The 72,089-nt window shown below is 38.6% G+C and overlaps 4 protein-coding genes and 1 pseudogene across 8 annotated transcripts; all 5 read right to left on the reverse strand.

The window, feature by feature from the left end:
* Positions 1-1,011: 1,011 nt before the first annotated feature.
* LOC121740205 lies at positions 1,012-1,760 on the reverse strand (annotated as a pseudogene).
* A 1,501-nt stretch (positions 1,761-3,261) lies between these two features.
* On the reverse strand, positions 3,262-7,944 carry LOC121726458. 2 transcript variants are annotated; one of them, XM_042113846.1, is made up of 3 exons: positions 7,847-7,944; positions 7,573-7,783; positions 3,262-3,781 (listed from the first exon to the last, which is right to left on the reverse strand). In XM_042113846.1, exons 1-3 carry the CDS (start codon positions 7,903-7,905, stop codon positions 3,380-3,382), a joined length of 672 nt encoding a protein of 223 aa, XP_041969780.1. In that variant the 5' UTR covers positions 7,906-7,944; the 3' UTR covers positions 3,262-3,379. The 2 variants fall into 2 exon arrangements, with proteins under 2 accessions (XP_041969780.1, XP_041969788.1); XM_042113854.1 differs by having other exon boundaries at positions 7,573-7,782; positions 7,858-7,936.
* Positions 7,896-27,931, reverse strand: LOC121726433. 4 transcript variants are annotated; one of them, XM_042113818.1, is made up of 11 exons: positions 27,424-27,930; positions 24,285-24,457; positions 22,604-22,796; positions 21,405-21,562; positions 21,255-21,328; positions 20,635-20,797; positions 20,257-20,552; positions 19,919-20,080; positions 12,137-12,305; positions 9,039-9,080; positions 7,896-7,976 (listed from the first exon to the last, which is right to left on the reverse strand). In XM_042113818.1, the coding sequence occupies exons 1-10, from the start codon at positions 27,695-27,697 to the stop codon at positions 9,057-9,059; spliced, it is 1,686 nt and encodes a 561-aa protein (XP_041969752.1). In that variant the 5' UTR covers positions 27,698-27,930; the 3' UTR covers positions 7,896-7,976; positions 9,039-9,056. The 4 variants fall into 4 exon arrangements, with proteins under 4 accessions (XP_041969752.1, XP_041969760.1, XP_041969744.1 ...); XM_042113826.1 differs by having other exon boundaries at positions 7,968-8,045; positions 27,424-27,931; XM_042113810.1 differs by lacking the exon at positions 7,896-7,976 and adding an exon at positions 8,034-8,091 and having other exon boundaries at positions 27,424-27,931.
* An 18,228-nt stretch (positions 27,932-46,159) lies between these two features.
* Positions 46,160-46,852, reverse strand: LOC121726472. Its single transcript, XM_042113865.1, has 3 exons — positions 46,680-46,852; positions 46,495-46,571; positions 46,160-46,401 (listed from the first exon to the last, which is right to left on the reverse strand). The coding sequence occupies exons 1-3, from the start codon at positions 46,846-46,848 to the stop codon at positions 46,225-46,227; spliced, it is 423 nt and encodes a 140-aa protein (XP_041969799.1). The 5' UTR covers positions 46,849-46,852; the 3' UTR covers positions 46,160-46,224.
* A 14,575-nt stretch (positions 46,853-61,427) lies between these two features.
* Positions 61,428-62,528, reverse strand: LOC121729544 (carbonyl reductase [NADPH] 1-like). Its single transcript, XM_042118087.1, has one exon. The coding sequence runs from the start codon at positions 62,466-62,468 to the stop codon at positions 61,605-61,607; it is 864 nt and encodes a 287-aa protein (XP_041974021.1). The 5' UTR covers positions 62,469-62,528; the 3' UTR covers positions 61,428-61,604.
* Between the last annotated feature and the right edge of the window lie 9,561 nt (positions 62,529-72,089).

Genomic DNA, 72,089 nt, shown 5'->3' on the forward strand with positions numbered 1-72,089 from the left:
ATATCAAAACACCTATCAGTTGAGCTAGCTCATGAATAGTACACCGCGGCAAATTCGAGAATTTTCGAACCAACTGTGCTATATTCTTTCGTTTATCGATAGGTAACGATAAAGTCAAATCCTGTGTATGAAATATGAAACCTAAATATTTACAGTTCTGTTGTGGATTTAACACACTCTTATCCCCCTTAATAATAAAACCTAAACATTTTAGTAATGATAATGTCTCATTTATGGTGTTAACGCACTCAGCATAATTATCACCTATACATAAAATATCGTCCAAGAACCCCACTAGTCTATGACCACGGTGTCTTAAGTAAGATAGTACCTCCTTTATAATTTTTGTAAAGACTCTTGGCGCATCTGATAGTCCGTACGGCATGGCTCTAAATTCATTAGTAATTTTCTGCCCTAAAAGCGATTCAAACTCGAAACGTAGGTACTTACGGTCTACTGAATTAATGGGAACCAATAAGTAGGCCTCCTTCAAATCTATGGTAGCTAGAAATCCATTCTTAGGTATCAGCTTTAAAGCCGTACGATAATCTTCCATCTTAAAGTGTAATTTTGAAATAAACTTATTAAGTGGTTTTAAATTTAAAATAAAACGTTTTCCGCCGCTTTTTTTCGGGGCAAGGAAAATCTTTGAAATAAACTGACCTTCACTGGGGGTACATGGAGATATAGCCTTAAGATCTAACAACTTATTTACAGCTAAAAACATTTCTTGTTTATCTGTGAGTGATCAATTATTTTTAGGCACAATACTCTGCTGGACATTTTTACAGAACGGGATTGAATATCCCGTTTTTATCCATTCAAGTATGGTAGAATTATTTGTGATATTGAGCCAACAATTATAAAAATAGCATAAACGGCCTGCATGTACCTGTATTACTGCTGCTGTGTTGCACGGGGCTTGTTCGCCTGAATCCTCTTCGAGTTCGAAGAAGGATGAATGTACCGGCGTGGCGCTGGCGCTGACGGTGCCGGCCGACGGTTCCCTCCCCGCCCCCCCCCCTGTTCGACGGGTAACGAGGAGGGGCTCACCAGTTTCCCTGGTGAAAAGCCCGATGGGTACCCGCCTGTTGGGATGTACCCGCTGTCGGTTTTTGTGGGGCCACTCTCTTGATTTGAAGGCCCTGCTTCTCGATGGCCTTTGCGGCCTTTATCCTTTCCGAGAGTTTTTCTCCGAACAAAGTCTTATCTCTTTCGGCGTCACTTATTACATTGAGACACGTCTTATCGAGGCTGGGTGTTATGAGCTTAATGCGACTCTGGGTAAATTGGTAGTGGAGGTCGGTCAACAAACGGCATCCGTTGCTGAGTTGTCTCAGAGCCTCGATCTTGTTTTCCCCTAGGAGGAGGAGGTCCATGGCTCGGTTGGTAGCTGTGATGCCCGCGCCGAGCTGTTGTTGTTGCACGTACAAAGTACTCTTGTCTCTGTTCCGCACCATATCGGGAATGGCGGCCGATATTTCTGCATTTATCTTTGCCGCCTGCAATAATCGACAGTTATCGGGAATAATGTACTGCTTTAATAGAATTTCTTTGGGTTCCTTAGATAAACCCCTTTTTAAAATTGGCAGCCATAATTTTGGTTGACTATCTAAAATTTTTGGGCCATAATCCGGCGAATCTGACGAGGTTTCGCCTAACGCCAGTAGTAGCTTCGGATCTAGATCCGGGTCTGTCGGTACCGGATGGTCGACGTCGTCTACCTTGTGGGTCTGAGTCTGGGACAGCTTCGGGTCCATTCGTGACCAAATCGGCGTGAATATTGTTCACACCTGTGTGTATTTCTTCTGTTGTCTGGTCTTGATGACCTAAAACAGCAATTGAATAGTTTAATTGTTTGTAATAATCGATAATCTTGTCGATAAATGTTACTAAGAAATAAAAAAATTCGAGGGTAGTCACTTTCAAGTTACGTATTAAATTATTCTAAGTTTCGTTAATACACTCGCGGTGTATCCCGACACTAGTATAAAATTGATATAAACATTGTAGTTATAACTCGCAGTTAATCAAGACAAACTGGACAAAATATAGTTCCTATAATAGAGACTACTTCTTCTTCTTCTTTAATGGCAGTTTCGTGGATTGCCAATGTCAGAGTGTATTGACAGATAGACTTTGCTCTATTGTAGGTCTGGTGAAGCAACAAGGGTATGGTTAATTATATTAATACATATTTACAAGTTGATTCACCTAAAACAAAAACAAGTGTTAGTAAAGACATCACAATTTAATATTGTTAACATGTATATATGTACAATAGAGACTATTTATATAACAAAGAGCGCGCGAGATGCGCGGTAGTTGGTAAAAAGCTATCAAACATCGTCGTTGACTCGCAGCTTATAGAATGTATTTATTGGCTCGCGGTCAATCCGTACAAGCCAGTGTAATATAATAATTAATTATAATTAAATAAATAGTTCTATTTGTAGAACAAAAATCGCGCGAGATGCGCGGTAGTTGGTAAATTATTATCAAACATCGTCGAAGACTCGCAGTCTACTCCGATGTAAATAAAATGTATATTTTATTGACTCGCGGTCAATCCATACAATGCCGGTCAATTTAGTAATTAATTATAATTAAATAAATAATTGTAGTTATTAACTCGCAGTTAATCCCCACAAACCGGCCAACAATATAATTCTATTTATAGAACGAAAATCGCGCGAGATGCGCGGTAGTTAATAAATTATTATCAAACATCGTCGGAGACTCGCAGTCAACTCCGATGCGTATAAAATGTATTTATTGACTCACGGTCAATCCATACATGCCGGTTAATTAAAGATGCTTACAATCTTGGGTCTCCTGTTCCTTGTCAGATGAAAACACTCTCTTCCGTTGTTTGTTCTTTGACTGCAATCGTCTAATTTTCTCTTGGTAATGATCGATTTTTTCTTGAGCACTGTGTTTCGGCATGGTTAATAGGTAGACGTGTTCGCGTTGCCTCGCGCAAAAAAGGAATGAGCAGCGTTGGCGACCGAGTGGCCGTGCCGGCTGGTAAGTATTTGTTTTTTTTTATCAAGTACCCACATATTGTTTCATGCTCTAAAGACTGCGACGTTGCCTAGCGGCTGAAGGGACTACTACCTGGTTATATTATATTGAAGAATGCAGCGAAGAAATATAATATACTACTCCTAGCACAGAATATATATTAGTAATACCAACTCCTAGGGGGATTAGCGGTTACATTTTGTGTGAACAAAGTTTAGGGGACATCAAATAAAGTGATATTTTGGAGTATATTTTATTCAAGTAACACGTGGTTAACGTTTTATAATAGTCAGTAGAGGGCCTAGAGGCTTGTTTTCTGTGTTAGCGGTCAGCGGGGCCGGCCGGCCTCCGTCTGTCAAAGTGACGAGGGCCCGCCCCGCTCGGCTGCGGTGTTTGAGCGCTTAAACTTTTCCACTATCTTTGCGGCGAGACCCCTCGAACCCCCGGACACCTTGGAGCCGCGATCGAGGTGGACCTCCCTCCGCGGGTACCGGGCGCAAGGGTCCGCGTAGTCGTGACGGTGAATTTCGCAGGTGGTGTCGTCGACGGTCCAGGCGGGCGGCACGTCGGCGTCGGTGGCGGCGGCCAGGCAATAGCGGGCAAAGTCCGGCGGCGGCGGAGGCTCGTGCGCGGCTGCCTCGCGCTCGTAATGGTCGCGCCGCGCGCGCTCCGCCGCCGCCAGTCGCGCCGTCGCCGCGTCCAGCTGCATCCCGCAGCGGCCCGCGTCAATGGTTAGTCGGTGCGACCTTCTGCCGTCCTAATTTGAAAGTAATGTACGTGTTACCGTTAATTTGCGTAAACCAGTTGGAGATGGTTAGAGTGCAGATTAACAAGGTATACAGTATACAGTACTGCAGATTATCTGGGTGAGTTAAAGTTAGAATAGAAGATAATCAGCAGAATATCTAGGTAATCTGCAGACTAACGACCATGCATACGGTAAATTGCATAAAACAGGCTCTTGTTTAACCTTCAAGCGGTCGCGCGAAGTCGAATCGACTCCCCTCAATACAATATTTTCGTTGATATTATCGACATTTCTTTTTATTTCTAACAAGACGTTCCGCGCAGTTTCGCCCCCGTAAATTAGACATTTCACAAAAAATTAGTCCACAAAAAAAGCCTATGATCCTTCACGAGGTCTACTTCTTATCTGATCCAAATAACAGAAAAAAATATGCTCTAGTTCGTGAGATAAGCCCTTTCAAATAATTTCTCCCCATTTTTTCCACATTTTCCTTTATTTCTTCGCTCCTATTAGTCTTAGCGTGATAAAATATAGCCTATAACAAACAAACAAACAAGCAAACAAGCAAGCAAGCAAACAAACAAACACGCAGACAGACAGACGGACGAACGGACGGACGGACGGACGGACGGACGGACGGACGGACGGACGGACGGACGGACGGACGGACGGACGGACGGACGGACGGACGGACGGACGGACGGACGGACGGACGGACGGACGGACGGACAGACAGACAGACAGACAGACAGACAGACAGACAGACAGACAGACAGACAGACAGACAGACAGACAGACAGACAGGTGAGGGGTGTTGTTTTGATCGCGGTAGCGAACGGTCGCGCACCGCTCAGCAACACACGTAGCAAATATTTATAAAATTAATTAATATTTCGCGAGTCCCGCGGCTCACAGCCGCTCTACCGACACCATGGCGCTCGTATCCAACGAGCTACTGGCGTTCGTACAACACCACCATGGACGAAGATGGCATCGTGCAGCTGTGCAGGTCCACCTACACCAACGAGGAGATCTGCAAGGGCAGGCTCGTGCTGTACGAAGCGCTCGGCAAGACAGCGCAGATGACGTCCCGGAGGAGAGACGGAAGCAAACGAAGCTTGCAAGACATCATCTCCCTGCTCAAGCAGACTAATCCTGCGGAATTGCCGGTGTTTGTGGCCAAGCAGCTCCATAAACTGCTGGCGGTATCGACGGACCACGTCAACATCTCCAGCCTGCTCCAGAAGTTCAACATCATGAGGGCAGAGCTGGACGAGATGCGAGGTAGATTGGATGCCTCGGAATCCACCATCAGTGAGTTACGTAGTGAATTATTACAATTAAAAAGTAATAATTCATTATGTAGGTCACCCGAGCATCCGATCGACTCGATAAATATGCGTCGCGGAGCTCAGCGTGACTCGCCGTTTTGCACGTCAGCGAAATCGAGTGGGTCAGCAACAGCCGCCGCCGTCAGCTCGCCGTCCGCGTCACCGCGTGACGTCGACACGAAATTGAGGCCATCGACTCAATCGAAAAATTATGCAAGTGTCGCTGCTTGCCCCGCACCACCCCCGCGGGCAAAGGCGAGGGGTGCAAAGGAGGGCCGCAAGGCTGAAAATCTTCGACTCGACAGGGACGAGAACAGGAGGTGCGACGAGGAGGGCTTCGTTCTGGTGGAGAGGAGGAAGAAGAGGAAGCCCACCCTCTGCGACCACCGCGGCACCGCACCTTATGTGCCCGAGCTGCACCTGCGGAGCGAGGTGCCCGCGACGCCGCTCTACGTGTCGCGCCTGCACTGGTCCATGACGGTCGAAGACGTCGTAAACTACATCCGCGAGGAGACCACCTACACCTTGAGGGTGGAGCGTCTGCACTTTCGCCACAAAGTGAATTTCAGTTCCTTTGTGGTGAGAGTGCTGACTCAAGTTTTATCCATCTTCGAGGTGGAGGAGTTCTGCCTCGCCGGTGTAGTTTACCGGAGGTTCCGGGGGAGGCTCCCGAAGGAAGCGCGAATCACGCCGAAAGAGACTTTACGTGATAAATTTATTGTAGTGTGATTGTGTGTGTGAATGAGTAAATAATAATATATAATAGGATAAAATTGTTCGGCGTGCCTTTTTTTTTATGAAATAAAGGGGCAAACGAGGAAACGGGTCACCTGTTGGAAAGCAACTTCCGTCGCCCATGGACACTCGCAACATCAGAAGAGCTGCAGGTGCGTTGCCGGCCTTTTAAAAGGGAATAGGGTAATAGGGGAGGGTAGGGAAGGAAATAGGGGAAGGTAGGGAAGGGAAAAGGGTAGGGTAGGGGATTGGGCCTCCGGTAAACTCACTCACTCGGCGAAACACAGCGCAAGCGCTGTTTCACGCCGGTTTTCTGTGAGAACGTGGTATTTCTCCGGTCGAGCCGGCCCATTCGTGCCGAAGCATGGCTCTCCCACGTATATATCTGTTGTCTGATTACCATAACACAAGTTTTTACTTAGCATGGGATTAGACGACGTGATGTACGCTACCTAGCTTTTATACTATTGTATATTATTGTATGCTTAATAAAGAATTTGAATTTGAAATTTGCTTCTTTCTTTCAAAGGTTGCCTGGAAGAAATTGCTACTTGTAGTAATAAGGCCGCCTTTGTGTGCTCTCGCCATTTTGTCTTTTTATTTTATGTATGTTGTTATTGTAACTGTGATTGTACACATTAAAGTATTCATTCATTCATTCATTTCTCTTTGAATCTGTATCATTCTCTCAGTAGCTTTTCTTACTTTATCTATATCTACAAAATAAATAGCTACACTTACTCTCCGCACAACCTTTGCAGCAAGGACCTCAATTGTTTTGGTCTCGGCGCCGGCGTCGAAAAGACTCCGCGCGCCTCTCTTATAATTTTATATGAAGTTTTCATATAATTGAGGCAAATTCTATGTTTATGTATAAAACTAAGTCGTCATTGACCGATAACACCGAGTGTTATTCCTAGATGAAGAAAAATTGGAACTAGGATAAGAAAATTCCGATCACTTTTTCTGCCGTTGTTCACACAAGGTATTATTGTATAATTAAGTTTTTACTAAAAATGCATTTATTTTCTGGGTTAACTGTTTACTTTAAAAAAAAGTAATAATTAAATTTATGAAATAATAAATAATGTTTCGAATGAAAAGTGTTTTGTTTTCCAAATTCACCCACGACGCGACGTCTTTTAGGTTACGCGCGACCACTGCCGTTACAAAATAGCGCGCGCCCGCTTGAAGGTTAAATAAAACGTGTTATTTAGTGGTAGAGAATTATTTAATATTTAATATTATTAGAACATTTACAAAGGAATTATTAAAGACTTAAATGACAAATGTTGCTCCACTGATAAAATATAACAGATCAAATCAACTAGAAAAAAAGAACAATAATGATAGTCTAAGGTTGACAAGCTTAAGGGTCAATTCAGACAGCAAGGCGACGCGTAGATGTATTTCAAAATTTGTACTGAATTGACAGACTTCAATCGCGTGAGACGTCATGCAATTCTGTCTATTCAATACAAATTTAGAAATTCATCTACGCGTCGCGTTGCGGTCTGAATTGAACTTAAGTCAATGTTTTATAGTACCTACATAAGCGAAGGAAAAGTGTATATGTCCGTCTGTAACGTCTATATTCTATACGACTAAAGCGCTTAAATGATTTTGTTAGATTCGCGGGTGATGGGAATTTTCGGTGTCCTGGTAATGTTATAAGTAATAATACACTCCGGGATCTAGTCAGTTTCTTCTATTATTAGGTTCAGACATTCTTACCAGTTTTTTCGTTGCTTTTTCGCAGTCGAACGTGCGGGGCGGCGCGGGCGGCGGACAGGGCGGCGGGTGTCCGGTCGGCGGGGGTGGCGTGCAGGCGACGCGGTCGGGCGGCGGCTGGGCGCGGGCTGCCGGCGCGCCGCACGGGGACGGCCGGCACACTGGACCGTCGCGTCCGCCACCGGCGTGCGTGGAGCGCAGGCTCGCTGACACCTACCGACCGATAACTAGTCCATTGTCTGTGTGTCACCAGCGGCAGGAGTCGCTATGATAGATGGGCGGGCTTACCGACGGTCGAAATGCACGGGCGGTGCGGGCGACGAGCAGCAGCGCCATGTCCGCGGCCGGGGCTAGCGACCCTACTGCGATCGCGTTCTAGGTGGCCACCGAGACCTTATTCCAGTTGGCTGCGGGCAATCTCGAGTGTTTCGATAAATCCTTAAATAAGTCCCTCCGCTAGCTGTCGCGGATGCTCGCTGCGTGCGCAAGCCGGTGGCGCGGGCGTCAGCGGTACATATTATACAGGATGCAACAAAACAAAATGATCATACGCAAGGGTATGTATAATGTTTATTCTCTTAAGAGCTCACCTGACTCTAAAAATCAAACATCGTCCTTCTCTCTTCACACTAACGCCCGTCTTTCATATGCCACGTGAAAATGGACGGCGCGGAATCATCGCCGAGATAGTTTTACTTGAATAAAAGACGAACTATAATGATTATGAAAAAAGTGTTTTGAGCAAATTTAGGTTTTATCAATACCTTTTTAGATATTAAAAAATATTAAAGAAAAGATAGCAAACTTCGAAGATCCAAGCAAAAATGTGTCTAAAACAAGGTTTTTTGTAAAAAAGAAACTATCGAGCATTTTTTGAGTAATCGTGTTTTCGTCTTGAGCATTTAATCTTCATGAACTGAAGTTACGAGTACTTGTGTCAAAAAATCAGTTTTCTAGACCTTACAGATTTTGAGATCTAGGTTAAAGTATGTAGTCAAGTTAGGGTCATATGGGCTCTTAAAGAGAGTTCACTGTTTAAGTAGCAGCGCTGACAGCTACTGTCAACTTCTATGTTTCTATAGAGACGGCCCAACGTCTCTTGTGCGGTTGCACCGTACAAAGTCAAAATTACAAACGCATCGTGATCAATTTATGCATTTTAAATAATAGAATCCCACCAAAAACATGAATTGTAAAAAAATAGCCAAGCCTATCTTGCATAGATATATCTTTCTATGTTAAAAAGTTTACAGATCACATTCAAGCCAAGCCTTCGACTTATTTTGCAATTTTAAATCAGTGAATAAATAATTTTCTTTATTTTATAATAATTATAGCGACTTAGCAATGAGCACAACACAGTAAACTTATAGGGAACTTCGTTCCAATAAGGAATACCTACGCAACCTAAAGTATTATCACTTTGTTTCGTTACACCCTGTATATTTAGAGGATATTATATAATTTACCCGCATAGTAAAATGGCTTTACGGTAGTCGGATCTGCCACAACTGAAACAAATTAATTTAAAAAAATAAGTTTATTATAGACTAGCTGTTGCCCGCGACTTCGTCCGCGTGGACTTCAGTTTATAGCGCGCGGTGTCAATAAAATTAGTGTCAAAAGCTTTTTAAAACCCTGGTACCCCTTAAATCAAAATACCCAAAACAGCCGTGTAGTGTGCACATAATATGTTTTTTTCTTTTTAAATTAAACTTTTTTATACCTAAAGCTTATTTAGCGTTACACAACTTAGCTGCATAATGCATTACACAACTTTAGCTTTGCCCAATACCCATAAACTATTTCGTATTTATTATTGGTAGAAGGTTGTTTCTGATATCTATATTGGTACGTGAGTTAATTATTAACATGTATAACAATCGGAATATTGACCCAACATGGTACCACCTCTTATAGAAATACGCATGAGCAAGCAATAGCGCGATCTAGGGGACTCTTGGCGCCATCTGTTTTGAGTTTTTGGAACTAAGTTAATTTAACCAAATTGACGCATTTTCACCCCCTTACAACCCCTTTTTCCAGTTAAAAAGTAGCCTATGTCCTTTCTCAGGCCTTAGACTATCTGTGTACAAAATTTCATTACAATCGATTCAGTAGTTTTGGCGCTGTTGTTTTTGAATTTGATATCTAAGTTGGTAGGTGAGTTATTAGTTAATAACGTGTATAACAATCGAAAGAATCGAAAAACCTAGTTCAATATGGTACCACGTCTTATAGAAATACGCATGAGTAAGCAATAGCGCGATCTAGGGGACACTTGGCGCCATCTGTTTTGAGTTTTTGGAACTAAGGTAATTTAACCAAATTTACGCATTTTCACCACCTTACAACCCCTTTTTCCAGTTAAAAAGTAGCCTATGTCCTTTCTCAGGATTTAGACTATCTGTGTACAAAATTTCATTACAATCGGTTCAGTAGTTTTGGCGCTGTTGTTTTTGAATTTGATATCTAAGTTGGTAGGTAAGTTATTAGTTAATAACGTGTATAACAATCGAAAGAATCGAAAAACCTAGTTCAATATGGTACCACCTCTTATAGAAATATGCAAGAGTAAGCAATAGCGCGATCTAGGGGACTCTTGGTGCCATCTGTTTTGAGTTTTTGGAACTAAGTTAATTTGACCAAATTTACGCATTTTCACCCCCTTACAACCCCTTTTTCCAGTTAAAAAGTAGCCTATGTCCTTTCTCAGGCTTTAGACTATCTGTGTACAAAATTTCATTACAATCGGTTGAGTAGATTTGGCGCTGTTGTTTTTGAATTTGATATCTAAGTTGGTAGGTGAGTTATTAGTTAATAACGTGTATAACAATCGAAAGAATCGAAAAACCTAGTTCAATATGGTACCACGTCTTATAGAAATACGCATGAGTAAGCAATAGCGCGATCTAGGGGACTCTTGGCGCCATCTGTTTTGAGTTTTTGGAACTAAGTTAATTTGACCAAATTTACGCATTTTCACCCCCTTACAACCCCTTTTCCAGTTAAAAAGTAGCCTATGTCCTTTCTCAGGCTTTAGACTATCTGTGTACAAAATTTCATTACTATCGGTTCAGTAGTTTTTGCGTGAAAGCGAGACAGACAGACAGACAGAGATAATATTAGTATAGATTATAAATAAAACAAGTGCGTGTCGGTCCACGCGTATTATAGGGTTCCGTAGTAACTAGTACCGCTAGTTTTTATTTTTTATTTTTGTATGATCAATGAATGTACATTTATAACGTGTTTTACACTACTAACAACATCATCTCAGTTACTTTCAAAGGAATTTGAACAAAAAGTTCCTTTATACTTCGCCGAATACATTTTTTTAGTTGATCGACTGTTACTCAATAACTTATGAAGTCGTCTTAGCCGTGATAGTTTTCCTTTTAAATTAAGCATATTTCCTACTCCCGTGAATTTTTTCACATTTCCAGAAGCAATCGTTTAGCTGCTAGAAGGGGGAGACACTGGACTCTAACGATTTTTCCACTTTAAAACTTAATATTTCACAAACGGATCCAAATCGAAAAATGATTTATGAATACTCATAAATCATAATATTTTTACAAAACCTATCCAACGACACCCCACACGATGGGGTGGACGCGAAAAAAAAATTAATCCCCATATATACTCGTGCCAAATAACAGCTTTGTAGGTCCTATAGTCTCTGAGCAAAACTGCAGACAGACAGACAGACAGACAGACAGACAGACAGACAGACATACGGACATACGGACATACGGACATACGGACATACGGACATACGGACATACGGACATACGGACATACGGACATACGGACATACGGACGGACAGACGGACGGACAGACGGACGGACAGACGGACGGACAGACGGATGGACAGACAGACGGACGGACGGACGGACGGACAGACGGACGGACAGACGGACGGACGGACGGACGGACGGACGGACGGACAGACGGACGGACGGACGGACGGACGGACGGACGGACGGACGGACGGACGGACGGACGGACGGACGGACGGACGGACGGACGGACGGACGGACGGACGGACGGACGGACGAACGGACGGACAGACGGACGGACGGACGGACGGACGGACGGACGGACGGACGGACAGACGGACGGACAGACGGACGGACAGACGGACGGACGGACAGACGGACAGACAGACATACATACAGACATACAGACAGACAGACAGACGGACAGACGGACAGACGGACAGACGGACAGACGGACAGACGGACAGACGGACAGACGGACAGACGGACAGACGGACAGACGGACAGACGGACAGACATACAGACAGACATACATACAGACATACAGACAGACATAATTGCAGACAGACAGACAGACGGACGGACAGACCGAAACTATAAGGGTTCCTTGTTGACTACGGAACCCTAAAAACGTCTTTTTAAGAATGTCATGTCGCTTTGTCGAAGTGCTAATTTGGCTATCGCTTGACCAAGTCGTATACTAATTATTATAATTATTAGTTCTTACATTTTCATAATATTATTATTATGAAGTTTTAAATAGCTGTGATGATGATATTATAACCTCTAACGCGTCGGTCGTAAGCAGCGCAAGCGTCGGCGGCACTCGGTGTGAGTGCGGGCGCGGCAGCAGCAGCGTCGCCAGCACCGGCGCGGCCGCTGACAGCGCCGCGCCCGCCGCGCCGGCCCGCACCACCCACGTCCACGCACAACCACTGCCGCCACCCATCGGCCTGAATAATAAGTTTGAAGCTGTAGTACGTATGATTGGTGGTGTACAATATACATTGTACATGACGTATATTCCTTTATAAGTGTCAAATGAGACGTCAAACAGGAAACATCGTATCCTTACGGTCCGTGTTAAATAAATTCTAAAGTGATTCTACCAAGTGTTTTAAAATATAAACTTTTGGAGTATTTACCTCACATCACATTACATTATTTGTGTATATTGTTTGACAAACTAAGTGCAGTTTTCAAGGCAAAAATCGTGATTGTCTGAAGCAAAACACTTTTATTGTGGTATGCGGAGGGTACATAAATATTCAACTCAATATCAATTATTATCATTCAAGAGACTTGTAGCGCCATCTAGTAGCGCAATTTAGGTCGATGAACTAAAAATTGAAGATCTCTAGCAGCGCCATCTATCTTTGGTACAGCGAAGTATTCAAGAATTCTTTTATCCTTTTCTTTAACCTTTTCAGTAATCTCAGGCGTGAAGATGTTCTTTTGCAAGCGTTGTGAGGCTCAGTGCTTCGAAGGTCCCAAGTATGCATTATGTCTTGGTCAGTTTGACTTTGCTTGCTCCGGTATAACGGATGGCGCAAATTGGGTGAACGGAAGAACACCTGGAAATGCATGAGCTGCAAGTCACAAGCGCCCTCTAGCCCACGGCCTACAACACCATTTTTGGACAGGCCCTCAACACCCCACCCACACCCACGGACATTGACACTATCATGTCAGAACTTTGGTCGCTCTCCAACAAGATGATTAACCTGCCCACTTTAATCGAGGATGTCAAGGCTATAAAGTTGGAACTCGTGGAACTTAAATCTATCCGGAGTGAGTCTAAGTCTTAAATTAAGTGTAGAATTCCTGGACCACACCGTAGAGTGCTTCAAAAAAGTCCAAGAAGACGTGTCGGCCCTACAAGAACGATGCTCAAAACTTGAAGATTTGTATCGGGATGGCGAGCAGAGAGCAAGATTGAATAATTTGGAAATCAAAGGTGTTCCCCTTTCTAAAACGGAGAATCTTTTTAGCATTATAACCAAGATTGGTGATACTATAGGATGCACCATACCTAGGGAACAGATCAATTTTATCGCAAGAGTTCCTACACGTCACAATGATAAGCATAAAAATATAATTTGTTCTATCAACTTCAACTTCAAATTCAACAAGTACATTAAGGATAATTTTGTGGCGGCTGCTCGTAAACTCAAATCATCGCTGACGGCTAGACAGTTGGAATTCCAGACAGATAATGTTATATTTGTTAACGATCATCTCACCCTTGATAACAAACTACTTCTAAATAAGACCAAGAAACTGTCAAAAGAAAAGGGTTTTTTGTACACTTGGGTGACTGGTTGCAAGATACTCGTACGAAAAAAATCTACTTCGCTGATTCATCATATCAGAACAGAAAGAGACCTTGCAAAATTTATAAAGTGATATCCTTACTGCCCTGCTGCTCTGGTGTAACACTGCCATGCTGCTCTGTTTTACCCGATTTATCTACTCACGTCTGTTTCAATAGGTTTTTAAGTTTGAACTGTGTTTTTGTAGTTTATTTTTCAAAACTAGTGCTTTTTTCCGCTTGCTTTTTGCTTCTAAATTATGCTTACGTAGAATTTGTATTTTGCAGCTTAACTTTTGTTAATGGTTGCTTCTCGCTCTTTTCTGGTGCATCTACCTATATTTATTTTTGTGTTGTTGCTATTTTGTACTATTATGCAATCTCTTCTTGTTTCCTACTTGTACTGTGCAGCAATACTCGTTTAATTAAATTTTATTTCAGCCCGGGACCACTGATGTGTATGTGCTCTATAACGCGATTATCATATCAAAATAATTATATACTAAACAAAATTTTATCATTTACCCAAATTTATCTGGATGGCTATAATTTGGATCTTATTTATAAAACAGATTATTTCTTAATTCACAATGCTTCCCATTAGCGTTTACTATCAAAACGTAAGAGGTTTACGCACGAAGACTACTGAGCTCTAACGCAACATATTGTTACGTGCTAGGGTTCGAAGGAATTGGAGAGAAGGACCTGCTGACTCTCTTGAAGACTTTATTCACTAAGTCTAGGTCACACAAGCACACACTAGGTCACAACACTTAGCACTAAGTCCAAACACTAATCACTAGGTCCAATCACTGAGCACTATCACTGTCCTAGGTCGTAGCCAAGTCGCAGGTTTCACTGGTTCACTCACTTGTTGTCACTCCGAAATCGCCTTGATGATAGCTCGAAACGAACTGAATGCCGGGCCGTCTATCTGCGGCTTTTATATGGCGAGACGAATTCCAGAAAGTTCCCGATTCACGTAAACAAGTAAACAAGTAGAACTTTCTAGGAGGCTCGAGCATGTACCACAATAAACATAAACAACTAAACACGTAAACAAAAATAAACCGGTAAACACGTAATAAATGTTGGACTTTTCTAGAAGGTTCGAGTATGTACTTGCGCACCTCATGCCATCTAGTATTGAGTAGGGGATTTATGTTGTCGGTGTTCCCTCGATAAGTTTCGCTGGTTTGACGCTAGATGGCACTACATGTCCGTATACCGTGTATCGTAACAATATTATGTGCTAGTACCTATGACGTGATCTGTCTTACAGAAACATGGCTTGTCGCAGACATTGGTGATTGCGAGTTATTTGATGATAGATATACGGTCTGGAGATGTGATAGGGATTACGCTGCTACAAACCAGACTTTAGGAGGAGGTGTGCTCATCGCCGTGTGGCGAGACCTAGTAAGCAACAAGCGTAACGAATGGTGTTCGATCGCTGAGGATCTGTGGATTACTTTGTCCATACGCTACAAGCGATCATCCACAGCTTCAAAGATACATATTTGCGTAGTCTCAATTTGTAAGCAGAACCTAGGTTACTCTCAATCAGCCCAGCTTACGAACTTTTCCAATAGGGTTTACGATATTGTTGTTAGCAATATGTCTGATACTTTTTTGGTTGTTGGTGATTTTAACTTGCCGAATATCTTTTGGCAACCTAACGAAAGCGATCACTTTTTTTTTTTAATGAAATAAAGGGGCAAACGAGCAAACGGGTCACCTGATGGAAAGCAACTTCCGTCGCCCATGGACACTCACAGCATCAGAAGAGCTGCAGGTACGTTGCCGGCCTTTTAAGAGAGAATAGGGTAATAGGGGAGTTTAGGGAAGGGAAGGGAATAGGGGAGGGTAGGGAAGGGAATAGTGTAGGGGATTGGGCCTCCGTTAAACTCACTCATTCGGCGAAACACAGCGCAAGCGCTGTTTCACGCCGGTTTTCTGTGAGAACGTGGTATTTCTTCGGTCGAGCCGACCCATTCGTGCCGAAGCATGGCTCTCCCACGTATAAAAGTTTATTGACTTCCGACTCTTTGATATCGATCGATGATATGTCTGCAATACAATAAGGGTTCAATGTTGACCTTAATGACTCTTCAGAGAGGGTATCACCGTCGTGAGCAGTACTGTTGGAGTGGAAGTTCGAATCGAAATAGTCACAGAACATGTTACAAATGTCGATACCAATAAATCTGCTGGTCCGGACAAAATCTTTTAAAAAATCTTTTAAACCATTGTTTATTCGCAAATGTGCTGACAGTCTCACTGTACCGATCTCCATTCTCTATAAAAGATCTCTAGCCGAGGGCGTGATGCTCACTATATGGAAGTCAGCATTTATAACTCCGATACATAAGAAAGGGCCAAAAGATAATGTCCAAAACTATAGACCGATTTCCAAACTCTGCGTATTCGCTAAATTATTAGAGAAAATAGTACATGGTCAATTACACACATTATTAAGGCAAAGTATGAGTGCTGACCAACATGGCTTCCTCGCAGGGCGATCTACTAGGACCAACTTGATTATCTGTAGTAATTTCCTAAATAAGTGTATGTCAGAACGAACGCAGGTGGATGTTATATATACTGATTACGCTAAATGTTTTGATCGTCTCGATCACGTTATCTTGTTGCGTAAATTACTAGACATTTGCATAAGAGGCGATCTATTTAGGTGGTTTCAATCGTATATTCGCAACAGATGTCAAACAGTGGTTCTGAACGGCTTTTCATCAAGAACTTCATTCGTCTCGTCAGGTATTCCACAGGAATCTTTGTTGGGCCCTCTCTTATTCAACATATTCATTAATGATATATCCACACAATTTTCTAATTCTAAGATCTTACTATTTGCCGATGTGAAGATCTTGAAATAAATCAAAGGCATTGAGGATGCTGTGTTGCTTCAGAGTGAAATTAACAACTTTTTTAATTACTGCAAATCCAATCGCTTAGATCTCAATGTTTCTAAATGCTTTATTTGCTCCTTTAGTCGTAAACCCAATCCTTTAACGTAGGATAACAAATTAGCTAACTCAACTTTAACACGAGTTCACGCTATAAAGGACTTGGGTGTAACATTCGACTCCAAGCTTTTGTTTAACACGCACATAAACAACATCATCGAAATCACTCGGCTTCATTTCTAGAATAGCATCTGATTTTAATAATATAAAAACTTTAAAAATACTATATTGTAGCTTCGTCCGCGCTCACCTAGAATAATGTTCTCAAATTTGGAACCCCAATTATCATACGTACATCGAAAGAATAGAAAAAATCCAGAAAAAATTCTTAAGACTTGTCCAATTTAAATCCAGAACTTATGTATCGAACTACTTATCGCGTTGTAAAAAATTTCATATTCTTCCACTATTTGAGCGCAGAAAAATTGTCGACATAGTTTTCCTATTTAAACTTCTCAACGGCATCATAGATTGTCCCGAACTCGTTGAAAAATTTAGTATCAGTGTCCCATCAGCATCACTTAGACGTCATCAACTTCTGTACGTTCCCCCAGTATCAACAAACTATCGTTGAAACTCCTATGTTATTAGATCTAGTAGAGCGTACAATGAGGTGACTCGGAGCACAGAACTAGACTTATTCTGTACCAGTATTGGTAGAGTAAAGAAGAACCTTAGCGACCCTTTTTTTAAATAAATTAATATCATATACAATATTGTTATGTAAGTATTCTATTCTTTGTTTGCTGTTTGTGTCTTTCTTTGTTTAACTTCTCTAGCGTATTTTATGTGTGTGAAAACTTGTAATTGGCCTTCCTGTGTTATTTTAAAACTACTTGTTATTCTAGATGTAAGTTTTCCTAAATAAATTAAAAAAAATACTCAATCACAGAAAGCGTCTGCGTCAATACTGAAAAAAACAAACGTACGATTTTAATATTCGGGACCAGTTTTGGGCCTGGAGAATGTTAATATTATGTAAACTGGAATTATAATATTATGAATCCGCCCGAACGCCCGGTTTGGCGGCTATACCACGAGATTATAAGGAAATGTAAGGTTTTTTTTTTATGAAATAAGGGGGCAAACGAGCAAACGGGTCACCTGATGGAAAGCGACTTCCGTCGCTTATGGACACTCACAGCATCAAAAGAGCTGCAGCAGGTGTGTTGCCGGCCTTTTAAGAGGGAATAGAGTAATAACTAATAGGGAAGGGCAGAGATGGGAAGGGAAGGGAATAGGGGAGGATAGGAAAGGGAATAGGGTAGGGGATTGGGCCTCCGGTAAACTCTGTACTATCGGAGAAGTTAATTCCAAGGCAGATGTACGTAGTTTGGTCACGCGTCAATCTCAGTCGACACTCACATTGCATTGAACTTCTTGTGATCTCGCGGTACAACCGAACATTCGGGCGGAATCCTAAATATATTTATTTTATTTTATTTTTATTTATTTTATTGATAAGGAAGACTTACAGTTCATTAAAGTTAAAATAATAGTAAGATAAGTTTACAATTTAGAACCAATTACAAGTCTTCGCAAATGATTTATAATTTTGAGAAGAAAATATGCTCACTTAAAACTACTTATTAATCTAGAGATTATGCGAACAATAATACATAAATTTACAACGGTGGTACTTAGGTGACATTATTCGGGAAGGATTTAAAGAAAATATTTGCTAGATGTTGTCTTATATTTTTAGCACTGGTGCAAAAGATGTCTATGTCGTTATTGTTTTTAATTGAATAATTTAGGGACGCACACGATCTGGGAAAAAAAGAGTTAGCTCAGAATCTGGTGTGAGATAGTGGGATATGATGGGAACCTTAAGATTTAATTTAGCAGGCAGTGAGGGACAGTCAATGGAACCATTGGCGATATTGGTAAGGTAGGTAATATCACGGATATTTCTTCTAAGAGCAAGTGGAAGCAGATGGAGCTGGCTGCAAAAGTTGTCATAGCTATAACTTTGGTAAGTATTTAGTTTAAATCTATATTTTAATAATCTAATTAGTTTTTTCTGCACTTTTTCAATCTGATTAATATAATTGAATTATGGAAGCAGCTAGTAATATCCTGTATGAAGATAATAAACAGTAACGGCCCAAGCAAGGATCCTTGAGAGACTCCAGAGTAAATGTGGTGCCATGTTGAGCAATAATCCATTAACAACAACTGACTGTAACCTGTTACTTATATATGAGGTAAACCATCTAAGTAAATTACCCTTTATACCGGCTCTAACTAACTTTGATAATAGTTTAAGGTGGTCTATTCTATCAAAAGCTTTGCTGTAGTCGGTGTATACAGCATCTACTTGCTCTTGATTATCCATTCGATCAGATATAAAGTCGGTAAATAGGATAAGGTTTGATATTGTTGATCTACCTTTAATGAATCCGTGCTGATACGGGCTAAGTTGTGAACTTAATGCTGAATAAAATTGATTGTAAATAATTCTTTCTAGAACCTTAGCGTCTTTTTCTGGAAGCTTGGAAATAGGCCGATAATTTTCAATCAAGTGCTTAGCACCTTTTTTATGGATTGGTGTTATAAGGGCCGATTTCCAAATCTTGGGCATGGTACCGGTTTCTAATGATGCGCGAAATAGTAAAAATACAGGATAAGATAGTGATTTTGCACAGCGAACAAAAAATATTGGTGGTAGATTATCAGGTAGATTATCAAAAATTTGTGTTTTATCGAAGAAAATATTTCCGATGTCAGCGTCAGTAGGTGTAGTGACCTGTGTGGCTGATATATTGGCATCATAATGATCAGAACCATTGGAAGTAGTGTTCAGGAAGTTAGATGAGAAATAGGAAGCAAAAAGTTCGCAAATACCGGATCCACAGTCACTAGTTTGTTGTTGGTATGACATCGAAGCTGGCATACCACTGCCACGAGACTTGTTTTTGATGAAATGCCAAAAGCTTTTTGGATTTGTTGTAAGAGAGTTCTCAATAGATTGCAGGTAGGTATTATATTCAAGTTTAGATAGGTCATTCGTCTTCTCTCGCAAACGTTCAAACTCTAATTTATCAGAAAGGTTACCGTATCTAGTGAATTTCCTATGGTATTTATATTTAAGTTTGAGTAATTTAATAAGCTCTTTGGAGAGCTTATTGGGTGGTCCCTGTTGGTCTTACTAAGTATGTAGGTATGTATTTTTTGCAGAGATCTATCGATATCAGCAACACAGAGCTCGGTCGATATCAACGTTTAATAGATGATTTTTTTAACGTTTAATATATAAAAAATACTATACGTGATGAATAGGTCGTCGTCGACAGCGGGTAGAACGCGGTACGGCAGCAAACCGGGAGCAGGGCGGGGCGCGGGGGCAGCCGGTAGCCACAGCAGCGGCCGCAGCGTCGGCAGCGATGCGCACGCCGCGCCTGCCGTGCACCACGCCCACACACACCGCTCGCTGGGGACATCATTGAGTAGGTGACTCGTTACTTGTTCACATTATGACTGTTATAATTTATAATAATTATTATAATAATGTTATTTAGGTAGGGGCTGAAACTTAAGTGGCTTATATACATAATATAATAACGTTAAAATAATTATAAATAAATAAATTATAGTAATAGTAATTACTTGGGATGCACGATGAAACCTAAAATTTGTGAGGGCAGTAGACAGAACGCCTGCGGCGGCGTGCAGAGCGCGCGTACGGCAGCCTCGTCGGGCTCCACCTCCGGCGGCGGCGTATGAGGGCGCTCGCGCCGCCGTCGCACGCGCTCCGCCAGCCCGTCCCGTACCAGCAGCTGCGCCGGCGCCAGCGACCGCGGCAGTCGCCACAGCAGCAGCGCCCGTCCGCAGCCCCGCTCCCCGCCCGTAGCTCCGCCAACCGCGATCAACCCGTGCATGCCGGTAGGAGTCGATCGATGTTTCTACGTGACGAAGATAATGTTTATTATTAGACACTAGAAAACGAGCTAGGAAATAAAAAATATAGGTACGAAATACACGTACGGAAGCGAGTGCGTGGTAGTATGTGGTATCGGGCTCGCGGCAGCCGAGCTCGACATCCGCCCCCGCCTTCGCCCCTGCCTCCGCTTCTGCCTCTGCTCCTGCCTTCGCTCCCGGTTCCGCTCCCACCTTCGATTCCGGTGGAAGCTCTACTACCGCCACGTCACTGTTGACAATAGACAAACGATGAGTTTTAGAATAACCATTATATTTATTTATTTATTTTATCTTATTCAGGTAACGAACAACAATTATAGGAGGTAGTATAAAATATATATTTTTTAGGGATGGTCGGATGCGATCAATTCATAATCCATCAATACGACCCCAAATGTGGTTAAATACCTATAGGTCGCTATAATGAAGATCGTCGTTCGTCCATTAAAAAAGTATAAACGTCAATGTTGACATTCCAACTTTTTAAATTCCGTTTTAAACATTTTACTATTAGAGAAAATTATTACTAGGCAGATGGCGGACCCAAGTAATTTGGTCACGTTTAGTCAAACCCATGAGACCGATCGCAGCTAACATTGAATCGACATAAGCCGACCAAATGACGTAGGTCTGTCAATTGCCTAGGAATTAATTTCCTCGATGGTACATATCTCATTCAATCTTACGATATAGTCGCTGCAGACTCGTTGTAGATTCTCAACAGCGGCGACATCACTCCGGCGTGCTCTGATTGAGTTTTCTGCACAAAAAAGACCTGATTGTCCTAGCCGACGGCCACACGAGAAAACGACTAGGAAACACTAAAAGCGCCGTACTTGCGTGGCGGCATTGAGCCAGACCGTGGTGCAGGCATGTCCGGGCGCCAGCAGCCGCAGCTCCAGCGTGAGGAAGACGGCGTCGTCGACCCAGCAGCCCGCCGCGCCACCCGCACCCACCGCCGTCGCGCGGCAAAGCACCGCGCCGCGCCCCGGGACTGCGGGACCGACGTTCACAAATATTTTTTAAAATATTCAAAAAGATTCCATTTAAAAAAAAAAAAAGTATCTCGAGAATTGAGATGCATTTTTAGGGTTCCGTAGTAGACAAGGAACCCTTATAATTTCGGTCTGTCCGTCCGTCTGTCTGTCTGTCTGCTCGTCTGTTTGTCTGTCCGTCTGTCTGTCCGTCTGTCTGTTCGCGGTTTTGCTCAGAGACTATAGGACCTACAAAGCTGTAAATCGGCATGAATGTACATATTTATAATGCCAACAAAACGGTATACAAAAACTTAAAAAAATATATTTATTTATGGTACATCCCCTACACATGAAGCGGGGATGATTTTTTTTTTCGCGCCCACCCCACCGTGTGGATTGTTGTGGATAGGTTTTTAAAAAATATAACGAGTTTTCTTAGATTATTTTTCGATTTAGAGATCCATTTGAGTAATATGAAGTTTTAAAGTGGAAAAATCGTTAGTGTCCAGTGTCCCCCCCTTCTTCCAGTTAAACGATTGCTTCTGGAAATGTTAAAAAATTCACGGGGGTAAGAAATATACTGAATTTAAAAGGAAAACTATCACGGCTAAGAAGACTTCATAAGTTATTGAGTAATAGTCGATCAACTAAAAAAATGTATTCGGCGAAGTATAAAGGAACTTTTCGTGCAAATTCCTTTGAAAGTAACTGAGATGTTGTTGTTAGTAGTGTAAAACACGTTACATTAATAATTGATCATACAAAAAATTTCAAAAACTAGCGGTACTACGGAACCCTACATTGCGCGTGGCCCGACACGCACTTGGCCGGTTTTTAAATTGTAGGTATACATACATATTTTTGACTGACTTGAACGTAACGCGTCATCCGTCGGATCATGTCGAATGGATCTCACGGCATCTACGCGTCACGACTCACGACTCACGTTGCACGGGGAGCTGACCCTTAATAAAATAATTCTAGTGCCCAAAAGAAACAAAGTCAATCGCTCTTTATACTGAATAGGATAATATATTTTAATATACAGGGTCCTATACCTTCGAAGTCGTACACGATAACTTCTAGTCTGTCGGCCAGGGCGAGTGTGCCGGCGACGAGCAGGCGCGGCGCGCGCGGCGCCCAGCGCGCGTCCGCCCCGCAGCTCCACTCGGCCCCCGCGCCACCCTCCCACCGCTTTTGCCACGAAGCGGGATCCGCTGGCTCGTATTCGGTCGAGGTGGAGCTCCAAACCTACATTACGAAGGTACTGTTCTAATTTCCCATTCGAACATGGAGTCACAATAATATTGCTAATTGCTATACAAGTTACACGAAAAACCCACGGTGGAAGAAAAGACCATCGCTAAATAGGTAAGCGGTAAATGGCGGTAATGGATGAACCGATTTTGCTATTTTTTTTTTTTTTTGTATTTGTTAATGAAATTATTAATTTATTTAATCTTATTTTTAGTTTACTAACTTTTAACGTGCTATAATAATAATCAACAGTTTTTATTTAAAGTTGGTAAACATAATATTATGTATACATACAACATACATAAACAATAATATTGTTACGGTACATGGTATACGGACACGTGGTGCCATCTAGCGACAAACCAGCGAAACTTACCGAGGGAGCACAGGCAACATAAATACCCTCCTCAATACTAGTTGGCATGAGGTGCGCAAGTACATACTCGAACTTTCTAGAAAGGTCCAATGTTTGTTTACGTGTTTACCGTTTATATGTTTGCATGTTTACGTGTTTTAAATTTAGGCCTTATGACTGAGTCCTTAAGGTCTAAATTAAATTCGCCAAAAAAATTCAACTTACCGCACTTATCGTAAGGACGGCAGTTTTATTGTGGTACATGCTCGAGCCTCCTAGAAAGTTCCCACGGTTGTTTACTTGTTTACGTGAATCGGGAACTTTCTGGAATTCGTCTCGCCATATAAAAAGCCGCAGGCAGGCCCGGCGAGTCAGTTCGGTTCGAGCGATCATCAAAGCGACTTCAGAGTGACAACAAGTGAGTGAACCAGTGAAACCTGCGACTTGGCTACGACCTAGGACAGTGATAGTGCTTAGTGATTGGACCTAGTGATTAGTGTTTGGACTTAGTGCTAAGTGATGTGACCTAGTGTGTGCTTGTGTGACCTAGACTTAGTGAATAAAGTCTTCAAGAGAGTCAGCAGGTCTTTCTCTCCAAATCCTTCGAACCCTAGCACGTAACAATATTATGTACTTATATTATTGTTTATGTATGTTTATTATAATTTTTATGTAATAGTTTTATTCATATTCATTATTAATATAAATCCATTTATTTTATCGTTAATCGGCTTAATCCTAAATGTCTCATTACCAGTATCACCCTAAGGTTGGTTGGTAGAGAATGACACAAGGTAATGCCTTGTGTCATTCTCTACCAACCAACCTTTGTTTTGCATAAAGTGTTAATAAATAAATAAATAATATTATACTCCTTTTCAACGTTGAAACTGCAAAATATGGTGTCTACCACCGGTTCGGAAACTAAGGGTAAATTCAGACCGCAACGCGACGATGCGAGGCGCATAAATTTGTATGGATTTGACAGATTTCAATTGCGTGAGACGTCTTGAATCTGTTCAATCCATAATTTTAGAAATGCATCTACGCGTCGCCTTGCGGTCTGAGTCAACCCTTACACCGCGATTCGATTGTAGATAATAATATTATATTCAATTGTATTGCACCGTGATGCGTCCGTCATCCCGCAACAGGGCCAACAGCGAAGCGGCGCGGTGCAGCGCGGCGGCGGCGATAGCGGCGCCGTCGGCAGCGGCGGCGAGCTGCCCGCGACGCCGCCAGCGCGCCGCTGACAGAGCGTATTGTCCGCGCCACCACCCGCCCGTCGAAACGCTGGCTTCTGCACATCAAGCAGCTTATTAAAGCACAATTTGTATGCGTCGGCGCCAAAGCGCGATTAAACGGCTAAACGGGTGCACCGCAGGATAACAAGCAATAATTATTGATTCAAACTCAAACTTTTTATTCAGAACAAATTTTTGCAAATGTTCTCTGAACGTCTACATGATGCCGACCACCGGTTCGGGAACTAACCCGGCGAGAAGAACCGGCGTAAGAAACTCGCATGGGGCCCACTTTTTTTAAACGACTTCCAAAAAGGAGGAGGTTATATATTCGTCTGTCGAGATTTTTTTTTACCAAAAAAAGTAAGAAAAAATTAAACTTAAAACTTTTAAACTTAAAATTTTTAAACTTAAAATTTTTAAACTTTAAAGTTGTAACTTAAAATTGTATAATTTTAAGTTACAACATTGTAAACCTTATTAAATAAGGTTTACAATGTTGTAACTTAAAATTATACAATGTCAACATATACATATACATAATTATTGTAAGTCATAAAATAATTTAGAAATAGCCTTGCAAGCAGCCATCCTACTCCCAAGCTGTTGTGTCATCGTTTATAAAATCATTGACCTTATAATAGGCTTTGGCACACAAACTCTCTTTGACTACTTTTTAAAATTTATGAATGGAAAGATTTTGAACGTTTTCAGGGATTTTGTTCAGCATTGAACATATGAACTAGTTTGCGTTGTCGCACACTCATCATATTCTTAAACTACTGAACTCAACCTACTCTAAATAAAGTCATGAATAGCATAATTTGTACATATATGTGTTGTGTTTAGGAGACTTGTAAATATTTGTATGCGTAAAAGTGAAGAAGTATATATTGTAAGAATTAATTACAATAAATCAGATATCAACTTCTAGTTGTGTCTCACTCATCTCCCATTTCCTCTCTGGAAGTGTTCCGACCGACTCCCAAATCCCTACCGACAACCTCTCACTGTGGCCAAGACACCTTTAGCCTAACCACAGTCACCTGAGCCTGGGTGATTGACAGTGAGAAAATCATTTCCATCCTTTTATTCCCTTCTACTATCCGCCTGCTAACTTAGGTCTCATAGTAGCAGGTTTCCTGGACTTATTAAATATATTTATGTATCACAAAAACCTATGGTTAGGGCTAGAACCTTAGGGCATTAGGGTGGTAGGTGTTAGGGATCCTAGTGCTAGGGTACAGCTCTCCCCCATAGTAACGTGAAACCTTATCCTGGGTTTTACAAATTTCATTGTAAAGGCGTATACATTGACCTTTAAAAGATTTACTAACTTTGCTAAGTCTGATCACCGGTATTTCTAGTTTATTTCTAGTTTCTTCCGTGACTGTAATTTTTGGTTGTAAATTTACTAAGATTCTTTATAACATAAAAATTATAATACACGAGCTTTTGCCCGCGGCTTCGCTCGCGTTATTTTTATTTTTATTTTTTATTTTTATTGAGAAAGCACAATACACAGTACAATCATAACAATACAAAGCTGTTGTTTACATTATTATCTAAGCTGGATTGCAACGTAATACTATGTGCATGCAACTAATCTAAATTTATTAATAGGTTAGCTCCTCTAATATAACTATAACATGATATTGTGTTGTTATATTATTATAAAATTGTTGTTACACTTCACAGTTGTTAGAAATAAACAAGTTATGGAGGATGTCTTTCAGACTTTTTGAAAATGAACTAAAGTTTTTATTAAAAATGTCCAATTCTGAGTAATCTCTAGCGAAATCATTGTATTGCCTGGCCATGCGTGTCAGTGGGTTAAAGTAGGAGATGTTGTTCTTATATACTTGTAGAGCAAAAACGTTAGTGCGTTTAGCCCTGCGAGCGCTATATTTAGTATTTAAGTGAATGTTTGAGAGCAGATCCGGTGATTCAATAATATAGTGAATAATTTTGTAAAAGTGTGCTAAATCAAAATAAGTGCGTCGGCTTTCAAGGGTCTGTATTTTGAATTCTGAAAGTCTGTCGTGATATTTTGATTTTGAGCGGCCCGGGCTATACCGGTAGCTAACGAGTTTGAGAAATTTTCTTTGAACACGCTCAATGTTATTTATATGTGTCTGGTAATTTGGCGACCATACAGGGCTCCCGTACTCTAAGATTGTTCTCACTAGGGCTGAATATAAATATAGAGCACTTCTTGGCTCCCTAAAATTCTTAGTTGTTCTTAGAACAAATCCCTGTATTTCATTTGCTTTGTTTATTATGTGGCTATAATGAGCTCGAAATGAAAGTTTTTCATCAAAGAAGATGCCTAGGTCTTTTATTGATTGCACGCGGTTGAGTGTTTGTCCATTGATAATATAGTTCCATATAACTTTGTAATGTTTTTGGGTGAAAGTTATTAAGTATTATTATATATACAAACTTTCATCCCCTATTTTAACTCCTTGGGGTTGGAATTTATCAAAATCCTTTCTTAGCGGATGCCTTTGTCATAAGTCATAACATCTACCTGCATGCAAAATTTCAGCCCGATCCGTGCAGTGGTTTGGGCTGTGCGTTGATAGATCACCATATCAGTCAGTCACCTTTGAGTTTTATACTTATATAAAATACATTATCCAAAATGTATTGAGAAGCAACAGTTAAAATACCAATTTCTTTAAACTTTTTTCTCAGAGATTCAAAAGCTGACATTATATAAATTCAACGTATAGCTCGCAGAAGCAATACGTTCTGCTGTAAACTGCCTCTGCAACACAAAAATCGTATTCATGTCGGCAGCGTTTCCCCATAAGAGGATGGCATACAACATTCTACTATGAAAATAACTGAAATAAACTAGTCTTGCTGTGTCTTCGTCAGAAATTTCCCGTATTTTTCTGACTGCGTATCTATTTTATAGTTTCTATCTATTTTAATAGCGGCGTGGTCGCTCTATCCTATACTATATCTAATATCACCAAATAATATTATTTCACTATTATTATAGAGCTGAGCTTACCATCATCGTAACATCCCGCTATTTCGTTCAAACCCGCCAGCGCCGCAAGCGTGGCGGGGCGCGCTCGCGGCTGTAGCAGGCGGCGCCACAGCTGCGCGTCGGCGGCGGCGCGACGCCACGCGCGACACACTGCACCGCAGCGCCACAGGTCGGGCGCCGCGCACTGCGCCAACACGCAATGCAGCACGACGCGCGCGCTCGCCTCGTGCTGCCCCGCGCCCTGCCACCCGCCGCCGCCGTCGCACTCCACACGGTCTGGACCCTCCTGCGTCATCGCGACATTCCCCTAGGTCCCCTAGGTCACTTCTGCCACTAACTAATAGTTGTACTTCAGCGTTGGCTTCGATAATAATATATTATACTATTAGCGCACTACACTCACAATGAGGTCGCAACTCGCGGGCCGCGCCCGGCGCGCGTCCACAAATACGACGGATAGAGTTGCAACTTGCGAGCGGCCGCACGCCGCGCCGCCGACCGTGTTTTTCTATAAATAATTATATCTCGTTTCTCGACAATACGCTTCCTACTAGCAATAGCGAACACGTTATACTAAATCGCAGGCCCCGGGCAATAAAGGCGTAATATCAAAAATCGTTTTGTTCAGGTGCCCTATTATGAGCTCTTAAATCCATTCACTTTACGTCTTTATACAGTCAGATAAGGACGTAAAAAGAATGGATTTAAGAGCTCATGATTGAGGCAGGAGAGACAAAATAAGCTATTTTGTTTATAGTGCAGCGTACAGTGGTCCAAAACAAATGTGTGATGTCTCATATGAAAGTTAATTTTTTTACCTATTTAACCATATCAAAATAATTGTAATAGTATAAAATAACAATGATCAATATATCCAAATTTGGCAGGAAGGTTAAATTGCACCCTGTATAATATTAATTGTAATAAATAAGTACATCTTCTTATCTTCATAAATTATTTAAAATTCTCGTGTCACAACTCACAATGTTAGTTACCTTACTCCTCCGAAACGGATTTTAACCGACTTCCAAAAAACAAGGAGGTTATATATTCGGCTAAGGTTTTTTTTGTATGTTCAACGATTGCTCCGCCGTTTGTGAACCGATTTTTGAAATTTTTATTTTGTTGTATTAGGTTTTACTCCAATTTGGTACCATGTTCACAAAGTGGTGACCTGATGATAGGATCCATGAGTAATCGAGGGAACTCCTCGAAATTTATATGGAAACATATAGTGATTTTGGTTTTATAAGAAGCATCTATATAAGTTGCATGTTAATTAGAATAAGATCTAAAAAAAATGTTTTGAAATAATAATTAGACAATATTTCCACGCCAATGAGGCAGAAATTTTGATACCATACATAAATATTAAGAACCATTGTTAAACAAATTTCCTGGAAATAAATACTATTCTATTCTATTCTATTCTATTCATCCTAAGCATATGCTACCAAAACGCAAAATTTTGCACCGAGGTATATTATGGTTCCGAAGATACTAAGAGAACTCCGGATTCCTTATAAATACAGGTTTGGGGGCTTAGGCACTGTTTTAAGAACTGAAAGCATATGCTACTATGCAAATTACATTCATCATCATCATCATCATTACCACGTCAGGGTCACCAATGTCACCAAAATGTAACATAACAAATTCAACCTTAACTCCAGAGCGTAAGGCACACATTTGACATTACTTCTGAGAAGTAAGCTGCTTCGATAATACAAGTAACATTAATTAAATAATTAATGTTTCTTGTATCTCTCAATTAAATAATTATACACTTTCCTTGCACTTATTCCACTTTATTTTAAGATATTCATTACAAAATTGTTAAATATACGACCGATTCGAATCATCATCAGGTGTATTTTTTTTTTAATAAAGTGGAATAAGTGCAAGGAAAATGTATAATTATTTAATTGAGAGATACAAGAAACATTAATTATTTAATTAATGTTACTTGTATTATCGAAGCAGCTTACTTCTCAGAAGTAATGTCAAATGTGTGCCTTACGCTCTGGAGTTAAGGTTGAATTTGTTATGTTAAATTTTGGTGACATTGGTGACCCTGACGTGGTAATGATGATGATGATGAAGAATGTAATTTGCATAGTAGCATATGCTTTCAGTTCTTAAAACAGCGCCTAAGCCCCCAATCTTGTATTTATAAGGAATCCGGAGTTCTCTTAGTATCTTCGGAACCATAGTATACCTTGGTGCAAAATCTTTCGTTTTGGTAGCATATGCTTTGGATGCTTCTTATAAAACCAAAATCACGATATGTTTCCATATAAATTTCGCCTAGATCGCGCTATCGCTTGCTCATAATATATATTTCTATAAGAGGTGGTATCATGTTGAGTCGGGTTTTTCGATTCTTTCGATTGTTATACACGTTATTAATTAATAACTCACCTACCAACATAGTACATACATATTTGTACTATCAGAGAAGTCGATTCCTATGCAATTCGGGGACCTAAGTAGTTTAGTTGTATTACGTCAAACCCAGCTGACAGATCACAATTAACATTGAATTGACATATTCGACCAAATAACGTTGGTCTGTCAATTGCATAGGAATCAAATTCCTCGATGGTACACAGATAGTCTAGAGCCTGAGAAAGGACATAGGCTGCTTTCAACTGAAAAAAGGTGTTGTAAGGGGGTGAAAATGCGTAAATTTGTTCAAATTAAGTTAGTTCCAAAAACTCATAACAGATGGCGCGAGTCGTCTAGATCGCGCTATCGCTTGCTCATATGTATTTCTCTAACCCATATATTTGATCTATATCTTGTTTTGCCCTACTAGAGATAGGAATAGCTCACATTAGACATTAGAGACATATATTTTATGTCAATTATGAGCTATTCCTATCTCTAGTAGGGCAAAACCAGAGATAGATCAAATATTGGGAATGGCCGTAAGAGGTGGTATCACATGTTATACACGTTATTAATTAATAACTCACCAACCAACATAGATATCAGAAACAACAGCGCCAAAACTACTGAACCGATTGTAATGAAATTTTGTACACAGATAGTCTAGAGCCTGAGAAAGGACATAGGCTACTTTTTAACTGGAAAAAGGGGTTGTAAGGGGGTGAAAATGCGTAAATTTGTTCAAATTAAGTTAGTTCCAAAAACTGATAACGGTTGGCGCCAAGAGTCGCCTAGATCGCGCTATCGCTTGCTCATACGTATTTTTATAAGAGGTGGTAACATATTAAGTTAAATTTTCGATTGTTTCGATTGTTATACACGTTATTAAATAACTCACCTACCAACATTTATCAGGAACATCAAACAACAGCCTACCAATAATAAATCATAAAGTTAATACCTACAGGTATATTAACTTTATGTAATAAATACTAAATAGTTTATGGGTAAAGCTAAAGTTGTGTAATACAGCTAAGTTGTGTAAAGATAAATAAGCTTTAAAATTTGGTACTTACTTATAAAAAAGTTTAATTAAAAAATATATATATTATGTGCACACTGCACGGCTGTTTTGGGTATTTTGATTTAAGGGGTACCAGGGTTTTAAAAAGCTTTTGACACCAATTTTGTTGACACCGCGTGCTATTAACTGAAGTCCGCGCGGACGAAGTCGCGGGCAACAGCTAGTGTAGTTTATATACGTTTTAGGATAAGTACGTTTATTATTATATGGGAACAAATTTTTTGAGCAGTTATTTAAATATTTGAGATGTTATTATAATCAGTTTAAAAAATATTGAGCACTTAATATTTAATTTTATGGCGGTTGATTAATTATTGCGACTATAAATGGACAGTAATAAAAAAATAATTGAGCAGTCCAATAACTGAATGAGAGATAAAAATGATGGAATGAGCGGTTCGATAACGACTTAAGGCCCAGTAGTTTCTAAAATTAGCTGGTCGATGTCTGTCAGTACGAATATCGACGTTAAGGACATTAAAATAACATTCATATCAGCGCGCCTTGTACAGTGGCTGTTACGCGCTCGCCGCGTGCCTTGATAATAGAAAATAGCAGTAAAAACCTTTTGTTTTTAGTATTACACAAATCAAATATATCAAATCGTTTACGTTAGGTTACGACACATATACTAAATTTTTTGTTTTTTCTAGAAAGTGTGTAATTTTGCCATAAAATGATTTAATTATGAAAAACAGAGTTATAAAAGTCATCTTTGAGACTTTTTTCTATCGAGCAGAATTTTTTTAATTATCTACTGATATACCTTTGCGTATAGGAAATTTTCTCAATTTTAAAACGGCACTTATTTTATACTTAAACTAGATGTCCCGCGCGGCTTCGCCCGCGTAAATTAGGAATTTTACAGAAACCGTACATTTTCCCATAAAAAAATATTTTCCCCGTTTTTCCCGCATTTTCCTGAGTTTCTTCGGTCGTATTAGTCTTAGCGTGATAATATATTATATAATATAGCCTATAGTCTTACTCGATAAATGATCAATCTAACACTGAGATAAGTTTTTAAATCGGACCTGTAGTTCCTGAGATTGACGCGTTCAAGCAAACATACTCTTCAATGTTGTTATATTAGTAAGTACCTGATGGACTTGTGTTACAGGTACCAGACAACGGAAATATATTTAATACTTTTATACTATACATATATTTAAGATTTTTATTATATGATACACATATTTAATACACATCCATGACCCAGGAACTTTGAAAACTTTTTGTTCCGTCGGCGGGATTTGAACCCGCAACCTCCGGCTTGAGCTACCAACGCGCTCACCACTGAGCCACAGAGGTCGTCAAACTATTTTTAGACATAAAATAAAGATTTTATCTTTATTATATATAAATAAAGATTTATTTATCGCTTGACAAACTCGAGTCTCGATCTAAAAGACTATGAAATGGTATAATATGGTAGTGATGATGATGATGATGATGATGATGAAGATGAATGTAATTTGCATAGTAGCATATGGTTCCTGTTCTTAAAACAACGCCGAAACTCCCAAACTTGTATCTATAAAGAATCAAGAGTTCTCTCAGCACCTTCCGAACCACGGTATACCAGGTATATCTCGGTGCAAAATCTTACTTGTTGGTAGCATATGCTTAGAATACTTCTCACGTAACCGAAGTCACCACACGTTTCCCTATAAGTTTTGAGGAGTTCCCTCGATTACTTATGGATCCTTCATCAGATCACCACTTTTGTGAATATAAAAATCGGGTAACATACGGCGGAGTAATCGTTGAATATAAGAAAACGAACATAACACCTCCCCCATTTTGAAAGTCGGTTAAAATTGTAGCCTATGTGTTATTCTGATGTATAAGCCATATTATTGTAAAGTTTCATTAAAATCCGTTCAATAGTTTTTGCGTGAAAGAGTAACAAACATCCATACATCCACACATCCATACATCCAAACAAACTTTCGCCTTTATAATATTAGTAGGATGTAGCCTATAATATATTATCACGCTAAGACCAATAGAAGCGGAGCACCAATGAAGAATGTTTCAAAATCGGGTGATTTTTCCTATTGTGCTGCGTAAACGATAAAAGTTTCGCAAAAATTGGCAGAATTTTCTTTATTTACCCATGAATTAGTTACTCTCTCGGGTCTGTGGCTGTTTGGTTGTTCGTTTTGTTCGGTGTTGCTATGTGTCTGTGCGGATGATTTTCTTGCTCTCTGTATTCGATGCCTATCCCTATTCTGGCTGAGGCGAGCCTCACGCTCTACAGATGATTCTCTTTCTCTCTGTATCCGAATTCTATCATTTTTCCGACTGAGGCGAGCCTCACGCTCTACAGACGATTCTCTTTCTCTCTGTATCCGAATTCTATCATTTTTCCGACTGAGGCGAGCCTCACGCTCTACAGACGATTCTCTTTCTCTCTGTATCCGATTTCTATCACTATTCTGGCTGAGGCGAGTCTCACGTTCCGTTGACGATTCTTCATCTCTTGCTGAACGTGCTCTTTTGGCATTCACTGTACTACGACCTAAGCAACAAATAACCCAATCGCAAAGCAAAAACAAAAGTCCGTTTTTCTAACGCAAGTCAAATATATTTTTATCGACAATTCAGAAACCAAAGAACCAGAAACAATGAATATCTGAAAGAAAGCGCTGTGGTTGCTCCTCTGCGTTACCGTCTGCACAACCACACAATGACGAAATACACTATCTACTACAATAACATAAGCCCGAAGCTTATGAGAGCCCCCGGCCGGTTCTGCCGTAACCGCTATGTCCCTCGGCCGCCGCCGCGCGACATATTTTTTGATTCCGCGTAAGTTTATACGTTTGAAAACTTCTAAAGTATTGATCGAAATTGTATAGTGTAAAAGACAATTATAATCTACATTTAATGTCTTAGCTTCCAAACATGTTTATTTGGATAAGGGTTAATGTTGTAAATTGTTAAAATCGCTTCGTAAATAAGCCATTATTTTTCGTAAAAAGTAAAGAACAAAAATGGCTATTGTGAGTTATCCCTAAGAAATAGACATATACCATCGCGGACTTTTTTGTTTACCTAATTAAGGTGTACAATACTGTAGTACATTATTTTGATCTATCTCGTAGGGTTTAGCCAGCGTTTGCAATATAAACGCAAAAAAATGAATTTATTTACGACATAACATTAGAAACCTCTAAAATTATCAGTGTTTCTCTACCATATTATGCATATGTTATACATATAAACCTTCCTCTTGAAACACTCAATCTATTAAAAAAAACCGCATCAAAATCCGTTGAGTAGTTTTAAAGATCTAAGCATACATACACACATACAGACAGCGGAAAGCGACTTTGTTTTATACTATTTAGAGATAATGACATTTCCTTAATTAAAAACGTGTTTAAAAAACCCATTTTACGTAGTTGCAACAACCACAGCGCCTTAACAGAAGCCCTACTTAACCACGGATACCGTAGCGGGGGGACGGAGGGGGCAGCCCCCCACGAAGGGGCCCTTCCCCCCCCCCAAACCCCCCCCGCCAAAACAAAAACAAACACAATCCAGAAAGTCCAAAAGTAGGTTAGGTTAGGTTAGAACTGTAAGGTTCAAGTTTTTGATTAAATTAAATAGAATAAATGATGTAAAATGTTAAATGTTTAAATAAAATACTTAAATAAGTAAATAAAATATTTACACATTTATGGAATTATCAAAATATATTTTAGTAAATTATTTGATCATAAAGAGAAACGGATGTTCATAATATTATTTTATACTAACGCCAGTCGAAAGTCAATAACGGTGGTTAGTGTAATATTTAATTTTATAAATATTTGAATGTTAAAAATAAATACTAGAAATTATTTAAATATACATAAATACTATAAACAATTAAAATAAGACTTAAAATTAAAAGCGGAAGCTATTTAAATTGCGCACTAGCGCCACAAGCGGAACTCACACTTTACCCGCCTAAATTATTAAAAGTAGAGAGGGAACTGGGTGACTGGAGGGTTTTTTCCAGCCTGCAGGACAGTTGGTGGAGATCCTTCGTAGAGGATAGTCCATAGCAGTAAAGTGTGAGATCGATGCTTGAGCTATAAAATATAACTATTATTACTGTGAGAAAGTAATTGAAATAGAGAGGAAAGTGTTGAAAAGTATTCAGTGTTATAAACGTGATTGTGTTAAGTTATTTGAATGAGTGATTGGAGAATTAATGTAATAAACAAAGTGATCGTAGTGTTTGAGTTTTATTTTAACAATAAGTGTACAGTGTTGTTTTTACAAATCAGAAAGTGGGGATCGACACTGTTACGGATTATGGATGGGCAACACCGTGCGAGTAAAAGTCGCAATCTTGTGACTCCAACCAGGAGCTTCGATCAACGTGAAAGCTATGATGCCACGGGTCACATGCGAAGTCGCAGTCCCATCCTTAAGTGTTATCCGGTGCGCATTCGCGCCAGTGTTTCTGAACGCCCACGAAATAGTGGCCAACATCGAAGCCGTACTCGAGTGCGGTCAAGATCTCGCGCACACTCGAGGTCACGCAGCCGCATGCGCTCACGATCACACAGCCGCATGCGCTCACGATCATACAGCCGCATGCGCTCGCAGCCACGCAATCGCAGTAGGAGCCACAGCAACTGGCACATGCGGGAACAGGAACTTGGGGCAGAGCGGAGACGCATTCGGCGCTTGGAATTAGATTTGCAAAAAGAACGCGAAGAAGTTCACAGGCGTGGCAGCAACCGAAGCAATCGTTATAGAGCAAGGCGAGACGGCGAGAGAAGGCAACACGGCGAGCCATCAACCAGCAGAAGGTCACCTCAAAGGTCACGTAGCCCTGTTTTTAGTAGTAAAGACATATTTAATTTGATACAGTCTCTTAAAAATGGTTTTTCGTCCCAACCAACTGCACAGGGTGAACAGAATCATAGTAATAGACGTATAGATTATCAAAACATTGTCCCTGAGTTTGATCCCTCTATTAAAAGTCAGCGTATAGATATTTGGTTAAAAAAAGTAAATGAATGTGCCTCTGTGTATGGATGGGACGAAACCACTACTATTCACTTTGCAATGCAAAAATTACGGGGACTGGCTAAGGTTTGGGTTGCAAGTTTAGATACCATGTTATATTCTTGGTCTGAGTGGCAAAATTTGCTTATAAGTAATTTTCCTTGTGAACTAAATTATGGCCAGTCTCTGGAAGATATGCTTAGGCGACGAAGTAGATATGGTGAACCAATCGAAGTTTATTTCTATGAAAAACTAGCTTTGCTTAATCAATGCGTTATTCGTGGAAAGCGGGCCGTGGATTGTATTATCCATGGTATAAATGATAAAATTATAAAATCTAGTTGCGTTGCTCTGCAATGTTCAGAACCTAATCAATTGCTTAAATTTCTATTAAGTAACAAAGAGACGATGAATTCGCAAATTGTCCCAGCCAGGAATAGAAGTACTGTCGGTGCCGTAAGTGATAATGGTCAAAATAGTAAGCCTAATAGAAAACCAATTCAAAATTCAATATTCTGTTTTAACTGTAAGGACAGGGGTCATTTTTTCGCACAGTGCCCAAAGACATTATTAGTTTGCAAAGGCTGTAATAAAATAGGACACACAATTAAAACATGTTTTAAAGACAAATTCTAACTCGATAGATTCTATTAAAAAGACCATGCGAATTGCTAGTTCAAATGAAAGTACTAAATTTGTAAAGCAGGTAAAGATCAACGATGTTATGTTAGAAGGTTTTGTTGATCTAGGTAGTGAAGTCACTCTAATTAAAGAATCCGCGTCAAAAGGATTAGGACTCTCTCATAATGGACAATCGACAGCGATGATAGGTTTCGGAAATACTATAGTCCAGTCATTAGGTACGGTTACGGTTGATATGACAATAGATGATGTGAGCGCTTTAGTTGGATGTAGGGTAGTTAAAGACGAATATTTAGAGAAACCATTGTTGATAGGCCAATCTTTTTCTGAACAACCGCATGTAGTTATTTACAAAGACGCCACGAGACTAAATTTTTTAACTGTAGACTCTATACTACCGGCAAATGATGAGTGTACTGATACTGACGAGTCATTGATTAAAGTAAAAGTAAAAAGAAGTGTGCCGCTTCACGGAGTTGCGAATATTAATGCCTATACTGGGACAAACTTCACTGGTGACATATTATTAACCACTAAGCTGATAGGAAAACCCAATGCACAATTTATTGTATATGGCGGTGTATATAGTGTAAATAATGGAAATTTAAATGTAACAATAATGCCATGTATTGAACATATTTTACACCAACCATATTTGTAGAAAATTTTATATTTGCTCGCGCTCAAAAAGTAGATATTGTTAATCGAGTTACTTCAACTGACGTGTCGGCTGATTTCGATAAATCTCTTTCACATGTTGATAAAAGCCAAGTAAAATTAGGAGAAAACGTTTCAGAATATGATAAGAATCGGCTTTATGACTTACTTGACCGGTACGTAACTTGTTTTGCAAATGATATGGCGAGTTTAGGTTGCACGACTACTACAGAGATGGTAATCGAGTTGAATAACAAGCAACCTGTCGTGTATAGGCCCTACATGCTGTCTCATCATGAAAGCGATAATATCTATGGACGCTTCACACCACGTCAGTCTGGCCCCGTGCTAAGTACCTAAAGGACTTGTGTTACGGGCATCAGACAACGGAAATATATTTAATACTTTTATACTATACATATATTTAAGATTTTTATTATATCATACACATATTTAATATACATCCAGACCCGGGAACATTGAATACTTTTTGTTCCGTCGGCGGGATTCGAACCCGCGACCCCCGGCTTGAGCTACCGACGCGCTCACCACTGAGCCACAGAGGTCGTCAATAATGTAAGGCAAATGGTAAAAGACATGTTAGATGCAGGTATAGTCAGGGAGTCCGTATCTAGTTATGCGAGTCCAATCATTTTAGTTAGAAAAAAAGATGGCACTATAAGGATGTGCGTGGACTACAGGAAATTAAATTCTATTACGATTAAAGAGCGCTATCCTATGCCACTCATTGACGACGAAATTGCTAGGTTAACCGGCCAGGCGTGGTTCATCACACTGGACCTAATGTCTGGATATTATCAGGTACCAATTGCTGAACCATCTAAGCATCTAACTGCGTTTGTCACGCCCGACGGCCAGTACGAGTTTAATCGAATGCCGTTTGGCCTGGCAAACGCACCGGCTGTTTTCCAGAGGATGATGAATCGTGTTTTGGGTTCGGCTCGTTTTGATAAAGCGACAGTATATATCGATGACGTATTGATATTTGGACGGGACGCTAGCCAGTGTTTAGATAATTTAGAATTAGTATTGCAGTTATTAAAGGAAGCAAATCTAAAATTAAACTTATGTAAATGTAGTTTTTTGAAAAATAAAATTGATTATCTCGGATACGAAATAAGTTCGGACGGAGTACGCCCTGGCGAAACAAAAATAAAATGTGTGAGTGATTTCCCTTGTCCAGACAATGTTCATGGGGTCCGCCAATTTCTTGGTCTTGTTAGCTATTTTAGAAAATTTATCGAGGGCTTTGCGATGATAGCGTATCCACTAACTAAACTTTTAAAAAAAGATACTTGCTGGTCATGGGGTGAAGAACAAGCCAATGCATTTATGGCTTTGAAAGAGCGACTAACAGTACGACCGGTATTAGCTATATTTGATCCGTCAGCAGAAACCGAGGTTCACGCGGACGCAAGTAGAATAGGCATTGGTGGCATTCTAATGCAGCGTGTTTCGGAAAAGGAGTTCTTTAGGCCCGTCGCATATTTTAGTAGGCAGACAGCACCAGAGGAGAATTTTTTTTTTTTTTTTATGAAACTAGGGGGCAAACGAGCAAACGGGTCACCTGATGGAAAGCAACTTCCGTCGCCCATGGACACTCGCAGCATCAGAAGAGCTGCAAGTGCGTTGCCGACCTTTTAAGAGGGAATAGGGTAATAGGGAAGGGAAGGGAATAGTTGAGGGTAGGGAAGGGAATAGGGTAGGGGTTAGGGGATTGGGCCTCCGGTAAACTCACTCACTCGGCGAAACACAGCGCAAGCGCTATTTCACGCCGGTTTTCTGTGAGAACGTGGTATTTATCCGGTCGAGCTGGCCCATTCGTGCCGAAGCATGGCTCTCCCACGTATCAAATTTTCATTCATATGAGTTGGAGACTCTGGCTGTTGTCTGCTCTCAAAAAGTTTAGAGTTTTTCTACTCGGTAAACCGTTTAAAATAGTAACCGACTGTAGCGCGCTACGGTCAACGTTCCAAAAGCGTGATTTAGTACCAAGAATAACTCTGCAAGAATTTGACTGTTCCATTGAATATAGGGCAGGTAAAAAGATGTCCCATGTCGATGCTCTTTCTAGGAATCCGGTTGAAGTTTCTGTAGGTTGTGATACTGAACCCTTGCCAATTGTTTTGTCAATAAGCGATCAAGATTGGCTTCTCACTCTGCAGTTAGGAGACTCAGAATTGCGAAGGATTAGGGATATCCTGAATTCTAAATTAGATAACAAAGGACTAGAATACATAAAAAATAATTATGTTATACAAGATAATAAGCTATTCAGGTACATAAACGGTAATAAATATGATATTCGTTGGGTGCTACCTAAGGGTGCGAGATGGCAATTATGCAGGATGAATCATGACGATATAGGTCATGTAGGTTTTGAAAAAACTATAGATAGAATCAAAAGTAAATATTGGTTTGCTAAAATGAAACGGTTTGTTAAGAAATATGTAAGTGCTTGCATAGAGTGCGCTTATGCTAAAAAGTCCTCAAATAGTCGCGAAGGCCTTTTACACCCTATAGAGAAAATTGGAAAGCCTTTCCACACCCTGCATATTGACCATCTCGAGCCCTTCGTCAGGTCTAAACGAGGTCACACCCACCTACTAGTAATTATAGATTCATTTACAAAATTTATTTTTATAAGACCAGTCCGCAATACGAATACACAAAACGTTGTAAGAGTTTTAGAAGGAATTTTCGACACGTTTAGATCCCCAAAGCGATAAGTGATAGAGGTAGCTGTTTTACATCTAATACTTTTAAAAAGTTTTGTCAAAATAGAGGTATTAAGCATGTATTGAATGCGGTAGCGTGTCCTCGTTCAAATGGTCAAGTAGAGCGCTACAATCGGACCATTCTTGATTCATTAACTGCACAAAATTTAAAACACAATGAAAGAGATTGGGATAATCAATTGGGTAAAATACAGTGGGGACTAAATAATACTATCCAGAAATCCACAGGTAGAGCTCCATCCGAGGTTATGTTTGGCACATTAATGGTTAGCGAGATAAACCCAATTTTGAATGAAATAACTGACGAAACTCGAGAAACGGTAGACATAGAAACATTACGAGATAAAGTTAAAGAAAATATTAATAAAGCCCAGGCAATACAATAAAAGAATTATGATAAGGGTAGACGACCGGCGCGCGTCTACAATAAAGGCGATCTTGTCAAAATAGTTAAAACTGCATTTAATAACAGTGGCAAAAGTACTAAACTCATGCCAGTTTATGAGGGACCGTATAGAGTAGCCAAGGTCCTAGGCAACGATCGTTATAAACTGGCACCAATACCAGGTTTCGAAGGCATGAAAAAAAAGCGTAAAACAACCGTTGCTGCTGATAGGATGCAACCATGGATTCATTTGTCTGCTTTACAAATCGATGAGAATAACGATGATAACGACGATGATGATATAGATGTCAATATAGACGATTGTGATTAATTTTCATTTTTCTTATATTCTATTTAAATATATTGGTTCACCAAATCTATTTAGTGTGGAAATGTATGAATACTTGTATTTTTTTTAAAGTAAATTTAAAGTGTCTGAATTTTCTAGATAAAGTAAATAAGTAGTACTCAGAGTGAATTTTGTGAGTGCAAAATAAGGTATTCGAAGTGAAGTTTTGAGTGAAATTTAAGATAATCAGAGTGAAGTTTCTGAATAAGATCTAAGATACTCAGAGTGAAGTTTCTGAGAGTAATTTAAGATACTCAGAGTGAAGTTTCTGAGAGTAATTTAATAAGCTACTCAGAGTGAATTTTCTGAGAGTATAATATTAAGACACTCAGAGTGAAGTTTTCTGAGACTAATTTAAGATACTCAGAGTGAAGTGTCTGAGATTAATTTAAGGAATTCGGAACAGTTTTATTTAATTTATAATTTTAAGTGCTCAGAGTGAAGTTTCTAAAAATAAATACTACAGGAATAAATTATTATCTACGTGTAATTAATTAAAGTATGAGCAACAATTTATAAATGAAAAATAAATTCAATATATAGATAGAGAGTTAATTTAAAATATACTAAATTGTACTTTTGTTTTTTTTTACTGATTTTATGTCAATAATAATAATTGTTACTTGGCCAAGTGTAAGGTTTCACCAGATGTGTGTGTGTGGGGACCACACACATGTCAGGATGGACGAGTGTAAGGTTCAAGTTTTTGATTAAATTAAATAGAATAAATGATGTAAAATGTAAAATGTTTAAATAAAATACTTAAATAAGTAAATAAAATATTTACACATTTATGGAATTATCAAAATATATTTTAGTAAATTATTTGATCATAAAGAGAAACGGATGTTCATAATATTATTTTATACTAACGCCAGTCGAAAGTCAATAACGGTGGTTAGTGTAATATTTAATTTTATAAATATTTGAATGTTAAAAATAAATACTAGAAATTATTTAAATATACATAAATATTATAAACAATTAAAATAAGACTTAAAATTAAAAGCGGAAGCTATTTAAATTGCGCACTAGCGCCACAAGCGGAACTCACACTTTACCCGCCTAAATTATTAAAAGTAGAGAGGGAACTGGGGGACTGGAGGGTTTTTTCCAGCCTCCATGACAGTTGGTGGAGATCCTTCGTAGAGGATAGTCCATAGCAGTAAAGTGTGAGCTCGATGCTTGAGCTATAAAATATAACTATTATTACTGTGAGAAAGTAATTGAAATAGAGAGGAGAGTGTTGAAAAGTATTCAGTGTTATAAACGTGATTGTGTTAAGTTATTTGAATGAGTGATTGGAGAATTAATGTAATAAACAAAGTGATCGTAGTGTTTGAGTTTTATTTTAACAATAAGTGTACAGTGTTGTTTTTACAGAACTTAGACCACAACACAGAGGGAGCCGAGCGAGCGCAGCGAGCGTGCTGCGGCAGCAGCCGGCGACCGTCTTACTTTCGCTTTATAACGGTACGGAACCCTCCATGGGCGAGTTCGACTCGCACTTGGCCGATTTTATTATATTTTACCACCTCATTGTTTAAAGAACTGCTTAGAATGAGATTTCTTACTGACAAATACCGATTCGTTACTGCCCACACGTAACCGCTCATTCATTAATTTTTACCGCTCATTTAATTATTTTAAATTAAATGTTCAATAATGTTTTCAATTATCCATTTCATTATCTTTTACAACTCATATTTGTTTACTTTACTGCTTAGTTTTAACTGCTAAACTAGTTATTAGACGTGCCATTTATAATTTTTAACTTACCAAAACTGCAATTTACAACTGACCCTTTAAAGAAGTGTCTTATAATATTAATATTTAATACAATAAATAAGTACATCTTCTTATCTTCATAAATTATTTAAAATTCTCGTGTCAGAATGTTAGTTACCTTACTCCTCCGAAACGGTTTTACTGATTATACTCCTATTAATCCTTCGATCGTGGATTCTTGGAAATATATTGTTATTCCATTGTGTCTCGCTCACCGGTGAGCTTGTATTAAATTAGAATAATATACAGGTGTATTAATTATTCTACGTATAGTACGCGATAGTTTACTAGGTAACTAAAAAGAGTGAAATTATTATTTTTAACAAAAAATTAAAACCGACTTCCAAGGTAAAAACAATAATAACATCCTTATAACATGAACTAAAGTTAAAGTCAATCTTCATAATTTAAAAGTCGGTGCCAGTTACAAAAGTTTCAAATATTCTGGCAGACTGAAGATTCAGCTATATCTGGTACCGACTTCAAAATGATGAAGATTGAGTACAGAAATAGTTGAGTTTTAGCCGAATTCGGAAAAAGGCACTATTAGATAGGAAAAATTATTTAATACTTTTTAGTTCATATTATAAGGATGTTATTGTTGTTTTTACCTTTTTTTTTTAAATTGTGCCTCTTGTTTCCTCTATACATAATACAGGACAATTATCCGCGTTATTTTTCCTTATTACACTATTTCATGATTATTTTTAGATACACTTTCATATGTTACAAACTTTTTTTACCTTTTACACTTTTACATTTAAACATATTACATATAGCTACATATACACATATAGTTATGTTTTTACCTTGGAAGTCGGATTTATTAGTACTTATTTGTTGTTATAGTGGCAACAGAAATACAATATGACCTGTCTAGCTATTGCGATTCTTGAGATACAGCCTGGAAACCGACACAGTCACAGATGGACGGACATCGAAATCTTAGTAATAGGGTCCCATTTTTACCCTTTGGGTATGGAACCCTTAAAATCTTATCGTTTGTATAATTAGGTTCTAACAAGTTGGCACTTACACGAAATTACGTGTAGAGACTAGGATTTAGTTACTCACGATGTATAAAATATTGTGAAATAAAATACTAGTTATTGTGTTTTAATTTAATAAATAAATTTATAAATACGCCAATGAGTGGGTCAAATAAAGATTCCAAGATTGTCGTACATACATGGTTAGTTACAACTTACAATAAGCACTGAACTATAATCAAATCAAATCAAAAATCAAAATTGATTTATTTCTGAATAAATTTAAAATAAATGTTTTCAGAATGTCCTACATGATGCCTACCATCGGTTCGGGAACTAACCCGGTGAGAAGAACCGGCGTAAGAAACTCGCACGGGGCCCACTTTTTTACCAAAAAAGTGAGAAAAAATTAATCTTTTAAAATAAAGTTTACAATTTTGTAACTAAATATTATATACAATATCCACATACATAATTGTAAGTCCTATAATAATGAAGAAGTAGCCTTGCAAGAAGCCATCCTACTCCCAAGGTGTGCCATCGTTTACGAAATCACCTTATAATAGGCTTTGGCACACAAACATTCTTTAACTACTTTTTTAAATTTATTAATGGAAAGATTTTAAACGTTTTCTGGGATTTTGTTGTAAAGGCGTATACATTGACCTTTAAAAGATTTACTGACTTTACTAAGTCGATCACCGGCATATCTAGCTTGTGCTTATTTCTAGTATTCCTAGAGTGAATGTCACTTTTAACTTTAAATTTACTTATATTTTTTCTAACATATATTACATTATCCAAAATGTATTGAGAAGCAACAGTTAGAATACCAATTTCTTTAAATTTATCTCTCAGAGATTCTAAAGCAGACATTTTATAAATAGAACGCATGGATCGCTTCTGCAGCACAAACATTGTATTAATGTCGGCAGCGTTTCCCCATAAAAGGATAATAAATACGACATCTACTATGAAAATAACTAAAATATACTAATCGTGCCGTGTCTTCGTCAGAAATTTCCCTAATTTTTCTGACTGCATATGCTGTAGAACTGAGCCTACCTGCAAGATTAACAATGTGAGGACCCCACTGTAATTTACTATCAAGTGTAATACCTAAGAATACAGTGTTGTCTACTAAATTCATCTTCTCATCATTTAATACTACATTGGTTTGGACTTGCCTAACATTGGGCAAAGTAAACTTTATACATTTAGTTTTACTAGAATTTAAAAGTAAGTTATTAACATTAAACCAATGTACTATTTTTGAGAGAGCACTGTTTACCTCGTCGTAGTTCGACTGTTGTCGCTTCACTTTAAAAATAAGTGAAGTGTCATCAGTAAAAAGCACTATCTCATTTTTATTACCCTTAACTAGATAAGGTAAGTCATTTATATAGATGAGAAAAAGAAATGGACCTAATATAGATCCCTGTGGGACACCTAATTCTATTTTGGTTCCTTTGGACCTTTTACTATTTACCTCAACCCTCTAAGTCCTATTTTTAAGGTAAGAAGTCAAAAGGCTGAGAGCAGAGTCTTTAATTCCGTAGTGGCGCAATTCCCTGATCAATGTAGCATGCTCAACACAATCGAAGGCTTTGGAGAGATCGCAAAACACACCTAAGGCATCCTGCGACTCCTCCCATGCCTCAAAAATACTGCAAACAAGTCCTATACCAGCATCCGTTGTGTATCGACCCTTAGTAAATCCGTATTGATTAACATGTAGTAAATTATTTGAATTAAAATATACTAGTAATTGTTTTAAAATATTTTTTTCAAATATTTTACTAAAGGTCGGTAGAATTGATATAGGCCTGAAATTCGTGGGATTCGATTTAGTTCCGGCTTTGAATAAAGGAACAATCTTGCTATGCTTCATTAAGTCAGGAAAAACACCATTTTTTATACAGTCATTGAAAATCATTGCTAAATGAGGAGCTACGATGTCAATTATTGATCTAATAATTTTTGTGGACATGCCCCAGAGATCAGCAGTATTTTTAATACTCAACAATTTAAAGGTATCAATAATATCTCTGGGGTTAATTTCTCTAAACTTAAAATTGACATCACATTCATTTACATTGTCTCTGAGTAGCTTTTCGGCAGCTTCAGGCGAAGAATTTAAATTTTTTGTGGTTGAGACCGGAATGTAATAAATAATAATAAAAGCTTGTTAAAAATATTACTTAGTATATGAATAGAGTTTAAATCTAAAATATTATTTCTTATTCTTTTAAGAGTACAACGCAGCAATAACATTAACGAAGGCACATTTTAATGTTTTCACCATGATTAATAATTTTTTAATAGAAATTTCAATAACTTTTTTTTTTATGAAATAAGGGGGCAAACGAGCAAGCGGGTCACCTGATGGAAAGCAACTTCCGTCGCCCATGGACACTCGCAGCATCAGAAGAGCTGCAAGTGCGTTGCCGGCCTTTTAAAAGGGAATAGGGTAATAGGGGAGGGTAGGGAAGGGAAGGGAAGGGAATAGTTGAGGGTAGGGATGGGAATAGGGTAGGGGTAAGGGGATTGGGCCTCCGGTAAACTCACTCACTCGGCGAAACACAGCGCAAGCGCTGTTTCACGCCGGTTTTCTGTGAGAACGTGGTATTTATCCGGTCGAGCCGGCCCATTCGTGCCGAAGCATGGCTCTCCCACGTATAACTATAATATTATAATACATTACTGCAATATTTTTGTATGTTTCGTACAAAAAATACGGGAGAAAAAGAGAACTACTCAGCTAGCTAGCACTGCGTCAGCAGGCGCACGGTGGCGGTGCCCTCGCACTTGCCCGAGCCCGCGGCGCCGCGGAACAGGTACACGGTCTGCAGCGTCTCCTGCACCTGCAACACAGGGAAGGGCGCGCTATCCGTCACCTCCACGCGCAGCGCCAGTGGCTGCGAACCCGCGCAGATCTCCGGCTGTAAACGATAAGCGAGTAAAAGACATTAGACAAGTTTCAGGGCCTCCTTCCGGCGGGGCCAACGGGAAGAGACAGATCATGCGAAGCTCACCGGCATTATTTGGGCGCTGCACTGGCCATCCGGCACGAAGTACGTCTGCCTCGTCAGGAATTCCGGGTTCGATATACCTGGAACGGGGAATAAAGAGTTAACCGCGCCCAAAGGCACACTAGGTTGAGATGCCTTCTCAAGGAAGTATCGCACATTGAAAAGGGTCAAGCCCAAATTTAACACACCCATTTGTATTTGAGTAGTGTAAGTTTGAGAGTATGCGGCGGCGGCGGCGGCGGCGGCAGCAGGGCCCGCGAGCAGCGGCAGTAGCGTGCAGCACGCGAACAGCGTGGCAATCAGCTTGGCTGTTGAGGGCGAGTGGTTCGCGGCGAGCATGGCGACTGACGGCGGCATGCGCTGCCGCTGCGGCGCGGTGCGTTATATCCCGGCGGCGACGACGCGACGCGGTACCGTGAAATCGAACCGCGTTGTAATTGCTAATGAACCGTAGTCCGTAAATTTACATGCGCATTAACTACGAGTTAGGAACTTAGGGTCAATTCAGACTGCAACGTGACGCGTAGATGCATTTCTAAAGTACTAAATTGACAGATTTCAATTGCGTGAGAGTCTAGAGAATGCAATTCCGCAAGATAATTTCAATCCCGGTATTTGCGGGATCCCGTAGAGCGTTATGCCATAGAGGTGGACTTAAACTTAAAAAAAAAAAAACGTTATACTAATAATGATACTTGATGAACCCTGTTTTATGCTCAAAAAGTCAAATAAAACAAACTTTGTGGAACTCTTTTTTGAAAGGGGTTTATCTATACATCTATACATATAAATAAAATTGGAGTGTCTGTTTGTAATATTGAAAGAACCGTTTTTTACTAGATGCATATGAATGTACCTATATAGAGTACATACACCAAAACAACATTTTTTACAATTTTTGTCTGTATGTCTGTCTGTCTGTTTGTTCCGGCTAATCTCTGAAATGGATGGAGCGATTTTACTTTACTACTTTTTAACCGACTTCCGAAAAGGAGGAGGACATATTTCAATTTTTTGATATTGGTTCGCGGACAACTCCGTCGTTTGTAGACAGATTTCCAAAATTATTTTGTTGTTGTATGAGATGTAGCCCGAATTTAGTAACATGATCACAAAAGTGATGATCTGATGATGCAATCCATAAGAAATCGACAGGACTCCTTAAAATTTATACGGAAACATATAGTGATTTTACGTTTTGAAGGATTTTAAGCTTAAACTACCAAAAAATAAGAATTTGCGCTGAAGTACACCCTGGTTCCGAAGATGCTGTACGAGTACAGAACTCTTGAATCCTTTTAGATAAATGTTCGGCCATTTTGGCGTTGTTTCAGCAACTAAAAGCATATTATTATGTCGATGTAAATAATATAGTAAGTATGTTATTATTATTATTTTAATTTAGTTATTTTTCTTTTTTTGTTGTAAGTAGGTACATAGAATAAGTACTGTAAAACATAGTAAATTAGTTGTATATTTCATTTGTGTTTATCTGTGCACGTCCTATCTGATGTTTTCTGATCAAATTTCTCTTCTTAGGTCTGCTGGAAGAAATCTCTTTAGAGATAAGCAGTACCTGTTGTGGCGTCTTTCTTTATATGTATAACTTGTTACATGTTTTTTGTGTGCAATAAACGGTTAAATAAATAAATCCTACTAATATTATAAAGGCGAAAGTTTATTTGGATGTATAGATGTATGGATGTGTGGATGTGTGGATGTATGGATGTTTGTTACTCTTTCACGCAAAAACTACTGAACGGATTTTAATGAAACACATAGGCTACAATTTTAACCGACTTTCAAAATGGGGGAGGTGTTATGTTCGTTTTCTTATGTTCAACGATTACTCCGCCGTTTGTTAACCGATTTTCAAAATTTTTCTTTTGGTATATAGGGTATCATCCCAATTTGGTATTATATTCACAAAAGTGGTGATCTGATGAAGGATCCATAAGTAATCGAGGGAACTCCTCAAAATTCATAGGGAAACATGTGGTGACTTCGGTTTCGTGAAAAGTATTCTAAGCATATGCTACCAACAAGTAAGATTTTGCACCGAGGTATACCTGGTATACCGTGGTTCGGAAGGTGCTGAGAGAACTCCTGATTCTTTATAGATACAAGTTTGGGAGTTTCGGCGTTGTTTTAAGAACGGAAAGCATATGCTACTATGCAAATTACATTCATCATCATCATCATCACTACCATATTATACCATGCATCGTCCCATGATTATGAGCCTGTTATTGGTACTTTTCATAGTATTTTAGATCGAGACTCGAGTTTGTCAAAAATGTTTACTTATAATATTATAAACCTGAAGAGTATGTTTACTTGAACGCGCTTATCTCAGGAACTACAGATCCGATTTAAAAACTTATTAATATATAATAGGCTAACAAAGTTAACTCTTTTAGAACGTCGTGTCTACATGAGGCCTACCACAATAGTAGTTAACAGTTAATACTACATAATAATAGTAGTTCGAAAACTAAAAAAGAGGCGGGATGCACTCCGCGAGTGCCGGCAGAAGTGAAAACTTGATTATTAACGTTGTGCATTTTTTTAACCCATTTTATATGAAAATCGATTTTTAAAAAATCGTCGATTTTTTTTAATAAATCGATTAAATTTTTAACCCATTTTTTATGAAAATCGATTTTAAAAACTTTTTTTTTAAATTGATTGAAACTCTTACAATCGATTAAAAAATATCGACAATCGAAAAAAAACAATCGATTGTTCAATTAATCAATTTCGATGTTACAATACTACTCTCCAACCGTCTTACGGTTTTTCGATCAGCACGAGAATCTGACGCGAGTTTCACAGTTTTTACCCATCCCACAAAAGTGCTCAACGTAAAGAAGTTTTCACTTCAAAAAACACGCTTATTTATTTTCATCCTTTATTATAAAAAAATCGAAATATAGGTAAAAATTGAGCTTAAAGAGTCCGCTATATAATATACATACAACCCAAATTTATAAAGGTATTTAAAAAAAGTTAAAGTATTCATTTTGTCGTATTGCCAAACGGCTCCTGATATTCAACTCAAGGTAGGCAGCAGTTGAAGAAGTTAGTTCAGCTTCCACGCTGGTAGGTACAATTGTCATTTAAAGTGAATTGAAGGTAAATTGTTTAGTGGGCTGCTTTAGCTGCTTGTAGCCAGTAACGAGTTCACGCACGCCTGCAGAGTTACATGTATGAGTCACGCTTCTTTTAATCCCGCCAGTCCCGCGAGATCCTGCTAAATTTTCGACCGGGATTTGTCCCGCAAAATGTATGCAGGATCCCGGTATCCCGGTATTGCATTCCATACGTGAGACGTCTTGGCAAATCTGTCAAATCCATAAAAAATTAAAAAAAACATCTGGGCGTGGGGCCTCTTCAAATTGCCCTCCTGATATAAATGCATGTTGCCATGGCGCAACCCGGTGCCATATTATTTAAACCAAAATTGTTTAAACAATTGCAAGGAATTGTTATTTTTAAACCGGAGATTTATATATTCTTGATTGAAATACCAATAAAAAAGCGGCCAAGTGCGAGTTGGACTCGCTCATAAAGGGTTCCGCAGCAGTAACAAGGTTTATTTTAATGAAATTAAAAGGTATTTGATTTACTTTTATATTTCAGTTGATTAAATGAAATTATTTAAGGTTTATCATTTATGACGTATAAAAAAACTACTTGCTAGATCTCGTTCGAACCAATTTTCCTTGGTAGTTTTTATAGTAATGTACATCATAATATATTATTTTTAGACTTATCATGCCCCTACTTTAGAAGTTAGAGGGGGGGACACACACAAATTTTTCCACTTTTGGAAGAGTCTCTCTCGCAAACTATTCAGGTTACAAAAACATTATATAAGTAATTTCAATATGATTTTTAAAGACCTATCCATAGATACCCCACACGCATAGGATAGATGAAAAAAAAAATTTTGTTGGTTTAAGGTTTACCATTTATGACGTATAAAAAAACTACTTGCTAGATATCGTTCAAACCAATTTTTGTTGGTAGTTTTTATAGGAATGTATATCATATATTATTTTTAGTCTTATCATGCCCCCACTTTAGAAGTTACACACATTTTACCACTTTGGAAGAGTCTCTCTCGCAAACTATTCAGGTTAGAAAAAAATGACATGAGAAACCTCAATATGATTTTTGAAGACCTATATATATACATAGTACTATACATATATACCCCACTCACATATAGGTTAGATGAAAAAATATTTTTTTGTTTCAGTTGTACCTATAGGACCCCTAAAACTTTTAATATTTTTTCCATTTTTGTATCAAAATCTTAATGCGGTTTATAGACTACATCTACTTACCAATTTTCAACAGTGTAGCTCATAGAGTTTCGGAGGAAAGTGGCTGTGACATAAGGACGGACAGACAGTCAGACAGACATGACGAATCTATAAGAGTTCCGTTTTTTTGCCATTTGGCTACGGAACCCTAAAAATGTGCTATGAGTTTTCACGATAAAGTTAATATGTTTAAAGATATGAATTTTTAAAGGTTTGATAAATCTCAAATTTGCGTATTTTCGACCCATGAAAAATATTTATATATTATATATAAAAAAATTTCTAAGTTTGGGTTGCACCAGAGGCGTGATTAAAGTTAAAGTAAAGGTTAAAGTTATATGGTTATAGTTAAATATGGCGTCTTTTAACTTTAACCTTAACTTTAACTGGAGAAATTCACAGATGTTAGTTGCGATTATTTTCTCAAGCAAGCTACTGCAGGTAACGGGATTGACAGTATAAAAAAAGAATATCATCCGTAAAAATAGTCAGGAAAAATATAACACTGTGAAACAGTAAATTTTCAGGATTTATTTTATTTTATTTTCGTATATTGGGGTCTCCAAACAGTCTTACATGAATATTAGTAAAGTATACAATTATAATATTTACTAAATGTAAAACCAACAGCGGTGACCACAGATGAATAATTTAGTATAGGAAAAAATTGAGATGAAGGAAGTAGAGAGTAAATTATGTATTTAATTAATATAAGGGTATATTTGTGTGTCAATTGTGTGTTAAGTGTGTTATTTAGATATACGTATGAGCGGTTACGGTGAATGGTTGCATTGCTTGACAAGGTTTTAAATGCACGTGGCGAAAAAAGGAACTAACACTGTTTACTAAGACATTTTTTTAATATATTTTTCATGGGTCGAAACTACCCAAAATTGAGATTTTTCGAACCTTTAAAAATTCATATGTTTTAAAATATTAAATTTATCGTGAAAAGTCAGGGATTTTTTTTATTGGTAATTCAATAAAGAATATAAAAAATGTGTTCGGTTGAAATATAACAATTCCTTGCAATTGTTTAAACAATTTTGGTTTAAACAATATGGCACTGGGTTGCGCCATGGCAACATGTATTTATATTATCAGCAGGGAAATTTGAAGAGGGTCGCATAAAAAAATTGAGGTGGAATAGTTTTCGGTACTCATGCGCCGATTCCTCCTGCACTAATATAATTTTAATTTAAAAATGCATTTCAAAATTCAAGGAAAGCATCACTTTGCGGTTTGAGCTGACCCTTACGCGATAAAATGTTTTAAATAATCATGATTTCACGGCGACAAATATATTATGTAGATTGTAGCCTAATAACCGATATTAACACGTTGGCTGCGGTACGAAAACTTATGAAACTCGTTTGTGACTTTCGTCCGTTGCGTAGGTGATTAAATGTTTTAGGGTTCCGTACCCAAAGGGTAAAAGCGGGACCCTATTGTCCCGTAACCCGGGTACGAGGACAATAAATTTAGAACAGAGAAGAGATAAATAATTTATACGTGAGAGAGCCATGCTTCGGCACGAATGGGCCGGCTCGACCGGAAAAATACCACGTTCTCACAGAAAACCAACGTGAAACAGCGCTTGCGTTTACCGGAGGCCCAATGCCCTACCCCATTCCCTTCCCTACCCTCCCCTATTACCCTATTCTCTCTTAAAAGGCCGGCAACAGGTGCGTGGCCTGCCAGCATCAGCTCTTCTGATGCTGCGAGTGTCCATGGGAAGTTGCTTTCCATCAGTTGACCCGTTTGCTCGTTTGCCCCCTTTTTTCATAAAAAAAAGAATTAACAATTTAACAAATTTATTTATAGTGGAGCGCCCAGAGGTTTTAAACTCCGAAAATTGTAATAGTGAATGGATTTTTGTTTTTGAGGTGTCATTTTATTTTTTACACTATAACTTGCAAAGGTTACCAACAATTTTTTGTGTTTTTAATTTTTTAGTTACTTAATTAAAAATTAATATTTCACCATATAAAACCGATCAAGAAAAAAAAATTTTTCTTGTACCTGTTATTTACCCATTGTTTATATTGAAAATTAACCAAAAACACAAATTTTAAAAAGAATGTTTGCTTTGCTAAGCTAAATACAACTTTAAGATTTTTGCAAAGTTTTTAGAGATTAACGCTCGTCGTAACCAAGATAAAAGGGTTTGGGTAGATTTAAGGGTTGTATCGAAAAGTGTGTTACACGTACTTATTGTGCGTATTTAAATTTTAGAGAAATGATAAGTTTTAAGTACGTTTCAATATCTCCAAAAATGTGTAAAATAGACAGATTTTTTTTTTCTACATTTGTTGAGAATTTATTTAAGTAAGAGCTAAAACATTAAATGCATCGACAAATGAAAGGCTTTTTCTAGCGGGCTAATTTTGTGATAACATGTACAATCAATACGTAATGGAGAATGTTACCTAATTTTGGTAATTAGCAGTCTATATTCTCTGTCAAAAATAATAAATATTAGTGAAAGAATTACTTGGATACGTTAATTAGTTTCCGATTTATAAGCAAAACAAGTTGTAACTATACAACGCGGGCGCCCGGTTACGGTTTGACGTCATATCACAATTGCACCGCGCGGGCCCCATACAATAAACGTGATATTTTGGCTTTTTTTGCTCTTTATCAATAACGGCAACAGGTAGGAACTTGGAATTTTCACCAAGGCCATAATTATATGTGTACTTTAATAATTAATAATAATATTAAAATAAAATAAAAAATTAAGGGAGCTCCCATACAAAAGTCACAATTGTTGGCCTACTTTTGCTATGTAGCGGTACGAAACTCTTCGTGCGCGAGTCCGACTCGCACTTGGCCGATTATTTATTTGTATTTTTTTAACCGACTTCCATAAAGGAGGAGGTTATATTATTATGCTCGTCTGTTTATGTATTTTTTTGTATGTTCAACGATCACTTCGCCGATTGTGGACCGATTCTCAAGATTTTTCATATTCATAAAAAAGGTGAGGAATTACCTAACCTAAAACCGCATATTTATCTGGATGAAATTGTGATTTCGATTCATAATCTGAAGTATTTCAAATGGAAACTTATAGTGATTTTGGATAAATAATGAAGTATGCCAAGTAAATCTTACCAAAAAGTAATATTTTGCACCAAGATATTATTATACCATGGTTCAAAGGCGGTGAACAGAACTCCAACCTCCTTGAAGATACATGTTTGGGGGTTTCGGTGTTGTTTAAGAACTGAAAGCATATGTTACTAAGCATATTAGATAATTCGTCATCATCATCACTTCCCTCACACCGCGCATCATCGTATTTTGAACGTATTTAGCAGTTTTCATAGTCTTTTCCAAATTAATATGTAATTTCAAAATAAACTTACGAAGTGGTTTCAAATTTAAAATAATTCAGAAATAGTTTAAAATATAATACAATATTTTCCGCCGCTTTGTTTGGGGGAAAGAAAAGCTTTGAAATAAGGTAACCTTCGGTGGGGGTACACGAAGATATAGTTTTCATATTCTAATAATTTATTGATGCCATGATGTATAATATATTAAGCTAGTGGTCCCCAATCTGTTTTTGTTTTTGGAACGAAGTTCCCTAATTATTATTTTTTTCTCATGCGGGCCGCAAACATAATAGGTTTTGGTGTCGCGGGCCGCAACAATAAAAAACAAAAATAAAGTTTTTCAAAATTAACGATTTACAAGTGAAAGACTTTCACGTTGACTTTGATTTTGCCGGTGGGCGTGAATTTCAAAATGGTTTAACATCACGCGGGCTACAAATAAAATCCCGGCGCCGCGGCCCGCATGCAGCCCGCGGGCTGCGGGTTGGGGATAGTTGTATTAAGCCCACAATAATCATAATAGTAACATCTGTAAAACATATATATAATCTGTCAGCACTACTGCTGCGGTGTTGAGCGTTTAGTCGACTCAACGCTCTTCGAACTCGAAGGTTCTGTAGCGGTACAGTACTAGCGGCGCCAGCCAAGGGTTACCAGCTGATAATATCGAGACTTTGTCAGGTGAAATCTATTTAATGATAATATTAATAATCGATCGAAATTGAATCCATCTGCAACACTTATTATCAGGAATATTTTATAAGCAGTAGCTTATCTTAATTGTTTTTGGGGTCATTTAAAAACCATAATCTGTCGAATCCAACGAGGGTTCACCTAATGTCAGTAGGAGCCCTGGATCTATCCGGATCTGGTCCGGTTCTATCGGTGTCGGTACTCCGAATCCACTGGTTTAGGAGTGGGAAAGCTTCGGGTTCATTCATAACCTGATCGACCCGTATATCGGTCACTTTTAGTTTTATTTCCCCGATTGATTGCTTAGTGACCTCAAAAAAATAAATATTGGGGTAGCTTAATTGCTTGTTATATTCGACTTATTTGTCGATAAAATATGTTACAAAAAATATTGAGGGTAGTAACTATCACGTTACGTAGATATTAAGTAAGTTTCGTTATACACTCGCGGTGTATCCCGAGTTCCAACGTTGGTGCAAAACTTATTTAATAATAATAATTATATACCGGCAGACATAATAAATTATAATCGTAGTTCTATATTTAGAACAAACGGATCGCGCGGGACGCATTGTTTGTTAATTTATGAGACTCGCAGTCAATCTAGTTATTAGCTCAAAATAGCTGTTCTCTATAAAACGGCAAAGATATGTAGTTATATTTATAAAACTAAGAGCGCGAGAAAACGCGCGGTAGTTGCTAATTTTTATTTTTAAACATTGTCGGAGACTCGTAGTCAATCCATACATTATGTTGATTTAAAAATATCAATATATTTTAAATTTAAATAGTAATTAACTCTCAGTTAACCCTCGTAAACCAGCCAACATATTATACTTCTATTTTTAGATAAAACATCGTCAGAGACCCGCAGTCAATTCCGATGCATAAGGATTGTGCTTAGAGACTCGCGGTCAATCCACACATTATGGCGGTTTATAAAACAACTCGCTGTTAATCCCCAAACCGGCCAACGCATAGTTCTATTTATAGAACAGATAAAACATCGTCAGAGACTCGCAGTCAATTCCAATGCATATAAATTGTGTTTAGAGACCCGCAGTCAATCCACACATTATGGCATTATAAAATAACTAAATATAATTAAACACTTGCAGTAATTTACTTGCAGTTATTTACCCCAATCGGGCAAACATATAGTTCTGTTTATAGAATAGGTAAAACATCGTCAGAGATCCGCAATCAATTCCGATGCATATAGAATATAGATTGTGTAAAAGAACTCGCGGTCCAAACACACTGTACTTATTGAGTCACAGTTGCAGTACATACCGGTTAATTACTTTATTACTAATTTGGATAAAAAATTACAGGAATTTGTTTTAAGTTGTATACCTTGTTTACTAGCCACTAGAAAGTCAGGAAAACAAGAAGGATATTTAAATCCTATAGAGAAAGAAAGTATACCACTACATACTTTACATATAGATCACATTGGACCACTTACAGAGGCTAAAAAACTTTATAATTACATACTTACAATAATTGATGCTTTTACTAAATTTACATGGATGTTTCCTACCAAGAGTACTACAAGCAAAGAAACATTAGATAAATTAAGAATACTTCAGCAGTGATTTGGTAACCCAAACCGTATAATTACTGATAAAGGATCTGTTTTTACGAGCAAAGACTTTAAGGATTATTGTGAGGAGGAGGAAATCCAGCATATTACTATAACCACTGGAGTACCAAGAGGGAATGGACAAGTTGAGCGGGTACACCGTACTATCATTTCAGTTCTTACAAAACTTTGTATAGAAGAACCTAGTTCGTGGTATAGGCATGTAAGTCGCCTGCAAAGAGTATTGAATAGTACTTACCAGCGAAGTATAAACACTACTCCCTGTGAATTGTTGATTGGTACAAAATTAAAGCTGAAAGAAGATTTGAATATTTTGGAACTTTTACAGGAGGAAAATATAGAACAATTTAATGAAAGTAGGGAAGAGCTAAGACGAAATGCTAAAGAACAAATCCTAAAGATTCAAGACGAAAATAAAAAATCATTTAATAAAAATAGAAAACCGAGTAAAAAGTATGTTTTAGGGGATATAGTTGCTATAAAGAGAACCCAATACGGATCAGGACTGAAATTAAAACCAAAATATCTTGGACCTTATAAAATAATCAAAATTAAGAGGAATGACCGTTATGATGTGGAGAAAATTTATAAAAATCAGGAGGGTCCTATCGTTCATCAAATGAAAAGTTGGCCTGATTTTCATGATGATGATTTTGAAAATGGGGATGAATGAAAGGTAAATTTTAAAAGTATTAGGTTCTTACTTTATTTTGTTTTTTGTGTTCATTTAAGTAAGTTTTTACTTTAGTTATGTACTATATAATGTTATGATGGCTTGTAAAAAAAAAGAAGTTTGTTATTTAAGAATAAGACTATTTAAGACTGTTCAAGAATGTTTGTTTTTTTTATTTAAAAGCTGATTAAGCTGTTTGTATTTGTTGAATACAAAGTTAAGATTATGTAAGATTTGTTTGTTTACTTAAGACTACTGTTTGTAAGATTACTAAGATTACGATTTGTAAGGTTATACTTTAGTAAATTTAAATATGTAAAAGATGTACTCTGTAGTTATTGGTGTGAATGATGCATGACTGGGGACAGTCATGAATGTAGGATGGCCGAATGTAGGATGGTGATAGTGATGATACTTGTACGTGTGAAAAGCATGAAAGAGAAAGTAAGCATGTGTGTTGTATGTGTGTGAAAGAGAGGATAGATAAATTAGGAAGATGGCGAAAAGTGATTTAAGACGAGTAAGACGTGTTTATTTTGAAGAAGTTAAGTAAAAGTGAAATCTAAGTAAATCACATCTTTTCTTGCACCCCAATTCCCACATATATACCTTTAGCCCTGCCGCACATTGTCCGAATTCTGATCAGAAACATTTGAATTCCGTCGGATCGCCACCCCGCACACTATCCGAAATATCCTTCCGGCGAGTTCAAGCTCACTCGGCTCAGTACAAAATGTAAGAGACAGCGCGGACCTTCAACTGTTTCTGATCAGAAATGTCGTACAATGTGCGGCCGGGCTAAAACTAACATACATATTTTATATATACTTAAAACCTAACACTGTCACGTTTTGATGGCGACGTGACTCGCTTCGTTCCGGAGTCTACCCCGGAACCTCCGATAGACTACATCCACCGGCCAGAACTCCGGCGCCTCAACAGTCGCAAAGTTTTGCTGAGTCGCCTGTGGACTCGGCGTCGGAGCAACCGGGAGGGGAACGCGGGCGGGGGCGGCAGCGGCGGTGTTGACCTGTCCGATAATGCTGACGGGCTAAACGTGCTTGCTTGCGCGCCTCGACGTATGGTGACGAATACGGCATCAGATGACCTACGTATTGAATTACCACTTTTTAATTGCGATAATTCAATACGTAAGTCACTGATCGTAGACTCTGATGCCTGCAATCTACCTCGAACTCCGGCCAGCTCCTCCTTTAGAAACTTGATGTCCTTCAGTAGGCTGACGACGTCGACGTGGTCCAGCGTGTCGGGCGGCAGCTTGTACAGCTCCATTACCACAAAAGCCGGCACCTCGTCAGGATCCGTCTGCTTCAGCAGGGAGATGATGTCCTGCACGCTCCTTTCCGTTCCATCTCTTCCGTCCGCGAGAAGGAGGACTTGCAGAACTGCATGATGCTGACCTCGTCCATAGTGTCGATGGCGTGCTGGATAAACGCCAGCAACTCGTTGGCCACGAGCGCCATGGTCAATATTACTTTTGCTGCGTGTGTAAAGCTGGCTTCCCACGGCCTGATTTCTCACAGGTCAGACCGCGCCAGGACAGACCGACAGGCCATGGGAACCGTCGCACCCGATGAGGCCTGCGGTGGCCTGATGTCGTTCACCGTTCGATCCATCGGAAGTCGGTAAGTTCAAAGGCGCGGCGCGGCGTGGCGCGACGGTGCCTGTCGCGGCTTGTACGGGCGCGTTTACGTCGGTTGTAATCTTAGTATTAGCTCCATGGTTGTAATCGTTCATTTTACCTGCGGCCGCGCCTGAGCGTACACGCACATGATGGAGTGGACGAACGATCTGATATTCGAGTTTTTAACTGATTATGAAAATTAACCAGCCTTGGAATAGTTCGTCGCCTCAACATAAAAATAAGAATGATGTCCATGATGCGTGGTTACGCATAAGGGCTAATTTATCAGATGGAGCTATCTCTATCACGGAGTTAAAAAAGCAAAAAATAAAATTTAATGTCTACCTATAGAAAGTTGAAAACCAAAATTAATGATTCTATGATCCTCCGTATCACTTGCTCATGTTGGAATGTCAGTCAACAGGCGGACATCTGCCGTGGGAATGCTTACGTACAGGCCGTGACAGGCCTGCACAGACAGGGCCTGGCGAGGCCTGTCACCTAACGGGTCGTGGGATTCCACCTTAACGCGGAGGACGACCGGTCGCTAGCTCGACGCATTACATATTTGACGCAATACACATAATAAGATATTGGCGATTTTTCATAAACAAACTTGTTTATAGCACAAAAACTTATTGATTATCTGATCACGAAACTTAAATGAATATAACTAATAACTTTTTAAATATAATTTTTTTTTCGGGAGACTTTACAATGTCAAAATGAAATAATATTTACTGTCTTTAAGTTCAAATAATTCCTAATTTGTGCAAAGTAATATTTTAGTCCATAATTGTTGTCAAGATATGTCGGGGGACCGCTAATGTAGATGTTTGATTTGAGTACTCGGGCTATTGGAATTTCGACCCGTCAAAATTGGACCCAGTATTTTTTTAACATTTTTTCATCTAGCGATTGGACCCAAGTAATTTTTTTTATGACTGTCGGGTTTATACCCGTAGGGCCAGCAAAAGGTTGTAGATTAGAATAAAAAACAAAATAATTACTTTGTATGAAAATATTTGTTGAGATCGGTCAAGGCTCAAGACAAATTAAAACTTCAAACAATTACTTAAAATAATAGAAAATAAATCAATAATTGACCAATAATATTAATATGAAGTATTTTAAAACTAATAACATAAGATTCTTCGTACTACTTTTGTTTAAAAACATTGAAGTAAAACTAAAGTAGGTAATATTTTTTCTATCAAATAAAATCACAGGTTTTATTATAAAATAACTCATAAGGTGTACCTTGTAATTGTGAATTAGTTATTGTTAATAATAAAATAATTTACTAGGCTTAAAAACATTAGAATTGCCAGTAGGTCATTCAAATAATATTATTAAGTATGTAATAATAATATTATTATTAAAGTATGAGTTTTATACGTGGGAGAGCCATGCTTCGGCACGAATGGGCCGGCTCGACCGGAAAAATACCACGTTTTCGCAGAAAACTACAGACTAATGGCCCTACAGACATAATTATTAAACCCGACAGTCATAAAAAATAATTACTTGGGCCCAAGCACTAGATGAATAAATATTAAAAATTCATATCTAGTCATTGGACCCGCTGGGTCCAATTTTTATGGGTCCAATATCCCGAGTACTCGAAAACGGGACCCTAAATTATAAATAAGTCTTCGCTGTCTGGCCGTCGTCCATCCGTATGTCGCCACTGGATCTCGGGAACCGCAATAGCTAGATAGTTGAAACTTTCACAAATTAGGTATGTATTTCTGGTGTCGTTATAAGAGCTAATAGTCCAATTAGAATAAAAGAAATTATTAATGGGGGCCTCATACAACAAACACGTTTTTTTTTTCCTTTTTTGCTCTATATCCATCGTACTAACAGTAAGGTTTTTGAAAATTTCATAAAATACTCAATTATATTTTAACTTTAATAATTAATAAGAAAAATTAAATAAACTTATTATTTAAGGGGGGCTCCCATACAAATTTACGGTACGGAACCCTATGTACGCCAGTCCGACTCGCACTTGGCCGGTTTCATAATTTTTCCTTTCATTGTGAATAAAGACCTATCAGTGTACCAAATTTCAAGGTTCTAAGTCTGCTGAAGTACCTTAGAATTTTGATGATCTGTCTGTCAGTGAGTGACAAAATGTAGTAACTTTGACTATCCGTAACTATTAAACTATTTATCTAAATTTTATTTAATTTGAAGGTTAAGCTAGTTTTAATACTTGATTCTAGTGACCGAAATTCTAAATCCCTATCTTTGTTAACATCGAAGATAAAGGGGGTGTGAAATAGCCGCGAACCGCTTCGAGAAAAGTGTGGTGCTGTACGGCCGTGCCTTTGCTAAAAATCTTGGCTGGGGCACTGCCGTGCCCCCAGATTGTACGATAAAAATCACAAGTATCTGGGGGTAAAATTTGCAACTACTTTGTTTCTTTTCATTTTTGTAAAAAAAAAAGAAAAATAAAGAAGATATGGTCAAAAATAGGCTAAACCTACAAACCAATATGGCGGCTAACGCATCAGTCGGATTTGGCATAGGTTTTGGTCAAGTTTTTGGACATGTCTATATCACGCAGTCATCAGCACCACGAAATTAATCAAATTGTAGAAAACGTACTTCAGTGAGAAATAAAAGCAACACAATATTGTTGTTCTTAATATTTTATTTTTAGTATCTATTCGATAACGACCATTTTATCATCGTATCGGGTCGCTATCGCAGCAGCGAACGCGGCGCGAGGCCCCGTAGTATCGTTCAAATTTAAATTACTTCAAAATGATCTCGTAAGCGTTCGCTCCTCCTCCCCGAAAATCCTCGAACATCAGCGCTCGAGAGTAGAATATTTGAAGAAGTAGTCCGCCTTGTGGTCATACCAGTCGAGCACGCGACCGTCGTACCAGACGTAGGCGGCGGGCGGCGGCGGCTCGTCCAGCAGCAGCCGCAGTGGCGTCGCGGCCGCCTCCGCCGCGCTGAGAAAGCCCACGCCACCCGTCATGTCGGTGCGCACGAGGCCCGGGTGCAGGCTCGCCACGCGCACGCCGCGCGCCGCCAGCTCTCGCTGCTGCACCACCGTCAGTGCACTCACCGCCACCTTCGACGCGCGGTACGCCGCCACAGTTGCGCCGTCGGCCCAGTCCTCCGCCAGGAACTTGCCAGTACGCTTCGCCTCCAGGAACCACGAAACGAACTCGTCCACGTCCGCCCGACCAAGGTCCGGCCTCGACAGGCGCTCGATCCAGCGCTCGCACCGGACGTTGGACAGATGCCCGCAGTCGCTGGAGACGTTGAGGATCCGCCCGCCGGCGCGCACCAGCGGGTAGATCAGCTCCTGCACGTTGACAACCCCGCCGTAGTTGACGTCTATGATCCTCCGCGAGGTCTCGTAGGAGGTGGGCCCGGTCCCCTGGTCCTCGCCGACCGCGGCGTTGTTGACGAGCAGGTCGACGCCGCCGTGGGCCGACCGCAGGTGGTCGCGGAACGCCTCCACGCTGCGGCGGTCGGCGACGTCGAGGACATGGAAGGTGGGGCTCAGGCCGAGCTCGCGCAGCCCCTCGACCGCGCGCCGCCCGCGGGCCTCGTCCCGGGCGGTCAGGTACACGATGCCGGCGAACCTCCGGCACAGGCCCTCGACGATGGCTAGGCCGAGCCCCTTGTTGGAGCCGGTGACGACGGCGACCTTTGACATGGCACGGCCGACGGGTACTCGGGGCGCGGCGGACTGCCGACTGAGCGTTATCGGGCGGCTCGGCGCTCGCTTTCGCGATCGGCGCTATCGCTCGACCCTCCGGGAGAGATAGCGACTCGTAGTAGCGAACGGTAAACATCGATTATATCTTATATCTTTAAACGAGCAATTCTTGTATATAATTGGAATCTCGGATCGGCTCCAACGATTTTCATGAAATTTAGTATATAGGGGGTGTAGCGGCGTGTGTTTAGCTACATATACAGGCTTGAAAAACTAGAACTACTAAGGCCTATGGCGATTTTTGTGAAATTTGAAAATAAAAACAACGTGTAGTCTTAGCGTATCAAAAATGTATTCTAGCGCAAAGTTACATCCATTCTAGGATAGAGGGTAGGAACAATTAGCCAATAGGCGACGCGTACGTGTATCGTTTCGTATATCACGACATTTTCGCGCACTATGATTGGATATACAAGATGTCACGGGAAACTAGCACTTAAGTCCCAAACATGCCCGCGGCCTTGAAAGCACCAGCTTTTAACACTATTCCTCTCTCACGAGTGGACAGATCTTCGTGTAAGATCGTCTTATGACACCTGATGCTGTCCTGATGTCCGCCACTCTGGCGATGCCGTCGTCACCAGGAATTGTCCTAACCACGCGACCAAGTTGCCATTTCAACGGCGGAAGAGCCACGTCCTTGATTAGGACAAGCGTATCAGGCTTCAATTCCGCCGTATTTTCCCTCCACTTAGCTCTGATTTGCAGCTCCGAGATATACTCACTAGCCCAGCGCGTCCAAAACTGCTGCCGCAGCTGTTAATAATAATAATAATAAAAAATTTATTCAAACATAAATACAATACACTGCACACACTAAAGCAAAAAAAAAAAAGCAAACAATAACCCAAAAGAAAAAATAAAACAAACAAACTACAAAAAAAAATATATGGCATCATTAGGCAGTGCATTGTATAATGCCGAAAAGGATACCCACTCAGGTGTATTACCACGGCGCAGAACACTGCACCACGGTACCTGATCTTCCGTGGTTCCTATACATATTACGCCTGACGCACGACAGATTCAACATAAATAATAATATATAATAATACTATACATAATATAATAATATAATATAATAATAAAACATCATTTAGAATACTTAAATAAGAGTACGGTAGCTGCTATTTACGATACGGCACGGCATAACACCCGCACCTGTGACGCAACGACATTCCAGCTTCAGGAGATAAGTGCCTATTTCCCGCGCTTCAGTGCCTGAAACGAAGTTGTACGGGGAGCACGCGCGCAGGTGTGCGCTCGCGCCGACCTCCTGTGACCTACATAATTATGTAGGTCAAGTTCATAGCAACTACCGAGTATAGTGCTATCAATAAATAGAAGTGTTATACTTCTTCGCTTCATTCTTCGATATATTAATTAACCATGTAGTACCTTTACTTATTTGCTTTGGCAATCGCGTTTTTTAAAGACTTATCATGTGGGTACATGATAAAAAAATAACGTCGGTCACTCGCCCATCAGCGCTCCTCATTCCTTTTCTTCGCGAGGCAACGCGAGCACGCATACTTAGTAACCATGCCAAAACGCAACGCTCAGAAGAAAATTGGTTATTATTAAGATATTATTTGAATCAGTGTTGACTAGAGTCAGTGTTGTTAGTAATTAAAGTAAGTGTTATTTAATCGTGTAACAAGAAAATACATGTAAGTACTAATGCACGGTAGGCACTGCCGAGACGAGCCAATTATATTCAACTAGATGTCCCGCGCGGCTTCGCCCGCGTAAATTAGGAATTTTACAGAAACCGTACATTTTCCCATAAAAAATATTTTCCCCGTTTTTCCCGCATTTTCCTGAGTTTCTTTGGTCGTATTAGTCTTAGCGTGATAATATATTATATAATATAGCCTGTAGTCAAACTATTTTTAGAAATAAAATAAAGATTTTTTTTAAATTATCGCTTGACAAACTCGAGTCTCGATCTAAAAGACTATGAAATGGTATAATATGGTAGTGATGATGATGATGATGATGATGAATGTAATTTGCATAGTAGCATATGGTTCCTGTTCTTAAAACAACGCCGAAACTCCCAAACTTGTATCTATAAAGAATCAGGAGTTCTCTCAGCACCTTCCGAACCACGGTATACCAGGTATATCTCGGTGCAAACTTTTACTTGTTGGTAGCATATGCTTAGAATACTTCTCACGAAACCGAAGTCACCACACGTTTCCCTATAAGTTTTGAGGAGTTCCCTCGATCCTTCATCAGATCACCACTTTTGTGGATATAAAAATCGGGTAACATACGGCGGAGTAATCGTTGAATATAAGAAAACGAACATAACACCCCCCCCATTTTGAAAGTCGGTTAAAATTGTAGCCTATGTGTTATTCTGATGTATAAGCTATATTATTGTAAAGTTTCATTAAAATCCGTTCAGTAGTTTTTGCGTGAAAGAGTAACAAACATCCATACATCCACACATCCATACATCCAAACAAACTTTCGCCTTTATAATATTAGTAGGATGTACCCTATAATATATTATCACGCTAAGACCAATAGAAGCGGAGCACCAATGAAGAATGTTTCAAAATCGGGTGATTTTTCCTATTGTGCTGCGTAAACGATAAAAGTTTCGCAAAAATTGGCAGAATTTTCTTTATTTACCCATGAATTAGTTACTCTCTCGGGTCTGTGGCTGTTTGGTTGTTCGTTTTGTTCGGTGTTGCTATGTGTCTGTGCGGATGATTTTCTTGCTCTCTGTATTCGATGCCTATCCCTATCCTGGCTGAGGCGAGCCTCATGCTCTACAGATGATTCTCTTTCTCTCTGTATTCGATTTCTATCACTATTCTGGCTGAGGCGAGCCTCACGCTCTACAGACGATTCTCTTTCTCTCTGTATTCGATTTCTATCACTATTCTGGCTGAGGCGAGCCTCACGCTCTACAGACGATTCTCTTTCTCTCTGTATTCGAATTCTATCATTTTTCCGACTGAGGCGAGCCTCACGCTCTACAGACGATTCTCTTTCTCTCTGTATCCGAATTCTATCATTTTTCCGACTGAGGCGAGCCTCACGCTCTACAGACGATTCTCTTTCTCTCTGTATCCGATTTCTATCACTATTCTGGCTGAGGCGAGTCTCACGTTCCGTTGACGATTCTTCATCTCTTGCTGAACGTGCTCTTTTGGCATTCACTGTACTACGACCTATGTTCGAACGACGACGTCTTCCAGGCATGATCGTATAGTAATACCCACAAAGCAACAAATAACCCAATCGCAAAGCAAAAACAAAAGTCCGTTTTTCTAACCAAGTCAAATATATTTTTATCGACAATTCAGAAACCAAAGAACCAGAAACAATGAATATCTGAAAGAAAGCGCTGTGGTTGCTCCTCTGCGTTACCGTCTGCACAACCACACAATGACGAAATACACTATCTACTACAATAACATAAGCCCGAAGCTTATGAGAGCCCCCGGCCGGTTCCGCCGTAACCGCTATGTCCCTCGGCCGCCGCCGCGCGACATATTTTTTGATTCCGCGTAAGTTTATACGTTTGAAAACTTCTAAAGTATTGATCGAAATTGTATAGTGTAAAAGACAATTATAATCTACATTTAATGTCTTAGCTTCCAAACATGTTTATTTGGATAAGGGTTAATGTTGTAAATTGTTAAAATCGCTTCGTAATTAAGCCATTATTTTTCGTAAAAAGTAAAGAACAAAAATGGCTATTGTGAGTTATCCCTAAGAAATAGACATATACCATCGCGGACTTTTTTGTTTACCTTATTAAGGTGTACAATACTGTAGTACATTATTTTGATCTATCTCGTAGGGTTTAGCCAGCGTTTGCAATATAAACGCAAAAAAATGAATTTATTTATGACATAACATTAGAAACTTCTAAAATTATCAGTGTTTCTCTACCATATTATGCATATGTTATACATATAAACCTTCCTATTGAAACACTCAATCTATTAAAAAAAACTGCATCAAAATCCGTTGAGTAGTTTTAAAGATCTAAGCATACATACACACACACATACATACAGACAGCGGAAAGCGACTTTGTTTTATACTATTTAGAGATATTTATCGGCTTGTACTGCGACTACTAGTCAATAAGTACAGTGTGTTTGGACTGCGAGTCTTGTGTGTATTATACAATGTATAATAATATGTATGTTTTATCTGGCCTATAAATAGAATTATCTTATGTTTGCCGGATTGGGGGTAGCAACTAAAAGTTAATTACTGCAATTATTTAATCAACCGGCATGTACTGCGACTGTGAGTCAATAAGTACAGTGTGTTTGGACTTTGGACCGCGAGTCCTTCCATATGCACAATCTCAAATAGATCATCATCAGAATTGACTGTGAGTCTCTGACGATGTTTTTCCTGTTCTATAAATAGAATTATAATTATATTATGTTTGCCCGAATGGGAGGAATAACTGCAAGTCAATTACTGCAATTATTTAATTATTTTAAGTTATTTAATAAACCGCCATAATGTGTGGATTGACCGCGAGTCTCTGACGATGTTTTATATGTTCTATAAATAGAACTACCTATATGTTGGCTGGTTCGGAGAGATTAACTACGAGTTAATTACTATCTAAATTAAACATTTATATAAATTATTTTATAAACCGCCATAATGTGTGGATTGATTGCGAGTCTCTAAACACAATCCATATGCATCGGAATAGACTGCGAGTCTCTGACGATTTATCTGTTCTATAAATAGTACTATAAGTTGGCTGGTTCGGGGGGAATAACTACGAGTCAATTACTATTTAAATTTAAAATATATTAAGTTATTTTATAAATCAAAATAATGTATGGATTGACTGCGGGTCTCCGACATTGTTTAAAAATAAAAATTAGCAACTACCGCACGTTTCCTGCGCTTTTTGTTCTATAAATAGAACTACATATTATTATTATAATATTATCTTTGCCGGTTTATAATACAATTATTATTTCGAACTAATAACTAGATTGACTGCGAGTCTTATCAGCTAGCAACCAATGCATACCGCACATCCTTTGTTTTAAATATATTATATTATTAGGTCTGCCGGTATATTATAATTATTATTATTAAATAAATTGTGCACCAATGTTGGGACTCGGGATACACCGCGAGTGTATAACGAAACTTACTTAATATCTACGTAACATGATAGTTCCTACACTCAATATATATTTTTTTTGTAACATTTATCGACAAATATGTCGATTATAACGAACAATTAAGCTACCCCAATATTTTTTAGGTCACTAAGACCAACAATCGGAGAAACATCTCTAGATGTGACCGATATACGGGTCGATCAGGTTACAAATGAAGCGAAGCTTTCCCACTCCTAAACCAGGTGCCAACAGTCGATTCTGACACACCGGCACCGACAAAACCGGACCAGATCCGGATAGATCCAGGGCTCTTACTGACGTTATTCTAATGACATTAGATTCGCCAGATTATGGTTTAAATGATCCTAAAGACGATTAAGATAAGCTACTACTTATTTATTTATTTATAAAAAAAAAACATTTTTTTTATAAAACATTACTGATAATAAGTCAACACTTATTATCAGTGCAACAAGCTCGATTCTGTTTCGATCGATTATTATCATTATAGTTTTCACCTGACAAAGTCTCGATATTATCAGAACAGTATCTGACTTATCTCGATATTAATTAATATTATACTTATCAGATAATATTATATTATCAGGCAAGACAACTTCGTAACGGACATCAAACCTATAAACACAGTCTCGATAAGTTTTGTCTCAATATCATACCGATATTATTACTGTTTCGCTGGATAATTCCAGTGTTTGTTCGGAGAGACAAATTAGTACATACCAAGAAATCGGGTACCTTTCGGGCTCTGGCAAAGCCCTCCCCGGTACCCGTCAAAAGGGGGGGGGGGGGGGGGCGTAGGTAACCGTCGGCTGGCGCCGCTAGCACTGTGGCGCCACAATTATAGCTACCGCTATAATCTAGCCACTAAACGCTCAACACCGCAGCAGTGGTGCTGATAGTAAATTTTTATATATATATATATATATATTTTATAAATGTTACTATTATAATTATTGTGGGCTTAATACAGCTATCCCCAACCCGCGGTCCGCGGGCCGCATACGGGCCACGGGGACTTTATTTGTGGCCCGCGTGATGTTAAACCATTTTGAAATTCACGCCCACCGGCAAAATAATGTAAAATCATCGTGAAAGTCGTGATTTTTTTTTTCACTTGTAAATCGTTAATTTTGAATAACGTTATTTATTAAACCTAATAATGACACCAAGACCAAAACATGTTTATGGCCCGCATGGAAAAAAAAAAAAATGGGGACCACTAATAACACAATTGATAAAAACGAGATACTCGATGTCGTTCTGTAAAAAATATAATATACATCATTCATAATACACATCAATAAGTTATTAGAATTATTATTTAAAGCTATATCTTCGTGTACCCCCACCGAAGGTTACCTTATTTCAAAGTGGCGGAAAATATTGTATTATATTAAAAATACAATTTTTGAATTCTTTTAAATTTTAAACCACTTCTTAGGTTTATTCGAAACTACAGGTTAATTACAATACGGCTTCTAATCCAATACCACTAATATATATATATATATATATATATATATATATATATATATATATATATATATATATATATATATATATATATATATATATATATATATATATATATATATATATATATATATATATATATATATATATATATATATATATATATATTCTGTGCCAATACCCAAAAGTGGATATCTAGCAAAAATAGATTTAAAAGCCGACTTCTTGGTTTCTATTAGCTTATTATTATAATTTTTTTTTCTTCACAAAAATTATAAAGAAGGAAACCAGACCAGGCGTTAAAGCCTTACCACGCTTTATCAATACTTCAACCTCAGGCGCCCCTTTTTTATTTAAGTTTTATTGTTAATAGTGACAAGGGTGTATTAAATTCACAACAAATATGTTCATATTTTAGTCTTAACGATTATAATAATATAAATATATTATTAAGACTAATATATTATATAATATTATATGCCTATTAAAAACGAAATAATACAGAATAGTTAAACCAGTACACTATTCGTGAGCTAGCTGGCTGGCTATAGGTGTTTTGACACCTTCATATCCCGATTCCTGACTTCCGTCACGGAATGCAACTGGTTTTCAACGATTTAAATTTTTAATGCTAAATAAATGCAATGATAAATACGATAGCAGAATCTCACTTATTCTTGAATAATAATTGTTAAAATATTTTGCCTGGTGGACCGAGACACAATATTCTCAACTTTCAATCATATTATGCAATAATCACAATATTATCGACGACCACAGAGCCGGACGCAGTTATAGCAGTAGACCCCTTTATTGTAAACAGGCAGTATTTCTACTTTACGCGTTCCCACCTTTCCCATTTATATTAAAATGTTTGAGAAAATTATTAGCCGATGAATAGATGAATATAGCATATTCGTTTTTTCCGGTACTGGCTTTCGCTGCCCTAATGATTCCCTCTTATAAAAATGTAATTAACATAATAATATTCTAAAATACTCTATCGACTAATCGACTTAGAATTTATATAAATACTCTCCTCAATCTCATTTTTAAACTTATTAAAGAGATCACCGTCCGCTCCATCAGAATCTTAGCCAACCAATTTGACAATGGATGTAGCCTGTAATACGATATTTTCTACAGCCACCTCTGTGCGCTGTCATTGTTTATAAACAATGTAGACATTATTGGTTGGTGACATTGGCTCAGAAAAATGTGTGAAGCGTCTTTTGAAAGAAGCATTCCAGTAAAAATCCTAGCCCTGGATATAGCTGGGATCTACTTTTTGTTAAAAGTCACATTTAAAAATTGTTATACTAATACCGATTAAGATCTCGAAAACGTCACTAATACATTATTTGTTTTTCTTGTTTTCTGCATCTATTGAATACTGGTCATTGACTTAATACTTTCTGCCTAATAAAACTCAGCAAACACTTTGTAATTTCTCTTTTGAATACTAGGTTATTAAGGTCTTTAAAATGATTTGGCAATTTATTATATATTTTGATGGCATTAATGTATATATTTCGTTTAAAAATATCAAGCCTACACTGGGGCATATATAATTTAAATTTATTTCTTGGTGGGGCGGTTCTTCCATTTGCATTTGCACTTAGTATAAAGTATTCTGGATGCTGTTTCACAAACACATTAATATCTCTTAAAAAAGGTAAAGGTAAAATGTGAAATTTTTCAAATAATGGTTTACAGCTATCCAGTGACCACGCTCCACATATTGCTCTAACGCATTTTTTTTGTACTCTAAAAGCTCTTTCAACTTCAACTGAGTTGCCCCACAATAATAGACCGTATGAAAGTACAGAGGATACATAAGCATGGTAGGCATTTAGAGCTGCTTCAACCGATACCAAAATTCGTAATTTTTTTATTGCGTAGACAAATTTTTCCAATTTACTACAAACGTGTTCTACGTGTAATTTCCAGTCGCAGCGATCATCAATTATTAGTCCTAAAAATTTTGTGTTATTTACCATGTCAATGTTTTTATTATTATATTGTATGTCAAGGTTAATTTTTTGTGTCTTAGAGTGTCCGAATTGTATAATTTTTGTCTTATTTAGATTTACTTTTAAGTTATTGTTTTCAAGCCATTTTAATATTTCGTCAAGTATGTTTTTTATTAAGTTTTGAAATAATTGATTATTTTTACATTTAATTGCCAAAGTTGTGTCATCAGCGAATAATACTGTTTTATGATCAATAGCATTGGGAAGGTCATTGATATAAAGTAAAAACAGAAAAGGGCCTAGGATACTTCCCTGAGGAACGCCAAACGCATTAATTAAAAATTTTGATCCGATAACTCTTTTGAAACCATTTTTTAATCTGGATATTTCTACACATTGTAGACGATTGGATAAATAATATTTAAGCCAACTATTTGCCTTACCTCGTATGCCGTAACATTCAAGCTTGTAAAGAAGCAGTTTGTGATCTACAAAGTCGAACGCTTTTGTCATGTCCAGAAAAATGGCTGCTACAAGATTCCTGTCATTGATCGACTCAGTAATATATTTAATGAGATCAAAACAAGCTAATGTGGTATTGCTGTTCTTTTTAAATCCAAACTGTTCGTTTTTCAGTATTCCATGGTATATGACAAAATCATATAATCGTTTTAGTATACTTTTTTCAAAAATTTTCGACAATACCGGTATCAATGAAATAGGACGGTAAATTATTCATATCAGTAAGGTCTCCCTTTTTAAATAGCGGTTTAACAATAGATTTTTTTAATAATTCTGGAAAGCTACCTTCCTCAAATGATAAGTTTATTAAGAAACTCAGAGGTTGGCTTATATGTTTGGCGCATGCCTTTATTATTTTAGTTTTAAGATTATCAAATCCTACTGCATTTGTGTTATTTAAGGTTTTAATAATACTATTTACTTCGTATTGGTCTGTC

This window comes from Aricia agestis, chromosome 1 (assembly GCF_905147365.1).
Source record: "Aricia agestis chromosome 1, ilAriAges1.1, whole genome shotgun sequence".
In the NCBI taxonomy this organism is placed as follows: Eukaryota; Metazoa; Arthropoda; class Insecta; order Lepidoptera; family Lycaenidae; genus Aricia; species Aricia agestis.

What these genes read in the sequence shown, in the direction of transcription:
- LOC121726472 (XM_042113865.1), bottom strand. Translation starts at nt 46,848, where the DNA reads ATGCCGCCGTCAGTCGCCATGCTCGCCGCGAACCACTCGCCCTCAACA. An exon ending in CACTACTCAAATACAAATGG is followed by an intron (nt 46,572 to 46,679) that starts GTGTGTTAAATT and finishes TCCCCGTTCCAG; the next exon opens with GTATATCGAACCCGGAATTC. An exon ending in GCAGCGCCCAAATAATGCCG is followed by an intron (nt 46,402 to 46,494) that starts GTGAGCTTCGCA and finishes TATCGTTTACAG; the next exon opens with CCGGAGATCTGCGCGGGTTC.
- LOC121726458 (XM_042113846.1), bottom strand. Translation starts at nt 7,905, where the DNA reads ATGGCGCTGCTGCTCGTCGCCCGCACCGCCCGTGCATTTCGACCGTCG. An exon ending in CGACCGTCGGTAAGCCCGCC is followed by an intron (nt 7,784 to 7,846) that starts CATCTATCATAG and finishes TATCGGTCGGTA; the next exon opens with GGTGTCAGCGAGCCTGCGCT. An exon ending in AAAAAGCAACGAAAAAACTG is followed by an intron (nt 3,782 to 7,572) that starts GTAAGAATGTCT and finishes CTTTCAAATTAG; the next exon opens with GACGGCAGAAGGTCGCACCG.
- LOC121729544 (XM_042118087.1), bottom strand. Translation starts at nt 62,468, where the DNA reads ATGTCAAAGGTCGCCGTCGTCACCGGCTCCAACAAGGGGCTCGGCCTA.
- LOC121726433 (XM_042113818.1), bottom strand. Translation starts at nt 27,697, where the DNA reads ATGACGCAGGAGGGTCCAGACCGTGTGGAGTGCGACGGCGGCGGCGGG. An exon ending in GGGATGACGGACGCATCACG is followed by an intron (nt 22,797 to 24,284) that starts GTGCAATACAAT and finishes TTCGTAATGTAG; the next exon opens with GTTTGGAGCTCCACCTCGAC. An exon ending in GGTTTCATCGTGCATCCCAA is followed by an intron (nt 20,081 to 20,256) that starts GTAATTACTATT and finishes TGATGTCCCCAG; the next exon opens with CGAGCGGTGTGTGTGGGCGT.